We start from the raw sequence: 72,089 nt of genomic DNA, 5'->3' as shown, positions 1-72,089 counted from the left end.
CAAGGTGTCCATTGGCATCAGTTCCTTTGCCTATAATTGGTCTCCAAGAACATGTGGCCCTGGTTAAAGTGCAACAAAATCCACGAAAATAGGCAGTGGAGTAAATCACAAGACTTTCAGCCAGTTCAGACCACAGTCCATGCTCCTTTGAGAACTTTGTGTTTTGCAGTTGTTTGTTTTCACTCACTGTTTAGTTAAATTTGGGATAAAATATGGGTGGTCACAGCATTAACCCTGTATATTAAAAAAATTACCAAGAAAACCAAGAAAATTCAAATGTGACACATGTGAGGAGTTGGTAAAGTCTGGTCTCACTGTTGGTGTTCTAAAGGATTCCCTGTGTGTTTCTGACATATTGACAAACCTGCATTACATGACGCTGTACGCATCAGTCAGCCTATGGAAAACAGTGCCATGGCATGAGTAAAATTATTGTAACTGTGCAAACAACTTGCAGTCTCATTGCCATTGAAATAGTTGCCTTGAAGACTGTAAACCAGGTCTTCAACCCCTCACACTTGACTTTGGTGCATCAGGATGGTGATAAAACAGCAATAAGACAGAGTCGGTGTGCCATAAATCTGCTATCAGTTTGCAACTGAATGAGTTAAAGTTGGCAAATGCATGGAATCTTTTTGTGATAATATATTGGAATACAGCCAGAATACAAACACTTGGCCACCAGTTGAATAAAGTCTCCTACTGCATAGAGATGTGTTGTAGACAAGTTGCACTCATTGGCACAGACTAACTGATTGATTGGGACATGCTGGCAATCTGTCTGCATTTATTAATTAGGTGGAAATTATATGCAAACTGTTGCCAGTCTGACTGAGAGTCAGTCCGAGCCAGACTGCCTCCCAACAGGTGACCTGTGCAACTGCCTTGGTCAGCTACGTTTTATATATATATATATATATATATATATATATATATATATATATATAGGAATGAGGGTCAGATAACTATCAGAAATTTAAAAATTAGTGACTGCTGATATCAAACACATTATACTTGTTTATGTATGATGGCTATAGATACCTCACCATTGGTACATAGCGATACATGTTCTAAAAAGGGGAACTGATCACTGGTAAAAAACTTAACTCCATCACAAGTTTAAAGATTCAGTCTGGTATAGTTGATAGTGACTGGTGAAATTGCTTAGAGTGGCAGCAGCATCCAGACAAAAACTATTAACAAGTCAGGTACAATCATGAGGTATTAAAACTTTGAAATTATTATGTATTAATATTTGTCAAATCTCAAATGTGTCTTCACGCAACTATGTTTTGGCTTTAACACAAAGTCATCTTCCCTATAGGATGCAAAACAAACAGACAAACAAACAAAAAAACAACCAACTAAAACATTCCAAAAAAATTCACATTCATTATTGCAGTTTGATAGAAATAGCGCTTGTTGATAAAATGTACAACTTACATCCATGTCGGCCACCCCACAGGCATCCCAGAATAAAGAGGCAATAGTTTTGAAAAAGGAAAAATGTCAAATGTGGAATAATGGAGCTGTTATTGCCCATCAGAATTGGAAATCCAACAATGTTCTCAGTGTCATTTGAGATACTGTCATTCTCACAGTAATATGCAGCAATATGTTGAGTGAATGTTATTATTAGTGACAAAAAAGCAAAGTGCTTTTTCTGACAATCATTTTCTCTTGAGTTTGTGCCACGCTGTAAAATCAGTCTCATCCAATTTAAGTTTCTAATCTAAAAATATTTTGCAGTAAATCCATATATACCCACACATATCCAAAATACAGTGAATATACAGTACCTCAAATAGAAAGTTACTGTTTCTTACACCAGCAGCATAAACAAGATGCACATGCAGCATTAATAGAAAATTGATGTTTGGTCTGCTTTGATTAGATAAATATGGGCTTTTTGTGTGGATTGTATCGGCTGATTTCCAGACACAAACATTTTAAAAGGAACATGCAAATATGCAGCGCACATAATCATGGCTCAGTCTTACTTTCCAACTGATACTTAACCGATTTTATTTTGTGAAAAATTGTGGACTAAATGTACCTCAAGATGGTTTCTTTATTTTTCAACAGCAGGCACATTTAAAAAAGAGGGAACTGTTGAGTGTATTCAGCCCGTTCTCATTCTCAGGGAGTTAGATGCTGCCATTTTGTCAAAGGTATACACAATCTCACACTGGGTTATGCAAATAATAAGACTCTTGGTATTACAGTTAAACATAAAGTCTAATGTTGCATAAAGTGCAGGGTTTGTAAAGTACCATATTATAACCCAAATCCCAATTTTTTTTCTGAACAACCAAGAGAATGTGCTGATATATTTTATGACATTGTTATTGTTAAAACTTCTCTTTTTTTTTTTCTACTTTTATAACTTACTGTGAATGAGATGTGGCACGTGAATAACTAATTAGCCATGTCAGGCACATAATTTGATGTACTGTAGGCCTGTATTTAAAAATATATCTTATCCTTATTCACAAAGAGGATCAGTGAACTGAGGTGCAAAATGTTAAACAGTGTTATATCTACAGTTCACATACATGTAAATCAAAAGGCTCGGAGTATCATTTTCAGAGCTTTCTCTTCATTACCAGGAGCAACATTCTGAATACTTCTTTGGTATAAAATAGGACATAATGTATTAACGGTCTTCCTTCTAAAATGTGAGTTATAAATAGCACGCCATGGCTTTGAGATGTCACAGAGATTAATGAGACAGTTTCAAGAGGCAAGGGAAGGCAACTTTATTTATTTAGCAGTTTTATATATATATATATATATATATATATATATATTATATATATATATATTTTTTTTTTTTTTTTTTAATGGTAATTTTTAATTTTTAATGGTAAAGACAAATTTAATAGTTTATCACAATTAAATGTAATTTAATCACTATTTTTAATAAAATAGTGATTAATAAGTAAGACTGTAGTTCACATCCTCCTGTGAACGATCCATCGCACCAGCCCTGATGGCATGGCACAAAGGATATTTGAAGCAAGAAGAGAAGTCTAAGCTGCTATCCAGCAACTGTGTGAACTGAGGCACATTGACATCACACACACCAGGGCAGCACCAGCACTCACTTTTCTCTTTTCTGGGCAGGTTTTGGGAGGCAAAAAAGAGCAGTCTCCAACCTTGCAACATTCATTTGAAAATGGTGGTACACTGCGAGGTAATGGCACGTGGTTAAAGCAAAAATCAAAAGTATTCAATGAACCAGCCCAATTTGTAACTGCTGCTGATTACGTCTGACTCACATTTGGGCTACCAATTACTGTCTGCACGTATTCAGAACAGAAATCACAGATGCATTTCGAGTCGTGTAACCACTGCCTCACATATAGAATTTTAGTTTGCAAGCTTAGAGCTCTCAAAATGACAGAGAGGACCTCTATCATTTTCAGATGGCATCTTTTTTCAGCTATCTGTTACACCCACAAGTGACACTACAAGTGTGGTGGTTGAACCAAAACATTTATGTCATGGCTTACTGTGTGGCAGGCAGGACTGGACCCCAGGATGCAGACTCAGACAGACTGGACTTAAAGGCGGTTTATTAGGGAAATCATAAGAAAATAATAAACACAGCTATACTGGAGATGGATGGGTGCCAGAACTAAATACAAAAACTGGGAGCAGAGTGACAAACGGACAGTGTCACACTGACGACAACACGACAAAGAACTGACCAAAACACAGACAATATATACACACCACATAATGGGCTAGTAGAAAACAGCTGGTAGGGAAACACAGGAAGCAAAACTAAACCTAAAGCACAAGGACCAAAGACATGCCAAAATAAAACAGGAAGAAATTAAACACAGAGGCCAGGAGTGAGACACACAAACAGTGGCTGAACAATAAACACAAAACACATTTAACGGAATATCAAAGAACAAAAAACAACACAAAATGCTGGACAACCAGCCCACGATCATGACAGTTTAAGCTACAGGCTGGACACAAACACTGAATTCTACTAACTGATAAAGACTCAGGCTTGTAGCGCTGTAGCCTCCTTTTTTACATACCTGTTACTACAGTGGAATCACTGCGTGCTTTTCTGTGAAGTACTCTTTGTGCTGTTTCTCATCGCTGTGTGTAGTGACCAAAAGAATGAGATCATGGATACACGCAGTGAAAATGAGCTTCCTTGGTCAATGGAGAGGGCTGAAGAGCTGGAGGTGGCGGCTCGAGAGAGAAGAGTCTTGGCGTCTTTGCGTAGACTGCTGCACCTGATAAATGTCTGAAAATGGATGGATGGAGATTAGTAAACAGATTAGTAAAGATCAGTAAATAGTATATATTTTGAGGGAAATCAAAACATGTTTATTCTGTACTCAATTCATGCAAAAAAATATGTAAATTCTTAGTGATTCAACTTTGGTGTCCTTCAACTGTGTTACTGGAAACTCCAGAACTGTGAGCACAGACCAAGCAAACATATTCTTAGTTGACCTTAGTCTGCTTTCCAATACAATTTCACAGTTAATTCAGAGAAGGTGAAGGACCTCCAGACAGTTGTGCGGTGTAGCTGAGGTTTGAGCTATTTCATCCGCACAGATTTCCTGTTTGGTGAAGCTCTGATTAAAAAAGGGACTGAGGCAGCTCTGGCCTGGACTCCAATAAGCTTCCCATCACTGTGGCCCTGCAACTACTTCACACTTGTTTAGTGGGAGAGGAGATGAGGAAGATAACCTTGGTTATCACGGTAGCATCCAACCATCAGCGGGGCCTCTGATAGAGTTCGGTCCACATTTTGATTTGATGTTTTTTGTAATTTTCTTCATCAGTATTCCCTTTTTGGACATCAACAGAATTTAATCAATGCAAGTTGTAGTTTGAATTTGTATTTTTTTTTTAATTAATGCTACTCAAGGACCCAAATCTAAGTTAAAAAACAAAACAAAAAACAATGAAACAAAAAAACCCTCCAATAAACAACAAATAAGTTATTATTTTGTATGACATTTATTATGTAACATTTAAATTCAGATATTTTGGCCTAACATGAATTAAGTAAGAAATTTGTTAAAGTTTTCCATTAGTTTTCTTTTTACAACCTCTTAAATGACCACAGCTTCCATTTCAGTCATCATATGCAGATGCCCTCATATTAAAGTCTAAAATTGTCCCTGTTGTGCTTGATATATTAATCAGTCATGATTCATAGCCTCATGTAGATGATACAGAGGTTTAATTTATCACATAACATCATCTTGCTCTTTGAATGACAACATGCTGAGTGAATGGGAACAAGAGAGGGGGACATCTTATAAGAAAATCTGCCTTCTGCTCAATAATGCATGTCCTGCTGAGGTACCAAACTAATTACTCAGTAATAACAATCCTGAATGGTTGCAGCAGACTTAACACACTCATGCATTGGAGAGGTAATTAAATGTACAAAAGACAGGAAATTAAAGGTCAAACAAGCCTCATTTTTAATGCAGTGTAATCTTTCTTGGCTTAATAAATGACTTCATAACCTTTAGCATTATGAATAAAAGGATAATTGGTACAATTACAATTTCAGAATTGATACATGCAAATGTGTAATATTGTTCTGTTACCTTGTGTCCAGTCAAAACAAAAACAAATGATTCCATTTCTTTTCTTTTTTTCCATGAATCCAGATTCCTTTTCCTGAAGTTTATTTTTTAGAAAAGCTGTCGTACGCTATTAAAATTCAATGTTTCACTGCTGGTGTTTCAGGTTAGACTTATCAAGCTTAGTATTTGACAGTGATGCTGTACCAATGGATTATTACATTTAATTTAAATGGGTAATAAAGAGAAATTAAATCCCTTCAACATTATTTATCCCACAGCAATGCCAAGACATTGCCAAGGAGCTAAAGTATTCGGAGCTCACTGACTCACTGTGTATTTTACAGGCTAATTGTCTTTAAGACGTTGCCTGCATGGCTGAGAGGAGACCTGAGCCATTTACAAATGGATATAATTATCAGAAAGATGCTGCACTGCAAAATCTTTGTCATTTCAACACAATTACATAAGTTGCCTTTTATAAACAAGTGTCTAAGTTGTAATAACTCCCTTGACGCACACGCAAAAACGGCTGACCTGCCGATTAATCATCAGTATAGAAAACAGCAGGACCTCAGGGACTGCAGTGTTATAGATATCAGATCAGTCTATAAATCTAATGGGGACCTATATCTGGGGGCACTAAGGGAAAGTACAAATGATAAATGCTGAAGTCTGTAGTCATCTCTTCTTATAAACGCTGTGGTGGGATAAATTAATTGTGGCTAGCAACATCTGAAGAAAGCAAAGAAATAAAAGAGGAGCTCATTATTGAGGAGAACTGAAGAACTTATTTACAGTGAGACAAAAATACTTTAGTATTCAGACAAAGTGCTGCGTATTTAGAACATACTTTAATAGGCTATTGTTTAAAACTACAAACTAGGGGGATAAACCTACCTGCTGGGTACACTACAGAAATGTTGCACAGAAAAACAAAATCATTGCCACAAATCCTTTTTCACATAAAAAAAATATATATATATATATATATATTAGGGGTGGGACTCGATTAAAAAAATTAATCGAATTAATTACAAGCCTTGTAATTAATTAATCGAAATTAATCGCATTTTTATCGCATTTCAATATTTGACATGAGAAATATTAATTTAAGTTTAGTTGATGAATAAATCAATATACATAAGCTTAAACTTCAAAATTTTGTTTATTTTCCCACCAGTCTACTACACGGACCAACGAAGGGTGGAAGTGCTCCTGTGATAAGCAAACTCCTGAAATTGAAGTTAAGCATCATAACTGGATAGTTTTATTCAACATTAATGTCTCACTTGTTATAGTTGGAAATTAATCATTCGCTCAGCTGTATTCCTTGATGTTGAAATGTGTCATGCTTGTTTTAACAGCTTATTTTGAATAAAATAATTAAATTAAACCACAAAAAGGAGAAAAAGTTCATTCTCCGTTTAACCAGCTGCTTTTACACAGCTGGGCTTCACACTCACGGTTGCTAGGTGACATGAGCTACAGGTGAGGACAGGTGACGCTGATATGAAGGCTAGCCGCTCACGTCCTCCCTTTGCGGTCTTCGTGGGCTCTGAAGGACGTGGGCCGGGTCCTTCGCAGGATGCGGCCCCTGAATTTGGACATTGTGCGTCGATATAATCTGTATGCCGGGAACTCGTGCACTGAGAAACGTTCCACGGTGCAAAGTGCGATTAAAATGCGTTAAAAATTTTAATTCGTTAATTTCCCCGTAATTAATTAATCGAAATTAACACGTTAAAGTCCCAGCCCTAATATATATATATATATATATATATATATATATATATATATAATGACAATTGCACCATTTATTGCACTGCTTGAAATATTCTTAACAGCTGCAGACTTGTTGAACTGACTCAGAGTATCACCTGCAGTTTACCTTAAATAGAAAATGGACCGACTGCAGCTGCCTTCTATCTTTTTCACAGGTGAACCCACTAATGAAACACAGAACAGAGCCAAATCTGCATACTTCTGATCACACTCCCACCAAGCCTCTCCTTCAACCATTTGTCAGAATCCAGTTGTTGTACTTTGCTGTGTTGTGTTGTGTTGTATTGTGTAAGTCATGGTAACCCATGCACAGCATCAAGCTGGGACTGTCTTTGATCCTACAGCTTGTCACATCACATTCAGGTCTGGTAGAGCAAATGGAAGCATCCCACAAGGCATTACTCATGATGGTACAACAGGGAAAAGCTGCTTGTTGCTTTCTTTGATGAATCCCACCAAGGTAAGACTTTGACATGCTGGGCTCCATAGTTTAGTGTAACTCGATAAAGAGGCTTCTTGCAAGACTTTCTGTTTCACCAAAATAAAGTGCGTAATTAAAAAAGAAAGCAAAGGACATACAGCTGAAGAAAGAACTGCTCTGTTTCTTGTTTCATGGGCTTTTTTTGCTTGCATGCATGTATGAGGCCAATGGGAGGTGATGAACTCAAAGTGCCACCACTATCAAATGTCACACATTTATAATGAACGTATGTTTGGTGTCTACTCTATTCTTGTACCTCAGTGGTGCGAAACAAACACTTTTTCTGTCAGAAGGTCCCCTCTGGGCAAGTAAGTGCTGGTAGGTGAGAATCCCTAATGCTGAAATTACCCACTTCACTCTTTCCCTTTCAGGCTCTTTGGTTTACATCAGCAGAACTCATACTGTGGCTGAAGCACATGGCACTGGTCTAAAAGAGAACAATACACCACGCTGAACAATTTTTGATAAATTACAGTGACTCATGGTAGTTTGTGAGCACTACTAAAAATGAAGTGCAGGTCATGACAAGAAAATCAGCAGCATTTTTTGTTTGTAAAGGGAACCACAAACTAAACTGCTCTTAACCCCCAAATGTCACTTCAGTGTGTCATTTAGAGGAAGACGTCCACTTAAGGGCACCATGAGCCATGAAATATTACCTTGTTGCTATGCAAAAGTGAAAAGAAAGAGGTGAAAATCTTTCTTTGGTTATAAAAGTAGTTTGTGCACCTGTTTTAACAATGCACTGCTATCAAGTTCAAACCACTGCTGAAAGCACCAAAAGACAAATCAGCTTAAGTGCCTAAGTGAGTCTATTTATAAAGACAGTATTCCACTGAGACATTAAACTTCATATAACAGATGGATGCAGCCACCATGCATCACACATTGGTTTCTGATGCTGCATTTGTCAACCCATAACTAATTCTTGATTAGCCAAATACTAACATTAACTGTGTGGGTTCAATGCAGAGACATGTATCTGTTAATTAAATTAATTGATGAGCAAATTAAAAAATTTGCTCATCAAAAATTGTTTTGTGTACCCAACTATATAAGATCTGCAAACATGTTTTATTTATTTTTAAATGACCGTCTATAAGAACTACAAAAAGGTGGAGGTGGCTACCATTTGGTTTGTGAAGTCACGTTATGAAGTCTTCAGATGACGGTTTTGAAACTGAATGTGACAAGCAAGTCACAAGTTGTTGGAAAATGAGCATATCCTGGGTTATTGTCTTTTCTGAAAGTTTACAAAATGTTTTCTTCAACATGACCCGAAATGATTGACTGAGACTATCAGGACAGTGTTTACTGAGGTCAGGGCTGAATGGTGTTTTCCTCTAGACTTCTATAGGACTGCAAGTCATTTTGCATCCACATGTTGTCCTATTAAAAAGAATGCAGGTCTGTCTTTGAATTGAAACCAGCCTTAAGTGGTCACTCCAGGAACCAAAGTTTTGATGATATTGTGTTTTCTTTGTTTACATTGCACCTGACCATGGCTCAAACTATATTTGCAGAAAAAAAATTACCTTAATGAATGAACTTGCAGATGGATAGCATAGATGCTCAGTTAGAAGCTTTGGCCAGTGGGAGAGCAGAAATTTAAATGCTCTCCCTCTTTACAGTAGTCACACTTGTACTATTTGCAAGTAGTCAAGTGCCAAACTGTGTGATATCTGGTAACCGGCAGAAGTGCCACTTTATGTGGAGCTCCATGAGGATACGATGTTGCTATCAGGTCACATAAAAACAAAGTTTACCTTTTTTTTTATGGCTACAGCCAGGGACTAATAAAGAAATGAATCAAGATGTTAAAAAGGACATTCGTTAGAGTATATAAAAGAAACAAGTTATCTTGGTTGTGAATGCACATGGTATTTGGATGCTGAAGACCTCTGGTTTGTGCCTCGGGGCAGATCTGCCAAAACCTGCATAATTATACAATGTTAGGATTAATGAGGTTGAGGATTCCTACAGTTCTTTTGCATTTAGCCACATTATGGTAAATTTTAAAATACTAGCAGATACGAGGGACATTTGAGCCATTAGTGCTTTAGAAATTTTGAATTGAGATATTTTAGATACTTTTGATTTTTTTTTTTTAGTTAAAACAGCATGCATGAAAGCAGAGTCCAGTACATTGTGAAATTCAGCAAGTACCCTTGGAGAATATATATATATATATATATATATATATATATATATATATATATATATATATATATATACACTCAAGACCAGTACCAAAATCAAGCCAATGAATAGAAAATTTTAGCAGTTCTCAGCAGCATAGTTCTTTCTTAACCTGCATGAACATTTCAGTAATAATAAACATATTGAGTAAGATAATTGCTATCTAAGCTGCTATTAGCCACTGAGTTGCTGATTATTTATCCACCTTGGGAGCAGATGAACTGTAATGTGTCCCCATAAAAAGGGCAAAAATTATAGGGTAAGATTTTGTAAAAGCGTGATTACAATTACAGACCATTCTCTCTAGTGAAGATTATACTTGCTGTGGCCTCAGAGAAAACAATATGATAAGGGAAAGTATCGTCTTAGCATTTCAAAGGTTTGGGTTGGACAGTGTGGGGCCATATGAGAAATCTTTTTTTTTTTTTTTTTTTTTATTATTACTCCTGAAATAAAGCCCTCATCCTTCAATATATGATGGGTCATTAAACCGGTCCACAGATGCAGCTTTATTGCCTGCAGACAAGCTTATCAGAGAAGAGATTCACTGTGTTCTGTTTGTTTCAGCATGCTATACACAACTCAGTAAGCAACTGATGTTCCATAAGTTGAGTTTAGATTCTTTTTGCACAGATAATATTACAAAAGAATAAGCCATATACAGCCAGTTTATCTTTATCTTTCTTTTGCAAAAATGTAACTATTCTAAAGAAAAAAAAAACTAATAAACACAATAAAATATGGGCTTGCTTTATAGTTAAACATAAAAGCATGTGTTCGTGAGGTTAGCTTCCACAAAATGTCAGCACAAAAATCATGATGTTTGCACAAAGTTACAGGATTTTATGTATTTGTCTGACAGAATTTTGAACTGGTGGCAGCTGGTGGTGTACTGACATGCTACATCACTACATTTGATGCTAAACTGAAATGGAGGCAATATAGCGTTAAACTGTATGAAGTAAATTAGCCAAACACTAGGACATCATTAAATAATAATAATAGTTTCTAATATGCATGTGAAGAAAACTTTGCCCATATGTGAGTTAATCTAGCTAAAAAAAATTGCCCAAGCAGTTAGTGAATATTTGCTCTTCATTCATCATCATTTGTTCTAAAAAAAAAAAAAAAGACAGAATTACATTGCACATAATGACTAATCAGTTTATGTTCATCCTTTAATTGTTTAACTAACTAATTAATAAGCCTCTGTGATTACAATTATTAGAGCTTCATAGAACTAATTTCATCATCAACCCTATTAAACTGCGTAATCAGACTAATAGAGTATGAATGGGCTAGTCACTGTACATTAGTTTTCATAGAGCTATGTCATTTTACCGTAGGAGGAGCCCACTGTGTTTCTCAACTCCCCTCTTAAGTTCACTAATACATGTGTACGTAAGAATAGTTATAGTGTGTATGTTCAATGCCATGATTGTTGCCATGTATTGCTGATTGTTTTGTTTTTTTTGCATATTTGTCACACTTAAAGACACAGTCAGTAATTTTTTTAAATTTTATTTAATTAAAAAAAAGAATATTGTTGTCATAAATATATACAAATTATTGTCACTGCACCTACCCCTAGTCAAAATGCCCACCTCTACTATGAACTGGAGTTTTAACTCCAGCTGGAATAGAAGTGGTGCTGAGGTGAATCTATCCTCGAGCTTGGTAAAGGCTGCATCAGCTTCAGGGGATCAAAAAAAAGGTAACTTTCAGTTGTGACACTACCTGACTGTAGTTCTAAATTAATCTACTGTAGAATTTGATGAAACACGACCAATCGCTGGAGCTGTTTCCTGGTGGTGGGAGTGGGCCATTCACCACTACCCTGATCTTCTCCTGGTCTGTCTTCACCTGCCTTCCTTCAAAAACATAGGCCAAAAAGGTAACTGCTTTCACATATAAACAGCTCTCCAACAAGCATTGCAGCACACTGTGCACATGGACCTGATGCTCCTCAAGGGTCTTGTCAGAGAAAGTTGTTTACCAGTCCCTGGAAGTGTACGGGGGTGTTCATCAGACAAAAAGGCATCACTAAGTGGCCTAGTGGGGTGTTAAACACAGTCTTCCACTCATCCTCCTCCTGGATGTGGACTAAATGATAGGTGTTGTGTACATCTAACTTAATGAAGATGGTGGGCCCCTGCAGTGGCTCAGAAGCTGAGGTGCTCAATGATCACCAGAAGCCACAAGATGGATGTGATCAGTCTGATGGGTTATGGTGGCTAAAATGTGTCCACTTACTGTAGAGCTTAGGTGGGAACAAGAGCAGTAAGTGAGTACAAAGTAATTTTTAACTGTTTAGTCAGTTCAGCATCTAAGAGATTCTGCTCGGCCCCGCAATCTACTATGGCCTGGAGAGGGAAAAAATCTTGGTTAACACACCGGTAATAACAAGCAGGGAAGAGGAGCTTGAGCGGCACCGCCCACAAGTATCCCCAACCTTACTGGTGGGCGGATCATTTTGGCTGCAAGAAAAGGCCCTGGCTGACTGCAGAAAAGAGACATACCCAGGCGTCAATCAGTGTCCGCCATTCCTCTGGTGTGAGCTATGCTCTGCTGATGGCTCAGGGGTTAGCACCTGCAAAGAGTGGGGAGAACTGGAACAGGAAGCAGCGGTGGAAGAGTTAGGGGAGCTGGAACTTGAGTAGGAAGCAACTGGTGGGATTTGTAGTCTGTCATCATTTCAGTGTTGTCAATCCTGAGCACTAAAGAAACCAGTGCTTCAAAGGTAGGGACTTTATCTTGAGATGCCAACTGGTCCTTCATCGGTTCATTTAATGACTGAAAAAACACTCCCTGCAAGGCATTCTCTGACCATCCAGTCTCAACAGCCATAGTACAAAACTCAAAAATAAAATCTGCAACATTTTTATTTTGCGGCTCAATCGTAATAGCCTCCTGGCTGCATTTCCTTCTGAAATAGGGTGAGTGAAAGTCTTTTTAATTCACACAGGATTTGATTTTATCTCGATAGGATTCAGTAGGGTTAAACAGGAAAAAATGCGTCTGGACCAGAGTTAGTAGGTAAGTTATGCAGGTGAGTGAATGCTTTTAGCCAGACAGGTAGACTAAAACAGGGAGACACAGAAGGTACAATAGCACAGAAGTACAAGGCATAGTCACTATGTTCAAGGTTCTTTATTTGTTTTCCCTTGGGAGAAATTTTGCTTGGTTTGAGGGAGGTACTGCTGCACAAGTACAGGTCAATGAGCCAAGTTCCACTGAGAAGCAGCAGAAAGATTGAACTGGTCCTTAAATACTAGAAGTTGATTGGGGTGCGATGAGCAATGGGTTGCCTGAGGGAGGAGGAAGGCCTGCCACCCCACCACCCGGAGCAGGAGCAGGAACAGAGTCCAAACAACAATAACCAGTGACGACTGTGACACAGCATCACAGGACTTGGTCCTAGGAACAGCTAAGATACTGCACAGAATCCTCAAACTCCCAGGCCTCTGGTAGAGCACCCGAGCTTTGATGATACTTTATTGATCCCACAATGGGGAAATTACAGTTAACAGAACACCCATCCAAGAAGACAAACAGAACAACATGGGAGATAGGTGAACTGTGGCCATGCTGCCCCCCCTTCTGGAGGCGCTGCCATTAAAAGACAGAAACAATAGTGAAAACATATAGGGATGAGTGAGGAAAAAAAATCATCTCATACTTTGTATACATATGCACATACACAGTATAAGGTTACAAAAACCTCTGCGACAGAGCAGAAACATATAGCATGGGAGCACTAGGGTTGAGGAAAAGACACATACCACCCCCCAGCAGGTGAGAGGATTTTTTTTTTTTTTTACTTATCAGTACCAGTTGTATTTAATTGGGATGGTTAAATGACTATAAACAAGTTTAAGCTCTCTACTCTAAGGTCAGTACATGAAACCAGAAATTCCTACTTGAAAGCTTGGAAAGCCGACACAATCTCTATATTTTCAGCATTGATATATATGTGTAAATCTGACTTGCTTTGAATATGTTTCTATTAATTAGGCTCCTGGTGCTCTGAAAGCTAGCAGCAGACCCCATACTATGAGGCACTTAATTATCCTGCATTCAAAGTTTTATTTTCAGATGTTTTAGAGCCCAGCATGATGATGATGCTCTCCACGATGCAAATAAGATTAGTTATTTAAAAGTCTCTTATTAAAGTAACTAGAATCTCATCTTTGACTCCAGCAGTGCACTCTGGCACACACACACACACATGCACATACACACACATACAGACCGAAATGTTAGGATGGTAGCCTGGGCAGAGTAGATTACTGTTACTCTGTGTATTTCAGGTAACAATACAAGTATAGTACTTCCATACCCAACTCTTAAGTGACTTTTATCAATGAGTCGGGATAGATTTATTTGGCCAGCTGCACTAGTTGCCTTTTTGCTCGTGTAGTATTTCCTGTGCCATGTGCAGTTTTCTTGTGCTTGTGGGCTTCCTTCTTCTTCTTCAGCACGTGATGTTAGACCAAAACTCTGGCAGTCTTCTGCTGTCCAGTTCCAGAAGAATTGCAGCCTCTGTACAAACGGTACTAAAACAAAACAAGTACCTTCATGTTTCCAGAGATTTGTATAAGAAGGATTGCAAGTATCAGTTCTGGTGACATTCCTAGTAGTATCAACATTTCCCTCCATGTAATGAAAACTGATATACACTACTTATATGGAGCATTTCATAGCATGTAAAATCAGGGTGCTGCACATAAAAATAAATACATATGAAATGCCCAATTCACATGTATCTTTGGGAAGTAAACAGAGCAGATAGATAAAACCCACACAGACTATTACAGTCTCGACACTAATTGCTTGATTTAGACGAGTATTTGCATTAAAAAATAAAATAAAATAAAAGCATATAGCCTAGTTAACAAAATTCTGCTGTGGTTCATTCACATAATTATACTTTTGGTTTCTTTTTTTAAATGAAAGGAGTGGGCTTTACCACAGAGCTTCATGCTTTACTACAAAGCAAACACTTCACAGAGAGCCCAGCAGGCTAAAATCCAAGAAACCCCGACTGGATTAAGGAAGGAAAGTTCCGACAGAGCACACTTAATTTTTCCTGCTGCACTATTTCAGGACACTGAATAGAGGGCACAGGACTTTCACTTCCCATGATTTATGGCAAAGTAACAGCCTTGTTAAAGTAACTCCAATTACAGATCTTTTTTACCTGGTCAGGCTTACATCTTCACAGCTACAGTGCCTCTGGAACCCATTTGGGTCAAAGAAGCCTCCAATGACCACATATCTAAATCAGAAGGATACCGGCCATAGCATGAAATAATCCCTGGCCCCCATCTTTTGCAGAGAAACACTTTTGAGCACTTCTCACTCTGAACAAATGATATCTAGTCTCCCTTGGTGCTTGCAGCTTTTGAGGAATGTGTTAAATGTGTCAAGATCACTCTCTCCACTTTACAGTGACCTCAAAAAGCTTTTTGGGAAGCTGTTAGACTTTTTTTCTTTTCTTTTTTTTTTAACTCCAAGGGACACAGCTTGACCTTCAGCTGACTGAAAGTATCGTTATTCAAGTGTACACCTTTTTTCCTATTATTTACGCACTCATTGTTGACAACCAGTGTGATGGTCATTAAAAGTAAACCAATCACACCTGATGTGATGGAAACACTGGAAAAAAGACTCTGTGCTAAAACATACCTTTAATCTGATCAAAGTAAAGTCCATGATAGAAGGAAAATTCCCTGTGGCCTCAGCATTAATGACAGTGGTATATTCTAAATAAAAGGCAAATGAAGGCAAATGTGCATGCTTTTCATCTTTGTCATTGGTAATTAAGCTTTCTATAATTTCTAAACAATTTTACAGCACTGTCTTAATCCAGGCTTTTGGGTTCGGTGCCCAGTGAGTGTTTCATTTCAAAATACTTCACATGCAACATAATTAAACATATGCATTTCCCTTGGAAATTAGTTGCAGTTGCTTTGAAAGTGACCCTGGATTGAAAGTAATTATGTATAGTTATTTTGATGCAAATTTCATGTACCCTGCTTGATTTAACAACAAGCCTGGATCAACCATCATCAGATGTGTTGTTTGCAGTGTTGTATACCTTCACGCTGAATATGAAGTAGCTTAATTTTCAGTTAATATAGATTAAAATACCAAAATAAACTCATCAGAAAGATAGCTAAAGTGGATGACTGCAGAATTCTTCCTTGGTGAGAAAAACCCTTTCACACAATCTAGCCAAATCAAGAAGAGAATGTAAATACAGAGGGTTTACAACAAGGTGCAAACCACTGGTTGCAGTCAGAGACAGGAACGCTAAATTAGACATTGCAAAGAATGTGCAGAAGAACCGGTCTAATTCTAGAAAGAAAAAAAAATCTTTGGATAGATGAATTTGAAACTGTACCGTCCTTCTACTTTGTTTTCAGATTCAGACAAGTGCTAGTTCTGAGACAAATGTTTCTTTTATATACCAACACCCCCCCCCCCCCCCCACCCCCCCCCCCCCCCCCCCCCCCCCCCCCCCCCCCCCCCCCACCACCACCACCACCACCACCAAAAAAAAAAGAAAGAAAGGTAGCCATTCTTTAAAAGAATGCTGAAGTCAATGGAGGTTAAGGAATCTAAGCCTTTTTGTATTCCTGCGCTTTGTTTATAATTTTCTGTGTCTTCCTTGTTTCATCTTAGTTGCTCAAGTGACTAAATTTAATTTTTTTCAGACCTGCAGACACAATTGCATTTAAATAATATAATATCTCTAACATTTTTTTCAGGAATATGTATTGATTCATTAAAGAGTCAATAAGACCTGGAGTCCAAACTGTTCTTCTTTTAAACTCAGACGAAACTGAGGTTATTATATTTGGCCCTAAAAATCTTAGAAATGTGCTATCTTGCCAAATACTTACTCTGAATGGTATTACCTTGGCCTCCAGTAACACTGAGGAACCTGAGAGTCATTTTTGATCAGGACATGTCCTTCAATACACATACTAAACAAATATGTTAGACTGATTTCTTTCATCTGTGCAACAGAAACATCCTGTCTCTGGGTGATGCTGAAAAATTAGTTCATGGATTTATTACTTGTAGGCTCTTGTAATTCATTATTATCAGGCTGTCCTAAAAGCTCCCTGAAAAGCCTTCAGCGGATCCAAACTGCTGCAGCTAGAGTACTGACAGGGACTAGAAGGAGAGAGCATATTTTTCCCATTTTGGCTTCTCTTCATTGGCTCCCTGTTAAATACAGAATTGAATTTTAAATCCTTCTCCTCACCTACAAGGTCTTGAATAATCAGGCCATAGTACGATATTATCCTAAAATAGCACTTTGCTCACAGACTGATGGCTTTCTTGTGGTTCCTTAAGGTATTTAACAGTAGAATGGGAGGCAGAATTTGTTTTTGTCCTATCTCCCTATGTTTTCTTTTCTTTTCTTTTTTTTTTCTTTTCTTTTCTTTTCTCCCAACAGCAGTCACAGCAGATGGCTGCCCCTCCCCGACCCTGTTTCTGCTGGAGGTTTCTTCCTGTTTAAAGGGAGTTTTTTGTTCCTACCATTGCAAAGTGCTTGCTCACAGAGGGTCACTTGATTATTGGGGTTTTATCCAAAACCGTAGGGTCTTTACCTTACAGTATAAAGCTCCTTGAGGTGGCTATTGCTGTTGTGAATGGGTGCTATAGAAATAAACCAGAATTGAATTGAATTAATTAAAATATTCTAATGAACTCACTTTAGCCGTTTTGCCTTGCAGTGCAGAAGGGTTATTCATTTTTTACACTGTACATGTTCTGTATTGCCACACACTTTAAAGCACCAGAGGATCCCATTCCTCGTGGAGTCAGCAATGCTTATGTTCAAGTTCCCCCTTTTAAATTCCCTTGCAATGCATTCAGTACTATGTTTATCCAAAAACTGCATTTAGTGAATACATTCTTTTACAGTGTTCATGTGCAAAACTGGCTCATTGAAGTATTCCAAATACTTCCCAATGTAATAACACATGAGTTTATATTTATATGTGAGCACCAGCACTGACATAAGGAATGTTCAATTCCCTTACTCCCTTAACTACAGCAACATGCTATTCATAATTATATACCCTAACCCTAACCCTGCGAAGAAGTCTCTAATCACTCCTTATTTCTTTATATGTTGGCAAGATGTGAAGATGGATGCAGTGATTTACTGAAATGTGCAAACATGCATAGAAATTAAATATATAAGGCAGACATAGTTTGCACTATTGTAATGAGCTTGAAAGTCAATATTTGGTATGACCACCTTTATTCTTTAACACAGCCTGAACTCCCTTAGGCAAGTCTCTTGTAATGTCCTTAAGCAGTTTTCAGGAATAGTTCTCCAGGCTTCTTGAAGGACATCCAAAGCTCTCCTTTGGATGTTGGCTGCCTTTTGTTCCATTCTCTATCAAGATGATCCCACACTGCTTCAATAATGTTGAGCTCCAGACTCTTGGGAGGCCAGTCCATGACTGATAGTATTCCATTGTGTGTTTTTCTCTCTAGGTAAGCTTTTAATGCCTTGGCAGTGTGTTTATGATCCTTCTCTTGCTGTAAAATGAAGCTGTTACTGATGCGTTGAGCCTCCAGGACATTTTGGCTGTAGACACTCTCTCATTACGTCCTCCAAGTTAGTGAATTGCCAATTTGGCATACCTCAGCCTGTTTACCTTCTTCATGAATGGCTACTTGACAACCACCCTTTCACTGAGGCCATTTCCGATGAGGCTTCCGTGAACAGTAGATGGATCAGGTCTTGTCAGGTCTTTGCTTGATTTTTCTTCCATTTTTAATGACATGACTTTTAGATACTTTTCATCTGCTTTAGATAGATTCCTCCATGTGCAAGTTCGCCACAATAGGTGAAACTGGGGGACCCATGGTGCAGCATATTTGTGCCTGTAGTACTGGCCCTTATATGTGAAATATGTGGATTGAAGACACAGTTCCAAGAGCAGACACATTAGGTCGGTGTTGAGGGTGCTATTGTGAAGGATGGGGTCGTCCTGCAATTTCTTATGAGCTACCGCCACTGCTTTGGTAACTGGAACACAAGTGAAGAGAGATGTACGTCATTATGCAGCTGTACTGTTTATAAGGTCAGGGAAACCTGCAGTCAGCTGAGACTGAAGAAGTCAATTGGATGAGTGATGATATGTTTCTCCTACAGAAAACGCTGCGTCCAGATGAACAGACTCAATTTGGGATTCCCTTACATGGATTATTGAGCATGCGTCATCATACTATTGCTGGCATTTTTCTGAAATTCAACTGATGAAATGTCCCTAAAGATACAATTTAAAATGAATTTTTTATTATGGCGCGTGACTAAGTTGGCTGCTTTGTGTAGACAACGCTGGTTTTTACCTTGAGTTAGGTGCCTTTATAAGGCTTAAATGATTCATAGGTTGATATTTAGAGGGTTAACAAACAAACAAACAACAATAACCTTCCTCTGAAAATAGACAGATACAGATACTGAACTGGAAATAAGTGAGAAAGCAATAAATGAGTAAGACCCTCTGAAAGCCTGGAGAGCTATTGCTCAGGACCATTTTATAAAAATTACAAGAACATAAAATAGAAAGAAATGATGGAGTGACTCAAGATTTTGGACAGCAACTGTTCAGTCTTTGTGCATCACATATTAATTCAATTCAAAAACTATCACATGCGTGTTCTCCATTTGTAGAGGAGACTGTAATTCATATTTCCTAAAGGTTCAAAAATTATATGTTTATATTGACAATAAAGAGAATGACTCGCACACAGACACACACACACACACACACACACACACACACACCACACACACACACACACACACACACACACACATATACATAATGAGTTGAACTTTTTCACATTCTCTGGAGTATGTTTTGTTAAATTTGAGCGTAAATAATATTGTTTACCTCTGAGATTATACTATTTGTGAGACATCTTGCCAAGTGAATGTACCATATGTATGTGTTACATTTTTCAACTTCCATCAAATGGCTGCACTTATCAAGATAAAGTGCCCTGTTCCCCCGCACTCTGTGGGAGATGTACATCAAGCTGGTGGACATTTAGAAGTACTTTTCTAAAAATAGGGCCCTTGCTGGAGATCCATTGAAAATGGCTATGCAATCATTCACATTAAACACTTGTCATATGCAGTAGAGGACATCATTCAGTCTCGTTTTCAAAGCCACATCTTTAGATCACTGCATTTTTTTCTGTCTTCCACATTCACTTCTTAAGCCCTGACTGAAGAAATCTTTCAAGTCAATCAATTCAAGAGTGAATAATCTGTGCCAGTGAATGCTAACTTTTCATTTATAATTAAAAAATATCAAAAGCGCAACAGCAGAATAAACAAAACCTCTTCCAGTAATCCAGAGAGGTTCAAGGAAACATCTCTAAATGTGCTGCTTTAGAAGAAATATCACACATGGAGGATTTTTACAGTGCTGTCATTAATCTGTTATGTGAATTCAGCACTTTCTTTGCATTTAAAGGTTAAGGCTATCACTTCATCATATTATGAACAATTCTGCTGAACAGGCTTGTACCATCAATCATGTTTTTTTTTTCTGTTGTTTAGTTCATTATTTTTGTTATGGTTTATTGAGTTATAGTGACTTGCCATGTTCCCCACAATGAAGAATTAGTGTGCTATATTTCTTTCAGGGTTTTTTTAATAGTTTGTTGTACACCCTCAGAGTTACATGATGCAGACAGAAAAAGTCCCTAAGTCTGGTAATGTACGTCTCTTGTTTGCCTGGTTTCCTTTCAACCTGACTTACCTACAGTAAACACAAATGATGCTCCATATTTCATAGAAAGGCACCACATAAGGAAAGGCTGGCACATTTTGCTTTTGCAGCATGTAAGAAATGTAATGTTCAGGTAGAAAATGTCAGGGTATCAGTAATGTAAGGTAGCTTTTTCCATCCGAGGTCCATCACTGGCTGCAGTGCATTTTGTTTAAGTTTTAGATGATGAGTGTCTGCTCCAGGACCAACCCCAGGGCATATGAGTCAATAAGTCAAGCAGTCAGAGTGGTTGATCTTCTTCTTTTTCTTCTTCTCCTTCCTTTTTTTTTTTTGCCTTGGGAATGCAGTCTACCAGTGACAGCTCAAAACAAAGATTTAGGGTCAGGTGTTCAGTCCTATGAAATCGTGGGGTGGTTCTAATTTTAATTGTCGTATAGTGATTGAAGATACAAGATTTGTCTGACATAAGCAAAATAGCATTAGCTTTTTGAAAATGTAGTCATTTAAATCCTCATCTTATTGATGTGTCCTCATTAAATTGCAGCTCAGTGTGAGAGTCTCTGCAGTGTTTTGTTGCTTGTGTCTCTACTCTGCCTTCTGTTTGGCTTCCACACATGTGGGAGAAGTCAAACAAACAGGCACGCCACACGACAGAGGACGCACACATGAAGATACCTTTTCAGGAGTTTACATTCTTGGAAACAGAGTCAAAACTTTGAAACAAGTGAGGTGTGATGTGTTATTTGTGATGACAGTTTAGTTTTAACTGCTTGCAGCTAATCACCCAGTAGCAACAGAGCACAATTAAATTCTACCCACACCTGAAGGGAGAACAATTCATGGCTCTCCACTGACTTTTTTAGCAAGGTGCGCTACCAACAGGGTGAAGAACCCAGGACTATGTTTTCACAAGCTATTGAATAAAAAACAAACCAAAAAAACCCCAAAAATAAACACAAAAACTAGGCCTTGCAAGAGACAACTTTGGGATCCTGTCATAGAGCCTGTACGTGCAGCAAGGATTGTGTCACTGATAAGTCAAATATGGGCTAACATTATAAGAACCTTTAGGCTAATATTTCTGAGTTGACAGGAAGACAACAGCAACTCAACTAGCCACTTGTTACAACCAAAGTATGGAGAACAGCATCTCTGAACTCGCAACATGTCAGACCTTGAAGCAGAAGGTTATAGCAGCAGAAGACCATTACCAATTACAAGTGAGCATTGTCGAAAGACCACAACCAACCTGAGTATTCCTGCTGACCATGTCGAACCCTTTATAAGCACAGTGTACCCATCTTTTGGATGGCTTCTCCCAGCAGGATAGCATGCCATGTCACAAACTCAAATCATTTCAAACTGGTTTCCTGAACATGACAATGAGTTCACTTTATTCAAATGGCCTCTGCAGTCATCACATCTCAGTTCAATAGAGCACCTTTGGGATGTGGTGGAATGAGAGATCCACAATATGGATTTGCAGCAGACAAATCTGCAGCAACTGTGTGATGCTATCATGTCAATATCGACCAAAATGTCTGAGGAATGTTTCCAGCACTTTGTTGAATCTGTGCAATGAAAAATTAAGGCAGTTTTGAAGGGACATAGAGAGGTGATTTTTAACACTGACATTCTTTAACATTTTGCATGACTTATATCTGTGTATTATTGTCATTGAGTTCTATGAACCTCATCATCCCCAAGCTGTAAGGTACAGAAAAAAACAAATCATTGTCGTGGTAAAAAACAAATTGCAAATAATATGTCAAATCATATGTAAGTCACACAGAATGAATCTTCAAAGGCTGCTGAATCAGTTATTGGAATAATTATATAAGTTGACCTTTTGTGTGTTGTTTTGACCAACAGGGGCTAATAGCTATAGATCTTGTTTTCCAAGCATATCTAAGAACTATTACTCAGTGATTACCATGGGGCCTGGCTCAGTAACCTTAAAAGTGAACATGCGTGTGCGCATATTTCTGGACAAATCACACGTGTGCTGCTAGTTTACTGTTTATGGGTGCAGCAGTCTTATTTTTATCTCTTTTTTATCCTGTTTTATTTAACAGCTGTAATTGCCTCATCATTGGTGTATTGTGTTGTTTAATGAACTGATCTAAATGATAATGGCAATGTAATGGCAACCCTCAATAAATATTTAATCTAACCACAGCCATGCTCCGTCACCTTGAGAGGGCCAGAACAGAAAATGAGAACCCTTTCAATTAACACAGTCCTGGATGAAGCTGATTCCTGTGCATGCATTGATACTGCTACATATTAATTAGTGTGCTTCTGCATTGTGAGACTTTGTTGACGCTTGCGTAGGCTTGCTTTGAAGAGTGCTGTACGCGTTGTTGGCTCTAACGGTCACATTACTCATTTTGCAAAGATGGTTGCCTTGTAATAATTACAGTCATTATGCTCTTAGACTGTGAAGCTGCAACTTTGAAGGTCACTGAAAATTAGCTCCTTTCCTTTCTAATATACAGTTATATGGCATAGCATTCTTATTCTAAGTGCAGCATTTCTACAGGAAAACTATCTCCAAGGATGATATGATACAGTATATTAGATATGATCATGTCTGGAGTGAAGAGTCCAGACTTATGGGCATGTCTGAGTCTGTGTCCTAGCTACAAATGAAAACCAGTCACGTTGGAAAGCAGTGACATTGACCTTGAATGGGAGACCCATATTGTGGACACTGTTTAAGTCTCCAGGGAATTTCCTGGGGAGGATATGTGAGGGAAGGATTTCTTTTTTTCTGAACTAAAAAGAGAAAGGTCACTTCAGTGTCCAACAAACTTTGTGACCCCCGATATTTCAATGTTTCTTTCATAGTCAGGGTACTGACTCGAGTGAACAGCAATGCATTAGACAGTTTTGGCTCTCTGGATTGTTCAGGGAGTTAAAAACAAAAAGAATAAGAAAAAAATCTGCAAAAAATATATGTGTGCCGTTATAACCCCAGGGTAAACTTTCTGCACAATATTTGTTCTGTTGTTGTTGTTGATGTTGTTTTTTTTTTGTTTGTTTTAAGATTTTTCCTCTGGTGCGCTTTATGGTGCTAGACTGCTTTTAATGCCAAAGATTACATATTATTACAAAAGTAAGGTCATGCATACTCTCAATGATGTCACAGATGATTTCATGGATTTTTTTTTTCACATACTGTCTTTACCATTAATGTGGGATTAACAACTTTTTAAAATTATGCTATTGATAAATGTCTGAGATGCTGTTTGCCACACAGGTACATTAGTGTGGAAGATTGCTTTAAATTTGTCCAATCCAGAATTAATTACAATCTTATTCTCTATGAGCTGAGACAATTTGTAATTAACATTTGACCTGTGCACTCCTCAACCTTTCAGTACAACAACTAATTCATGCAAGCTTGTCCCATGTAACCTCATTAGATCATTGTGTATGTGTGTGTGAGGAAACGTAGGTGTAATTACTGGATGAAAGGGCTGGTAATCAAGCTTTATAGCCAGACTCCCAACTTTCTACTAAAGTGACGAAAGGCTACGGTATGTCATGAGGATGTCTGGTTCAACGCTCCACATCATTTTAATTTTCCCCCCAAGCAACACAGCATTTCATAGTTAAATGAAAACTATGCTTTATTAAGATGTGGGTTTCGTCATAGGGCTGGCCCTCATTTTTGATAACAATGTACCCACCAATTACAAACACAAGTCCCCAGATAATACTTTATATGAGAGAATTTTGCAAATAATCCCTTATTTTTCTATTAAATGAACAATTGAAGAACCACGGTGAGTCAACTCTGAATCAAACCTCGGTCTGTGCGCTGCAGTGGCTTTGATTGTTGGAGGACTTTTCACGTTTCTTTAACATATGTGAATGTTTCTTGACTCATTGTATTTAATGTATTTTAACATCTTGACTTCATTATTATGAAAAGTATTTTAAGATCAAATGTTATGACTTGGTACTATATAGTTTAAATTAACTTGAATTTATTTCTCAATATTACTTTGTAAAATAGTAACCCGAGTCAACCAGCTGTGTTGAACTTCTGCATGTTGTAGCCACTGTTCTGCCCCCACTGTGTTTCCAGGTAACAGTTGTGCAGATAGATAAACTCTCAGACGATTGACAGGCGTATGTCACTTTAATGGACGTTGCTTTCAATGCCAAAAGAGTGAAACTACAAATAAAGATGAAAAACATGATTTAGAATACAAATAGTAAGGGTACAAATACTTAATACTGTGTAAATAACATGTCACAATCAGCCTTACAAACATCAATCTTTTCCAACATAAATGCCCACAAATACAGCTCAATGTTGTCTCAGATGTAATAAAATAACACAAAAAACTTACAAGCAGTGCCTTCTCTGAACAACAAGACAGGATGAAGAAGGATTACATGAAGACTGATAAACTGCCTGTATCGGCCATTAAACGTGTTTCTGAACTCACTCTACTGTTCAATAACAACTTAACATGAAAACACCACCACCTGCTGGCTGGGAAGAATTACTGCCAGCACACTCCCCGCCTGACATCATGTCACTTTATGTCTAACTACTGTCCTTGCCGCAGGCGTTTTTCAGAAGGAGAACAACTCCAGTGACTGGCCTCAAGAAGGTCTTACAAGTATCTCCAGAACTGATTTTTATTTCAAGCTTCCTAACATGTCCATCTTGGCTAGGAAAGGTATTGACCACAATACCCATGGGCCACTGGTTCCTCTTGGCTTGACAGTCCTTAAAAAGCACAAGATCTCCAACTTGAAGATTAGGTTTCTCTGATTGCCACTTCCGTCGCGGTTGCAAGGTAGGCAAGTATTGACTCCTCCAACGATGCCAAAAAACATTCGAGAGATGTTGCACCTGCCTCCACTGCCGTCTGTAAAGACCTCCACTCTCATAGTCTCCAGGAGGTATAGAGGAATCCCCAGTCTTTTGGGTAAGGAGGGTAGCAGGTGTGAGAATAAAGGGACAATCAGGATCAGAAGAGACTGGAGTTAAAGGTCGAGAGTTCACAATGGCAGTTACCTCAGCTAGAAAGGTAACTAGCACTTCGTGGGTGAGATGCTGAGTTGGAGTACTTGATAACATGGAATCTAATATGCGCTTTGTGATGCCAATCATGCGCTCCCAACTTCCTCCCATATGTGAGGCATGAGGTGGATTAAAAATCCATGTACACTCATTTCATTTAAGAAATCCTGAATTTCTTGATTGTTGCAATGTGTTGGAGTTATGCCAAGTTCCTTGCATGCTCCTAGGAAGTTAGTTCCACAGTCGGATCTCAATTGCTTCACCGGTCCACGGATGGAAATGAATCTCCGAAAGGCATTGATGAAGCTTGAGGACTCCATGGATTCCATTACCTCGACATGAATGGCCCTAGTACTCAAACAACTGAAGATAACAGCCCAGCGTTTATTGTTTGCATAGCCTCCCCGTGTTCGCCGAGAAGTTACGATCCAAGGTCCAAAAACATCGACTCCGACATAAGTGAATGGAGGAGCAACTGCAGTACGATCCATTGGCAGGTCTGCCATCTTTTGTTCTCCCGTATTCCGCCTCAACTTACGGCAGATTACACAGTGGTAAATAACCGAGCTGATGCATCGTTTTCCACCAATGATCCAAAGGCCAGCTGACCTCACAGCACCTTCTGTAAATAGACGTCCTTGATGCTGTACACGCTGATGATAGTGACGTACCAGAAGGGTGGTCAGATGATGATGACTAGGAATAATATATGGGTTTGCTTCATCGCTTTGGAGATTGGCTTGTGCAAGACGACCTCCTACTCTGAGGCAACCTGAGTCATCAATGTAGGGTGACAGTTTCCTGAGATGACTATGTTTAGGGATCTCCTTCCGATCTCTAATACATGTAAATAATTCAGGGTAGCTCTTGCGCTGAAGGCAGCTCAAAATGATACGCTTTGCTGTTAGAAAATCATCTGGGCTCAGGTCTTTGCACATATGCCAACCTTGACATTTGCTCGTTTGATTCTCCTTCTTGTACAGTCTGACTATGTGAACCAGTCTAGCTATGGCCCTCAACAGTGACTTCCACGATGAAAATGACTCGAAATGACTTGGGTCTAGGAAAGAGTCTGTTAGTACTGTTAGACAACAGGTTACTGTAGGACGAATCTCTGGGTCGGATTCAGGGTCGACTACGTTGAAAGAGGTTTCGGTTTGTTCAGTGTGCCTGTTTTGCCTCAGTAGGAAATCTGGTCCTGTGATCCACTTGCTGTTCTCCAAGGCTTGAGCTGGGATGGATCTTGAAGCTATATCAGCTGGATTGAACTCTGTAGGAATGTAGTTCCATTGGTCTGGATTAGATGACTTCCTTATTCTTTGCACCCGGTTACAGACGTAAACGTAGAATCTCCTGGACTCATTCTGAATGTAGCCGAGAACTACCTTGCTGTCGGTAAAGAACTTTGTTGAGTGGAAGGGAACATCAATCTCCTCAGATATCATGTCAGCAATCTCAATGGCAAGGACAGCTGCACAAAGTTCTAACCTCGGGATGGTAACTTCTTTTTGTGGAGCAAGTTTTGCTTTGCCAAACATGAAACCAAGTTCACTTTTGCCTTCTGCATCTGAAATCTTGACGTAAGCCACGGCAGCAATTGCCTTAGTAGAGGCATCACAGAATATGCACAATTCTCTGTTTGTGGCATTATGAAAGGAAAGGGAGGTGTACTGTCTAGGGATCCTCACTTGCTCAAGATGTTTTAGAGAGTTCCTCCATGCGCTCCATTCCTGTAGTTTCTTGTCTGGAAGTGGGTCATCCCAGTTGATGGTTTCAGTTGAAAGCTCCCTTAGAAGAACTCTACCTTGAATACTCACTGGGGCTGCGAATCCAAGCGGATCGTACAAACTGTTTACAGTTGACAGCACTCCTCTACGTGTGTAAGGTTTCTCTTCACTTGAGACTTGAAAGGTGAACTCGTCTGTGTTGATGTCCCAACTTATTCCGAGGCTGCTTTGCATTGGTGGAGGGTCTGCTCCAAGGTTGAGATCTTTAAGGCCCTTTGCCAGGTCCTCCTTGGGGAATGCTTTCATCACATTAATATCGTTAGATGCAATCTTGTGCAACTTTAAATTGGATGCAGCCAATGTTTGTTGAGCGTTCTTGACAACGGAGATTGCCTCATCACACGATGAAAAGGAGGCAAGGCCATCATCAACGTAGAAGTGGCGTTCTACAAGATGTCTTGTTGTGTTGTCCTGTTTCTCCTGGTCTTCTGATGCACAATGAAGCCCATAGGTTGCAACTGCAGGCGACGGACTGTTGCCAAAAACATGAACAGTCATGCGATACTCCACAATTGGTTGTTCCATGTCATTGTTTTTATGCCAAAGAAATCGTAAGAAGTTCCGATGGTCCTCTCTGACCACAAAGCAATGGAACATCTGCTTAATATCAGCGGTCACTGCCACTTGTTCTTCTCTGAGATGCATTAGAACACCTAAGAGACTGTTGTTAAGATTAGGGCCTGTAAGAAGAACGTCATTGAGTGACAATCCATCATGACGTGCACTGGAGTCAAACACAATCCGAATCTGGTCTAACTTGCGAGGATGATAAACTCCAAAGAAAGGGAGATACCAGCACTCCTCCTGTTCTTTGAGAGGGGGAGCCAATTCTGCGTGGCCGTTATCAAGTATGGTTTGCATAAATTGTAGGAAGTGTTCTTTCATTTAGACGTTTATTCAGAATATGGCGAACCGAAGTAAGGCGCTGTATAGCTTGCTGCCTGTTGTTGGGAAGGCATGGCCTAGGGGAACGAAAGGGTAGTGGAGCGACCCAACTATTTGAACTATCTTGAAAGACTGCCTCGTTCATTATCTGAAGAAAGGCCCTTTCTTCTTGTGAGAAGCCAGGTCTCTCATCTGAGCTTGTTTGTTGAAAGATTGTTTCTCCAATGTCTGTGACGTCTGACCATTTTGTCTTTGCAGATGTGCGGAAACTGACCTTTTGAGGAACTGGGGAGTCAAAGCCTTCTGCCACCTGAATAGCATTCTTACACGGTAGAAAGTGACTGGGCCGACCATTATCCAGAAAATTGGTTTTGAAGACACTTGCATAGTCGGGTTTGTGTGCCCCGCCGAGGCAAACATCTCCAACTATGACCCATCCGAGAGCCAGCTTCTGAGCGAATGGGGCGTTTAGAGGTCCATTACGTTGGTCAATAACCTTATGTGCTTGGACAACATCTCTTCCTATGAGAAGCGAGATGTTAGCGTCTGGATCCAGCTTGGGAATTTCTGCAGCTATGTCCCGGAGGTGGGAGTGGTGTTGAGCAGCTTCAGGCGTTGGAATTTCATTCCGATTGTCTGGAAGCATATCACACTCGATGAGCGTCTCTAGCAACAGATGCGACTGGCAATCCACTGATTCCACAATGAAGCTGTGAGCTCTTCTCCCCATTACTTCTTCTGTTCCTGCACAAGTCTTCAGCATGTAAGGATAAGATCTCCTTGTAATACTGAAGGCATCGAAGACTGAAGATCTAGCAAGGGACCTGTTACTTTGGTCATCCAAGATTGCATATGTTTTCAGCTTCTTCTCAGGAGACCCCTTTGGATAGATGAAGACTGGACAGATTTTGGCACAAGAATGACTTTCGATTTCACTTCCACACACCTGGGTACAGGTAGAGGTAGCGGTAGGTGATGCTTGATCTTGCTCCCCGCCGTGAACGTCCACTGGCTGCCTTACAGCTGGTGATGTTGTTGCTGCCCAAACTGCTGGACCAGGATGAAGGGCTGAAACATGACTGTTGATGCCGCATTCTGCACAGCTTATCTCTGTACTACAATTCTTTGCCTGGTGATTGGTAGAGGCGCAACATCTGAAGCATATTGAGTTCCTTTTAAGGTAGATCTTTCGTTCCTCAAAGGGCATTTCTCTGAATGCTCTACATCTTTTCAGAGCATGGGGTTTTCTGTGGATGGGACATTCTTTATCCACATCCACAATCTTTGTCTCAGCTAAAGGTTTTAGTTGAGAGTTTACAACTTCTGTCCGACTTACTGAGATGGGTTCTTTCCTGCTGTGCCTTTCCTGATATTTAAACATCTTGACAGGTGCTGGTGGTTGCTCGACTGAATGTCTAAAACTGGGATCGTTGCGCATTTTTGCTTCACTAGAAACAAAGTTGGCAAATACAGAAAATGGTGGAAATGACACAGAATGTTTTTCTTTGTATTTAGTCCCATGGTTCATCCACTTTTCTTGTACTCCAAAAGGCAACTTATCGACCACAGGGTGGATTCCCCTTGCTGTGTCGAGGTAGAGTAGACCTGGTATGTAACCTTCACTCTTTGCTGAGTCGATCTCCAGTAGAAGGTCTGCAAGTTCTCTCAGGAGATGTGGATCTTTGTTTGAGATCTTGGGGAACTGTAGCATCCGATCCAACAGTGCCCTTTCTAAGGCTTCAGGAGAACCATAACATTCTTGTAGTCTATCCCAAACTTTAAGCAACCCTTGTTCAGGATTATTGACATGCACTGCTCTTAGACGCTCTGCGTGCTTCACGGACTCTGGGCCTAGCCATTTGACCAATAAGTCCAGTTCTTCACTGGCAAACAAATGTAAGTTACGGATTGCATTCTCAAAGGAGGATTTCCAAGACCAGTAGTCTCCTGGTTTGTCACTAAACTTCCTTAGTCCTCCAGTGAGTAGCTCACTTCTAGCCAGGAACCTTGTTAGATCAGACATGTTAACTTGGTCCTTTGATTGGGCATCATGTTTGAAGCTTGGTGACGTTTTAAGTACAGGATTACGCTGGGATAGTTGAGGAACAGCTTCATGGTTGGTTGAAATGTTTGATGGAAGAACATAGTCTTTCAGAGTGTCTATGGAAAGGTCAGGTTCTTGTTTGGGTTGACAAAATGTCGTGGCTGCAGGTACTTCATTGTACTCTAAAATATCAAATGGAGTTAGACTACCTTTTAAGACAAGTTGTTCTTTGACATAATTGCCAGTGCGTTCTAAAGAATCATCATTTTGCTGTTCTGGTCGAGACATATGTTCTTCTTCATTAGCAGCTGCCTCATAAACGTTTGCCTCAGCATGAGCTGCCTCTGCATCACACTGGTGTTGCAGAACCAGTAATGTGGCTTCCAGTTCTGCTTTCTTAACTTTCATTGCGATTTCCTTTTTAGCAAATTCAGCTCTAGTGCGAGCTGCTTCAGCTTTCGCCCTTGCATTTACAGCAGCCATGCTTGCAGACGACTTACTTGAATTTGACAGGTGTGTCTTGCTAGAGCGAGTTGACGGAGCCTTTCCAGCTTTTTGAGACATCTTTAGTTTATATAGTAGATCTTCGACGGTAAACATTCACTGCTTGTTGTGTAGATCTGTGCTTTTTCACTGTTCTGCCCCCCACTGTGTTTCCAGGTAACAGTTGTGCAGATAGATAAACTCTCAGACGATTGACAGGCGTATGTCACTTTAATGGACGTTGCTTTCAATGCCAAAAGAGTGAAACTACAAATAAAGATGAAAACATGATTTAGAATACAAATAGTAAGGGTACAAATACTTAATACTGTGTAAATAACATGTCACAATCAGCCTTACAAACATCAATCTTTTCCAACATAAATGCCCACAAATACAGCTCAATGTTGTCTCAGATGTAATAAAATAACACAAAAAACTTACAAGCAGTGCCTTCTCTGAACAACAAGACAGGATGAAGAAGGATTACATGAAGACTGATAAACTGCCTGTATCGGCCATTAAACGTGTTTCTGAACTCACTCTACTGTTCAATAACAACTTAACATGAAAACACCACCACCTGCTGGCTGGGAAGAATTACTGCCAGCACAGCCACTCTAGGGAGCATAATGGTTGGACACATGACCAAATTTTTCATGACTATGTGCAATGAACCTGGGATCATGTTACCTTTGAATTGGTTGCTTCAAAGACAGGAACCAGGTCTGCAACCACTTGCTGCCACCTTAAAAGTGAATTTGCTGTGGTACAACTATTTAAATTAGAATTTTAGGAAATGCTCTGTCCATGCCATTGACTGTCCTCTGGGTTGACCCCCTGACTTTTCCTTCTTCCTTGCTCTCTTGGATTGCTTCACTACCTCAATAAAACTGTTTTGAGTTTATTCCAGCCTGTTTCTGACTGCATTTGGGTCCTTTTTTTCCAATACATGACAGAAAGTGGTTGCCCAGAGGTTGAGAGTGCAGCAACCTCTGGTCACCTCAATTGTTTGCAATCCTTTTCCGACAGTAAACCAATTTGATGCAATCACTGGGCAACCACTGACTGTCCCTAGTTGCAAGAAGGTTGCCATCCTATTTTTATTCTAGGGTGACTGAGCATTTAGCTACTGTATTCTACATGCATGCTAAGTTGGAATGCTATGCTATCACTGTGAATTATATACTGAGAAAATTATACTCAAAAACATAAATCAATTGGCTGGTGATTCAAAAGGCAGCTATACAGTATAATGCCCTACTGTGCTTTTCTAGCAAATATAATACAGGTAATCTTGGAAGCTGACAGAGGTAATATAAAAATGGTCAACAAATTTGTTTATTTTTCATTCTAATAATTTAGAATGAAAATTGCTTCATACAGTCTGTCTCTGCACATTTGCCTTTACATTTATGGATGCTCTACTCATTCAACCTTTTGATAAAATTTCCATTTTTCCACCAGGACGCTAATTTGTGGTCTTGTCCCAGATAAACAAAAATGTGCGAAAAACAAAAATGTGCACAATTTTGTATTCTGATCTAAATGTGATATTTTAAAGCAAGTTTTATTCTAATTTTCCACTGTTTTATGTGGGAACTAAAAGCACAAAATGAGACTGACCTTGCCTACCATCTCTGCAATGAAGAGATTCTTGTTGTGCAGTTCACACAAGATGCATCAATAATGTGCTGATTTTCTGCTGGTCAATAGAGACGTATCATCTGATGCCAATTTTTTTTTTCTTTTTTGGGGTTGGGGGGGGGGTGGGGGGGTGATTCCAGATATTTACAGACTCTATCAAGCTGAGCAACTGCCTCTAATGTTTGGGGGTAAAGGAACTAAAAGTCCCTTATAAGTAAGCAATTTTGCTATTATTGGTTTTTTGCCATCATCTCAGATAACCCTGAAATACACTGAATACCACTGTTATTGTCTCCTAACAAAAACAAGGATGTGTGTGTGTGTGCTGCATTTCTGGGCATTTGTAGCAATGTTGATCAATATCAGCATGACACAAGAACAACTGAGCTGGCTGCTGGATTTATAACTTCCATGAAAGGCTTTCTGCACTCATACAATATCCAGAATTCTATTTATAATTTAAATTCACACTTTAACTTTAAAAATTATGTATTTTCTAGTTTTCCCGTTCTTTCAGTTGACCTCATTTGTACATTATTATGCTTTTACCTTTCAATCAACACTTATAATAACACTTATAATAATTCCAGATTAAATGTAGTGAACCTACCCAATCCATGATTTATGGATATAACAATAACAATATTGTTGTGGCAACCAGTGTAGATAGACCATAATGCTGTGTCTGTTTCAGAAAGTGAAAAGTTCTTGACCTACAATCCACATTGTTACCAATCAAAGGAAAGGATCCTCACTAAATTTCAGTTAAATAAAAGTCAGTATGATAGCATCACTTTACAGTTGTGTATTTCCCCTACATGAATGAATTCAGTTGGCTTAATGTATTAGTTTTAATTTTAAGATCACTCTTATGATAGACCAAAGCTGCTGTGGGTGTGGAACAAATGGGAAAAATTGAAGAAAAAAAAACTATAATGTTCAGTTAAAGTATTTGCTTTTTATCAATATTCAGTTTTATAGTGAAATGAGTTCAAAAAGGTGATCTCTGAGTTGCCTTGTGTGATTTTGTCCTCACTGCAGTATGAACATGAATAAACATCTACAGTATTATAGCAATATTGCAAATACAGGTCCAATGTGTGCAAACATTACATGCAGCAGATGACAACTAGCTACATAATTTCAGTTTGCTAATCACTAATATGAAAATATGTCATTATAATCCATGCCATTTATCACTGTAAAACTGGCAAACAGTTCTTTAAGAGGCCTTTGGCAATCCTTAAGGGATCACATGATGGCAAAATTTTCTTTGACAAGCATTTTATAAATGAAGGCAGTTTGAATTTAGATTTATATGTATACACTTTAAGAGAGTCTCAAAGAAATATTATGACCTGAAATAACCAAACAAAATAATTTATTTCTTTATATTTATTTTAAAGAAAGATGGTATAGCACAGGAAAATGACTTGTTCCCTTGACTCTTGCTTATGCAGCATGCTTGTCGCTTCCTTGATAAGGTGATGAGTTTTAAACCACTATGCAAACTACAGTGGGCAAGATTTCCCTGAGGGCACCAAAAGCTGTCTTTAATAGCATGCTCAGCATTCATAAGTGATGGGGATGAATCTTTTACACACTAACCACGTGGAAAGAACAAATTAAGTTAATAAAAAATTAATATGAAGATGAAAAAATTTATGTAATGTATATATTTTAAATACATTATAATATAGCATGATAATGTTTTTCTTTACCAGAGTCCAGCATTGCGATGAGTGAAAAGGTAAGCTACAAAGAAATACTTTCCTTATGGGTTAAAAAAGCTGGATTGCTTACCAAAAAAATAAATATTGTTCATGAATATTAGAGATATAAATGGCAATCAGTGCTGCTCACAGATGATAAAGGTCTGTGCCATTAGATTGTCATAAACAGCTGCATTTGAGACAAAATATTCACCTGACCTTCACTGTCAAACCAGCCATCACACATGTGAGTGATATCTGATAAGAGAGGGGTCAAAGTATGTAACTGAGAAACACTCATACACACTGTGCAGAACTGTGAAATATTGTGCTATAATATTGTCTCCTGGCACTCGACTTGAATCAGATACTAACAAAGGGATTTCTTACATCTCTGTGTTTACAATAAGCTGGATGTCCTAAAACTATACTAAACCAAATCCAAAATAATGTAATTTCAATCCACAAGGCATTAGAGTTTTGTGTCCCTCACATTTATCGTTTATTTGGGAAATGCATTTTACTGTATATTGAACAGTTCGGCTTGAAAAGACACAGAGCTGTATGCATTGCTGCAGTGCCCCTCTCTGGGACAACACAGTATTCACTGTTATTATGAAAACAACTATGGAAAAATGTTTCAACATCATTTCAAAGGTACAGATAGTGGTGTGAATGCAAAACCCATCTAGATTTTACCGACTTCTTTGATCTCCAAACCTCACAATAAGAACTCTGGCTCTTCTTGCTGTTTAACATTGCTAAAGAAGCATATCTCATTTGCTCTTTAGACTGTACAGGATGTACAGTGGAACAACATTTGGCTATATCAACACTTCATCTGGAATGAGTAATTCATCTGGACACTGATTAGTGGGGGTGCAAGCTAGCGTCAGCAAGCTAGCAAGCTAATTTCACTAAGAGCAAACTGCTTGACAAATTGTAACTATGTTAACAATTAATTAGCAGAGAATAAACAGGTGTTTGTTGACAAAAAAAAAGGGATGACACATGTCTACATATACACACAAACTGTTATCATTCTGCATGCGCAGCACATTCACACAAAAACACACCAGCCTGGATGCATCAGAGCGTACGCAAGCACACACGCACGGCCTTGGAAGAACACACACACCATCAATTACAGGAGCTGAAAAGACTTTCTACATGCTAGTGTCACTGCATACGCACCTCTCACAGCTTCATTTTTTTTTTTTACAACCCACACAATAAAAATAATTTTAAAAAAAGACAATGATGTGACAGGCCTCATGCTGTGTCTTTGGCGGCTTGCTTATAATTAGCCAACTGTCACATCAGCAGACCAAAGTGGTAACTTTCAGAGCAGGGCTCCTATGTATTAGTACCAAGGACAGAGTATGATGGCATCTGACAAAGCAGCCAGTGAGACCAGTTGATGTAATTAAGACAAAAACTGCTATTAACTATGAGGTTGAGCACTGATGTGAAAAGTTTGATTAGAAAAAAAAAAAAAACCCTTTACTATTGTTTCTCATCCCCATACTCATTTTCATTCCCTCTGTCCATCTGTTCTTACTGTCATGGTAAATGAGCAAATAAACATGTGGTAAAGCTAAATAAAAAAATAAAAAAGCTCACTGCTCGCCTGCAGATCTCCATCCATCTAAAGTTGACTTTATGTTGGCCTGCCCTTGAACACAGCATAAGGTGCAAATGGCCCAGCCCACTGGTGTGTTTATTATTATCTTTTATTTGGAATGTAATTAATGGGCATATGCGTTGCAACCTTCTACATCTTCCCCGCATGGGGTCTAAGATGTGAAATGTTTCATGAAAGATTAAACAGGTTTTCGATGTCATGGCTGCTAATGAGGGTGACACTTGCTGCACCCTTTAAAGCAAAGCCAATGCTGATTCTATTCTTATCAGTAAAATTACTGTTGATCTTCACTGTTGTTTTCCTTCAAAGGAAAAAAAATTCTGTTTGCCATGATGGGAAACAATAGAGCATTATATTCCAATGGTATTGTGCACACTCTAGAACAGAAAGTCAAGTAGGTCATACTACAAAGAGGACATAGTATTGGAAAAGCTGCAGATCATCACCAAGCTTGTGTTAAAATATTTAAAGGTACAGTGTGTAAAATATTACTGCTAGATGTCTTTGGATTGCAGACTGCAGTCAACTGAATTCTGTTTTCTTACCCCTCCCAATTCAAGTGCATAATCATACAGTAGCACCTGTGGCTGCTCTAGGACCAACAATTCTAGACACCTGTTTACCTCAGCTGGTGTCCACATCTATTTACTCTGGAAGAAGCTATAAAATCTTGTGAAAGGAGCCTGATGCAGCGATACTGAGGTGAGTTGTTGCGACTATCCAGAGCTTTTCTGTCAGTAAGCGCTGCTGGCTTTGCCGCTGTTAGCTGCTGTTGGCTGGTGAACTACCGTTGCTGGACTCGAACACATACAACGTGAAAATAGAATCAAACTCTTTATTAGGGGAAAGATGTGATATTTTTTCTTATCACACTCAAACCTAACATTAGCTGACATAATGTTAGCTTATAACCGACTGTTGTTATTTAGGCGGCTCAGAGAAAGTCGTAATGAGAAAGAGATGTTGAAAATACACAAGCACAAATGTTATATGGTCATAATTTTTTAAAGTGCTATTTTAGATCTTTAAATTAAAAGTAACTTATAAGACATACTATGTACAACATGTGGCTGGTCTCTAGCCACACACATCAGGCGTGATTGTGCAGAATGGTGATGTCAATCTCAGCCACAAGATGATGAGGCAACATGGTGGCTTCCACAAACTGGCACCTGCTCCTATACATTTTTAATTGATTAATTCTTTATGACTACGCATCAATCTGTTTGAAGACAGAATTACACATTAATCAATGTATATTTCTGAGTACAACATTCTGTTTTTCTTAAATAACCTCAAACAATTACTTAATGTGCCTTTAATGAGAGACGAGCTCTTTTTCAGCCTTTGTTTTCTTTTTAATCAGCAAGTCGCTGTGTATGCATGACAGGGTGCAGACTTTGATTGAAGGCTGAAACGTGATGTAATAGTTCGAATACCCATGAGAAAAAGCCATGAGTGCCTCTTGAAAGGGCTTCTGAATGTAAGTAAACTCATCTTTATTCTGCAGTCCATTATCAGACTACTTCAAAGAGAACCATCCCTCTAAACATAGTTGCATGCAGCTTCCACACCCTGCTTTTCACCCCTGCACTTGTCAGTTTACCTGCTTTTTGTCATTATGATGAATAAACAGACCTATGGAGAGTTAACAATGTCCTTCTTTCAATGCACCAGGCTTCTTGGTCCCAAATCACTGGTAAGGGGCCTCAGTGTTCTGAATGAGATACAAGAATCACTTTGGCAGCCATCCTGACTGCAACAAGAATCCAACTCCCAATACATCTCACTATAGTGAAAGTTTCTTATAGTATACTATACATACCTCGCATTTATACTAAATATTTTACTGACTGCAGTGGTGTAACTGATGGTCTTGTGTATAGTTATTGACAAAGGAGCTGCCAGAAAGCAAAGCCTCCCTCTAGTAAAAGCAGCCTGACTCGTAGCCTGTCAGAGCCAGCACATGACACACTGTGGCAGGGAGAGGTGTTAGACACTGAGCCCTGTGAGCCAGAAGATCTGGAGCTGACCCAAGTTGGACTGTTCCACCCCTGAGTGGGAGGTTGGTATACAACTGTCAGGTAACATGAATTTACCTGACATCCCCCAAACTAACGGGGCCAACCTAAAATAACACCCAAAAAACAAAAAAAAAAATAAAACAAAAAAAAAACTGGATTGCATTCCCTTTAAAATATTGCTCTTCACTAGTAAAAAACAAAGCTATATTATATATAAATCATGTCTAAATGTCAGTGTCAAAATAGTGCATGCACCATTATGACATTTGTCACATTGGAGTTCCAAGAATGTGATGAAAAGAACAAAAACAGGTTTTTGACCTATATGAGTCAGTTATTGGGTAACTATCATCCTCGCAGTGCACTAAGGAGAATGCTCAATCAGGCTGGCACAGCTCAGGATTCATGAAGAAAAGGTCCTGTCTAATAAAAAGTGTGGAAGGACACCTGTCAAAGTTGTATGCTATAGGGAGTTTACTGCTATTGATTTTGCTACAGTATGCAGTATACTTGGTGAAGGAGCTTTGTAGTGTGGAGGGCGGTCAAAGGCATGGACTGATAAGCCCATGTTAGCCTAGATCTCTCCAGAGGATTGACCAGGACTATAGAGCTGGATGACACAGTAGAGTTGAGTCTGGTGGGGCTGTGAGCTGAAGATGAAATCATAGACAGAATGAAGAAAGGAACTGTGTTGGAACTGTTTTCACAATTTTTAGTTTCAAAGAGGTGCTATTTTGTGTTGCTTTATTTGTTCAGTCTCAAAGGAAACAGAACAAAAATGTTTCTTTTTCGTTTTTTACATCTCCATTTAAAAGCTTGATGTAATAAATTAAAATTTCGTTGGTATAAAGTTTTGACTGATAACAAATGAAGAATTCACTGTGGTTCTGCTTTAAATGCAGTAGCTTAAAATACTGAATTTAGTCCATCTGTCAGGTGTCATGAGGGTTGCCCCTGACATTTGAAAAACACCCGATTTATTTTACCACACACACACACACACACACAAGGTCCCTGATGTTATCAAACTAGACTGTGCAGTTAAGTGAGAACTGCTGGTGTGGTCTTAACACAAAAGGTTAAACAACAGGGGACATAATAGGAAGATGCAGTGTGCAAAATAAGAACCTGACATCAGTAATGTAATGCATGGATTTTTTTCTCATAAACCTAATCATCACCTATTAATTTCTAACTGTCATATACTCTGTATTATACCCAAGAAGTCTGTATATTATGTTACAGAGATATCAACTGAGGTTGGAATAAGGTCGGGCTGTACTCTCATATACCACTATAAACCACAAGGTGTCATGGAACCTTGTGGTATAGTCACAACCCTTAATTTATTGATTTGTGTTGCTGGGCGTGCATTTTCTATTTATTTATTTATTAAATTTTTTTTTTTTTTTGCTATCAACATAAAATTTCCGAGGCTCTTACGAGGCAAGAGAAAGTAGTAAAAAAGTTCACATATAATTTGGATAATTTTTAAATTTGTTATTAATGACAAATATGGTATTGACATTGAGACCTATTTGGTTGGGCTTAGGCATTCAAACTCACTATGTTAGATTACATCGAAAATGTAAATTTGGGGGTAGAGAACTGAAACCTTCTGATAAAACACTGCCAACTTGTGGTAAAACCTTACATTACATTTTGAGGGTTTTTACTTTTTTTTCCTGGTCTTGCTTCATGTGTGTGCTGAATTATGGAATGTTTTCAAATTAATCTGTTGAAGACTTGAAAGTTCGTAAAAAAAAAATTCCATGATTTAAAGAGGTGCACATTGTGACATCACTGTGTTTACAACTCCATTAGCAGCGTTATTCCACCTTCCCCCCCCACGCTAACAACAGAAATGTCACAGAAAAGCCATGATAATAGCCACTGGTAAGAAATTTTATTTGACCTTTGTAAACTTTGAAATAATTTTGTGATAATGTGCACCTTTGTGTGCTCAGTTGTAAAAGTATCTTAATTGTCTTAATTGGAATTTCCCCGGCTTAAATAATAGTTACACATACATAGAAGTCAAACAGTGACTTCTAATCTAATTAAATTGTATGTGTTAGTTAGAACATACATCTTCTTCAGTTGTATACACACACACACACACACACGCACACTTTGTATATACACACATTCACCTCAGTGATCATTGGGTGTCATTGCTCTCAGCATTCCAAGATGCCCTCAGGTCAGCACCAACAATCTGTTTATGTCTCTGGACTCTGGGCTTTGTGTACAAGTTTGTGTGTGCGTGTGTGTGTGTGTGTGTGTGTGTGTGTGTGTGTGTGTGTGTGTGTGTGTGTGTGTGTGTGTGGGAGTAAGAGAGAGAGATGGGAAGTAGCTAGAAGACAGTGAGTAATGGAGGGGGGCAGAGAGAAAATAATGAAAACTGTCAGTCCACAGAGGGTACCACATGACTCTCCTAACAGTCTGTCCTGATTCTGTCCTGATTGAAGCATTAAAGTCTCAAAATCATAGAGTGCAGTTCTCTAAATATTTTCACTGACTGTTAAATACACAGCCTGGCAATCTCGGAACTACTGTGTTCTGTTCTATTCTTTGTCCTTTGGCAGAAAATGATCAAAGTATTGATGGAAGTATTGACTCAGCATAGTCTAGCAGACAGAAGAATTCCTTTTGATCCAAACATCTGGAATTGACGCATGTTTCTGCCAGAACCTACAAGTTTAATTGTGTTAATTTGTTTGCTTTTCTTTATGTTTAACTCTATTACTGTAGCTGTTACTAACTGTTTATACTCATCATTTAAAGTGGGTTCACAACACTGACAAGAATACTGGGCAAAACACCAAAACCTCTTTTTTCTTGCTTTTCACACCATTGTCACTTCATCTGCATGGGAAATTTAGGGAAGAACCAGCAGGTTGGATATGCAGCACATTTGAGAATCATACAATCTGCAGCAGAACTTGCTGTTGTGTGCTATTCTCATTTGGCCTAAGGGTGGCAGTGTTGATTCACCATTTAGCTGCTCACTGCTGAAGTTGTCCACCTCTGTTCTGACAGTGATGTAGTCCATAAATGAGAAATCACATTGACATATAGTAAAGTCATCACTCTTGTAAAAAAAAAAACATCTAAAACCTCATTTTACAGAGCGAAAAGCCAGCACCCCTTTTTCTTAATATTGAAACAGGGTGGAGACATAAAATTATTTGACTATCCTGAAACACGAGTGTGTTATTTTCCTGAGGTGTGAGAGAAAAAGCATCCAGGAACCTACCTCTCTCCCAGTGAGGTAACATTGCACTCTTGCACATAATTTCATGGCTTTGCAGAGTAATGCACAGTTGTACTCTAGCAGTGGAAGACGCTCACAAAGCAGCTCGCGCCAGTGCACAGCAGGGGGCAAACCCGAGCCTGGAATAAATTGCTGTTCATGGATAGAATACACTGTAAAGAAATTCGGTTTGTGTGTGTTAAAGCACATTGATGCGTGAATATACACGCATTTGCTGAGTGGCAGGGGATAATGTTCTCTCGGAGTCGTCCCACCAAACCCAGCTCAATCAGCCTTGCTTTTCCCCTGAATTAACCAATTCCTTTAACGAGCCATTGAATTTGGATAAAACTTTCATAGCTCTACTAATTTACAAATCCCTGGTCAGGTTATAGTGAAGCTCCGACGAGAAAGGGGCCTGTAAGCGTCACTGCGTCATTTACACATTAAAAAGCCCCGCCGCTTCACAAATCAAATTTTCATACAACATCACCTTTAGGAAGTGAGAGATTTCTGGCACCATGTTTTCTGTGTGCCTGCATGTGAGAATCTTCCTGCCGAGTGATTTTCAAATTTTCGGTGTCACATCTGTGACTCTGTACTTTGCCAGTAAATGATGAATTGAATTTTGCATGAGCATGCTTATGTAAGCCGGAGCTGGGGAAGGAGTGACTCAGGCGACAGACAGAAAGTGATGGGGGTATTTTTCAAAAAAATAAAAAAATAAAGTCAAAATTAATTAAAAAGATATCATCTCCCCACATGCCTCAGTGGAAATTCTGGAGCTAATTCAAATACCTGCCAAGTGTTGACCCTAAATTCTGCTCATAATAACAAACTGATAAAAACATTTCCAGGCAAAAATATGGAATCAAGCTCTGTGTTCTGCACAATCTGCTGTCCAAACTCAATATTTCTTTTTGACTTTGTCCAAGTAAAATCACCAAATTAGCTTCGACTTAAAAGACAGGAATAAACAAGAGATGAATTCTACAAAACTATTTTGTGTGCAACAGCAACAACAAAACCCACACAGACCATCTACTCCAGTGACGTATGGAAAAACAACAGACAACATAAGCTTACATTGTCTTACTGCTCTCCTATCTTTGCCTTTTGTAATGGTAATCAAAGTTTCACTCTGAGAAGACACTGGCAACTCTCGGCGTATTGTTTGAAAAGCGGAATTTCAAAGATTTTGTACAGAGAGCAGTTGTAATGAAACCAAAGTCGGAGATGAGAGCTGTAGAACATCTTTTTTCTATGTCTTCCTCTCTTTCCCTTCTCTGTCATAGCACCCTTCTTAATCACCCTTCAACCCAGCAGACCTGCCATCCCCATTGCACACCTCTCCCGGCTGCCAGCTCTCAGGGCTCCCACCTTTCTTTATTCACTCTTTGATGTATTCTCCAGAAATCGGCATACTTTGTGTGCAAGAGAGTAGTGTGACAGAGCCTTCCAGTCTTCCTTCACTGTCTCCTCTGTGATTAATTCACAAGTCCAAAACAGTAACTTCCTCTGACACTAATTTCCTATGTAACATGACATCTCTGTAGCTGGCAGGACTTGTAGGTCCAAAGGATGCCTGAATGCTGAATTCTTTCCTGTAATAAATCATTAGCCATTAGGGACCTATGTGCCCTAAATGACTTAAACAAATGAACTTGTCTGCTTTAATAAGAACTTCCATTACCTGAATATGTTCTGTTTAAAGGCAAAGGAATAAAGAAGTATTATGATAGAAGTTTATTTCTGGAGAATAGGCTATAAGAATAACTATAGAAACACAATGTACAGCTATAATTTGCAAAAATGTATAACTGAAATTAGATATAACTGCAATGGTATTCCATGCAAAAGGTATTCAGCTTTGTTAGCCTACGAACCAATATAATATCCATCAAGACCAGTTTTAGCATTGGGCGTGGCTGGGCTTAGTCCACCTACACATGATGTCTTGGACCAACTGTTCAATTTTTAGGAAAAAATATTTTTGTTATTCCTCAAATGACAGAAAACACAGGTACTATTTTAAACTTCTATGTCAATCAACAGCCAGTAAATTGGCTCGAATTTGAATATTTTCCGACTGGCTACAGGACACTGAGAGTGAGCACTGAAGAACTGCACTAAATGAGCAACTTAACAACATGAAAAAAAAAGATCCTCATGTGAGACATTAAGTGAAGACTTTTATTTCACTTTACACATTGATTGATCTTACTTTCTTTTCTTATCATACTTTTGCTTTAGCTGCAGATACTGTAACGGCATTAATTTAAGCAGTATTTGTAATAAGCTTTTTGAAAAAAAAAATTGATGTAACTGCACATCATAATAATTTCAATATTCATATTTTAATTTGATTTCTAACACACTGAGAATGGAATTATTGTTCTCGGTGCACTTTATTAAACCTTTTAGGTTGATCTGTCTTGGCACGAACTATTGCAGCGAGAGCACCAAAGTGGAGAGACATGACTCTCAGCAGGAAAAAAAATGAAATAAGAAATTCAAGAAAATCTGATGTCACAACAGGAACTATGATGAAAATGAATCCTGATTAAAATAACCCCAAATATTCTGCTCACTTTAATAAGGAGTGGATCAATCACTTTACCAGTTAGCATCCCCTTTGAGAGATGAGAAGCAGAATGTTGCTACAAAAGAAGAAATGGCTTTTAAATGTTCAGAGCAGTTCACTGCTAATTAACTAATACTTTAGAAGCTCGACTCTCTGACCTTCCATACAAAGTCGAGGTGGGATCAAAACATTCAATCATACCTAAAATGTTTTAAAGTAACTAGAACAGAATAACAGCTCTTCTCCGTGACTCTCAGACAGACGCATAGAGTACTCTAAATGTACACAATATGAGGAAATTGCAAAGTTGAGTTTGCATGTTTTTACTCTTACAGATTTTTGAACAGCTAAAAATGGATTATGTAAGGTATTAATAAAGGTGATGTGTGCTGACCATGTTTTGTGGATGTAATTTGACATTAAACCTGAGTAAAGAGAGTCTGTCCATACAAAGCACCACTTTTCTTTTCTTTTCTTTCTCAATGCTGTACTTGCTCTTGTTTTTACGCCTTTGATCAGTCGTGTTCTTCTTTTATCTGCATGTCAGACGTATCTTTACAGGTGACCTCTTTGACTTCGCGCTTTATTAATTGTATTTTCAGCGCCACTGCAATAACCATTTATGGATATAACTTTCCATTCAAGAAGGAAAACACATAAGTTTATAAAAAAAAAACTCTGACTGCAGATATGCTGACTTTGATGTAAATGGTTTAATTAAAATTAGCATAGACAGACATGAAACATGTAAAATAATACACAATTCAACACAGCTAATACAAATAACACGATCTGCACAGACAAATCAACACAGCACTGGAGACTGATTCAAAAGTACACATGTCTCTAGTACAGTGTACGGCATTATAACATAACTCCACTCAAATTTGAAAACCTTGCTCTTTTTTGTTAATGCTTGGCTATATAAGCTGCTGCAAATGATACATGAACAGAGATACATAAGCACGTGTTGGATATTTTAAAGAGTGTAATCATCTTTGTTTTAAGCATTAAACATATTATTTCAGGGTCGACATTTTAGCTTAAAGAGAAAAAAAAGTATTAGTGTGTGCTAGACAGAAGCTGTTGAATTATTCATAATATAACTCTATTTAAGTATAAAAATGATTTAAGAAAATAGAGCAGGTCGTGTTTCCCTCTGGAGTTGTTTTTAATTAAGTAATGACCATGACTTAACGGTATAGTGTTATTCCACCTACTCTAGCTTAGGGCTGGCATTTGGCTTGCTGACGTTTATGCTATACAGCTTTTTGGAGAATAAAAAAAAGAGACAAAATCTCCAAAATGCTCAGGTCCTGGTAAATATGATATTGGCCAAGGGGGAGTAATGGAGACAGAGATGATGATGTGAGTGTATGTGTCTGAAATTAAAGCCAAAACCAGACTAGCACTACAAAGTGAGCTACAAATGTGTCAATCCAAAGAGAGGAGAACAAAAAAAAGAGGCAAAGAGCAGAAAGCAGGGAACACAAGGTCAGCAGATAAAGTTAGTCTTGAATGACATCATCTCTCCGTTTTCTTTCACTTGGTTCCAACTGAACTTGAGGCCAAGTGGCACACACTGCCACAAACCGAGCCTTTTCTGCTTTAATCCCTGATTCAGGCTCAGCATAAAGAGCACAAACACGAGTATGAACAACTCAGCAATGGAAGACGAATCAATTTATTATTTATCTCTAAAGTACCCCAAAAAAGCCTTGCCAGCCAAGTGAAGGTGTTTGTAATGTAAAGGAAGATCTTAGCACATTGTTACACGCGACTCTCTGTTGGCAGGATTGACTCAACAAGGAATCTTCCTGATGCAGCAAAATCTGTTTTCATGCTGTGTTATTATTATTCTTCCTTGTGGGCAAAATTTGAGGCAGGCATGGATGTGATGTTGGAGGTGGTGATTGAGGGGGTTTACAAAATGGCTTGAGACGCTGTACAGCCAGTAGTCAGATATCACCATGTGAAGGCACTTAAATTAGAAGAAGGGATGTAATCTGTTTATTCTATTTAGGAAGGCCTATAGCATGTAAAGCTTGAAGTATCTGTGAGTTAATCAATCAAATACGTTCTGTGTTTAGTCAACCATGTAGCACAGAACTATTTAGCGCAATTTGAAAGCAGCATTAAAAAGGATTATTAGATGTTAGGATGTCACTGCTAATAATTTGCTCGAGCCACAAATGTGAAATTCATTAAGCCAGTCCTTCACTACTCCTCTAAATGTAGATCCTTTAGATAAAGCCGCAGGGCCTGATAGCTATCAGATATAATTAAACTGATAATTGTGATTGCAAGAGTTCTCTTTGGGCTGTAATTATAACGCAGAAACATTGGATGTTCTTTCTGGCCTATTTACAGGCAAATTGCACTAACAGCATTTGTATACAGCACAATCTGTAAGTATTTGGATATTTTTTTTTTTTGTTTTCTTTGTTTGTTTTTTTGCTCTAAATTCATGCATTTTATATTTAATTTGAAAAACTGACTGAAGGCAAATTACAATCTCTTAGCTGTAATTCTGTTGGTTATATCTATAGTCACCGTGACTGTCTCTGGATACAGTGCTGCCGCAGCCCTTCAGCAGCCAGGTTCACTGTGTCCTTGACCAACTCCGGGCACCAGGTGCTTCAAGGCAGCTGCCCACTGCTACATAGGATATACAGAAGATACATTCAGTGCAGGCAGACATACACTACGATATCAATAAAGAGATCTTATTGATTGTAATGAGTAATTGTTGAGACTTGGATTTAATACATTTGATAACATAAACAGTTAAACTCCTGCGACTTATTTCACAGTCCTGCATTCTAATTGATGATCGTTCCTGAAGTGGGGGTACCTGCCGTCCGGAGAGTTTCACTGATAATTCCATAAGACATTGTTCAACAGTGTTTTCAACAGTGACACCTGTGGTTCAATATGCAATTCCCATCTATCATTTCTGTCCCTGTTGTCTTATGGTCATATTTCTACTCCATTCTTATAATTTCTTTCCAGTCAGAACAAATTGGTGCTCCTGTGCCACTGACATCATTGTCATTCAGAGGGCTTTTCTCTGAACTCCCATCTATTTCAACTGCCTAGTCAGTGACATGGCCACAAAGCCCCTACAGAGACTTCCACGGGGAGGTCTCTGCAGGTCTCTGTGTTCTCCTGTACTTTTATATGTTCTAGCTGTTACTGTAGATCAGAGGAGTTAAGCTTTTTGTTTTACTAGTACTGAACAGGACCTTTGTGAGGCTAACCACAGAATCAGATCAGGTCTGAGTCTAGTTGTAATGATCTCTACGGGAAGGTGTGCTTCAGGTCTAGATCAATCATTATATTCCATCTCAGGCCTCTTTGATATGCAGGAAGCTGGACTCTTTTATTGCAGTTGTCCTCTTTGGTAGATTTCCAGCTGGCCCAAGGCCATGATGTTTGAGAAGCTAGGCACTGGAGGTTGGAAAGCATTGTTGGATGACCTCCTCTGCTTTGGCACTAGTGCCAGTTAGGGAAGGACCTAGTTGTGCCTCCAAGCCATCCTAAGACAGGGCTTTCCTCCATATCAGAAGTCTTGATACAATAAATAAATGTATGGCTTATAATTCAAAGAATTCACATATATAAAATATTTATCTTCCTTTACTTCCCTAACTGGGCATTTGTTATAAAAGCCTTATTGGTTATTTTTCTTTAAGGTTCTCTGATCTCCACAAAGGAACTGTGGATCTGTCATAGACACTGGGCTCTTGGTTACTACTTCGTTGCCATCTTTATGAATACCGCCGATGGTTCCAAAGATCCTGTATTTGAAAATGATGGCAGCTACCACACGTAGGGTTCTTTCAGTTGTTCCAGACATTTTCTTGCATCTGCCCCAAGATGTGCAACAGTCTCAAAGGTCTACAGACAATTGTGTTGACCTCATGGCTTGGCATTTGTGTGCCCTACCAAAGTTTGTCCAGTGAATTTTGTTATGTGGATTCCCATCAACTTGTAAAAGCAGGGACCAGTGATCGAAGTGGTCCTCGGAAGTGTCCTGTTAGTGTCATAGCATAGGGCCTAAATATTTATAAACGGGATATTTCAGTGAAAAAAAACAAAAACTGTTTTGATAATACTGTGTAAGGTTGCGAAGAAAAGATGAATGAAATAAATTTAAGCTTAACAAACAATAAAATACATTTCTAGACACAAACTGTTCTAGTCATTATCTTCATCTGTTATATATGAGAATGCAGAAGCAGTCACATATGACACTATATGGGCTCCACTCTACCAACTCTCTTGTGCAAATTCCGATGTCTAGTTGATCCCACGTCAACAGGGCAGGCAATTTTCAGAGATTTCACAATGACTGAGTGAGTGCCCTGCCTCCTGCACACTCTACCCAGGCTCTACCCATCTCCTAAGCCAAACAGTTTTCCAGTACAGAGAATGTGTCTAGCACAGACAGCCTCCTGCTATGCACTGTATGTGAGAAGGAGCAATTCCTCCAGACTTCTGTGAAAATTTAAAAAATATGAAAATGTTGAATAGCTGTGAAAACTTTCTGTATGTACTGTAAGAAAAAAAGAAAAAGAAAAATCCAGTTGCTAATGTTTGTTCATATTAATTTGACCTTTTCAATTAAATCATGGATTTTTGCAGTCTACAGTAAAGGTAGTTTTTAGCAATATCAACCATTAGTTTAAAGTCTGACATTTTGGGGGAAGAAAACCCATTATCAGCTCCAATGGGCAAAATTAATCTGTGTTTATATGTGCCACATTCAAACCACAGAGTTTTTGTCTCTGCAAATGTTCTGCCTTACTCCATGTGAGAGCTCAAATTGAATTTGGATTTCCAACTTGCCTGTTAGCTTTGCCAAAATGTCAATGAATCCCTCAAACTGTCCTCCAATAATGGAAGTCAGTACCATGATTGCATGAAGGAGAACTGTTAAACCCACTTTTCCTGTAAGCACATTTACAGTATTTATTCAGTGCTTGGGAAACTTTAAACCTTATTCAAACTACACTCAAGACAGCAACCAATCACGGTGCAAAAGGAAGCAGAAACCAGAAAGTTAGTTCCTAAAGCATGACAAATCTCTGTAATATCTACTGCTGTGACTAGGAAATCTACCTTATAACTGAGAATCTGTCAAGGCGCAAACTCAAACCACCTCTTGCTGGGGATTGCTTGGTTTGACATGATTTATACTGTGAAGAGGAAAAGTGAAATGTAGAGAAAGCAGGAGATTTAACAGAGATACACAGAGAGACAGGGGGAAAATAAAACTACCACACAACCAAAAGGATGTCAGAATGATTGGATTCTATAAACCATTCTTCAACACTGTTAAATAATCCCCAGATATAGAAAAACAATAAACTCCTTAATAGATTAATTTACTTTGTAGAGTAGGCTAAAAGACTGATTTCATATTTATACCTGTTTTTTTCTCCCCTTTTGTTAAATTGGAGGTTATTTTCATTTTTTTTTTTTTCAATGCTGATTTTGTTTTTCCACATACAGTAAGGGCTATAATATTTTGGATAAAGACACAATACTGTATCAATAGTTTTGCACCTGTATACGATAACAGTGTATTTTAAATCAAACAATCAATATGTGATTGAAGAGCAGACTTTCGGCTTCAATTCAAGGTGTTTAACAAAAAAAAAAAAAAAAGATGCAACAGTTTAGGGCTTACAGCCATGTTCATACAAAATTAATTTGTCAGTGGACTGACAAACAGCTTCATAGTTCAACTGAATGCCCACTTAACAGCTTTCCAGTTTAATTTTAACTATGAGGCATAAAATGATGTTAAGGGAAGGGAAGGAGGCCATCTTTAGGCTGAAAAAAACATAAATGAATCTATCAAAGAGATAGCAAAACATTTAGAAGTGGCAAAATTAGCAATCTGGCACATTCTTAGAAACAATGAATTCACTGGCCGGCTCAGCAACAGTAAAAGAGCAAGACCAAAATAAGAAGAGGAAGGTCATATTAGAGTGCTGGAAAACATCTGAAAAAGACTGCACAGATCTGAAAATTAAAAAAAAAAAAAAGATTTTTTTTTTGGATAGTTTAAACCAATATTAACTATACCAGAATGATGTGGAGAGAGAAGTATAAAGAATGAAAGAAGCAGCTCGTGATCTGAAGTATAACACATCATCAGTCTAATATGATGTGGTATATGTCATCACACCACATAATCATGGTGGAGGCAAAGTTATGGCATGGGCGAGTATAGGTGCCAACTGAACTGGGCCGCTAGTGTTTATTGATGAGATGACTGCTGATAGAAGTAGCTGAATGAATTCTGAAATGTACAGGTCTATATCCTCTGCTTAGATTAAGCCAAACGCTGCAAAACTGAGACTGCGTTTCACAGTGAAAATGGATAATAATCCAAAGCATGCTGCGAAGAGTTTCTCAAGGCAAAGAGATGGGAAATTCTTCAATGATCAAGTCGCACACCTGATCTCAACTCAACAGAGCGTGCTTTTCAGTTACTGAAGACAAAACTGAATGCAGAGAGACCCAAAAACACGCTGCGACTAAAGGCTGCTGCAGTAAAAGCCTGGCAGAGCATGTTAAGGGAAACACAGCATTTGGTGATGTCCATGGCTTCTAGACTTCAGGCAGTCATTGGCTACAAAGGACTTTCACTCAAGTGTTAAAATTAATCCTTATATTTATGATTTATCCAATTTATTTTAGCCTCTGAAAATGAGGATCTGTGTAGAAAAATGTCTTGATGCTTGCTCATCCAGGTACAGAAATCCCAGAAAGTTGATTCTGTTCAATCATCCAAGCGTCTTCTTCAGTCACTTGGATGATTAACAAAACATTTCTCCCACTGAAAATGCTGTGTCCAGATGAACAGAATCAACTTTCTGTGTATAAAAATGGCTGTAAAAAACAAAAACAGTCAGTGAAAATTTTTGTAAAACAACTGCTTCCAATCTACTGTACAGACTTTGAGTAAGATACTATTTGGCAGTTAGAGTCTGATGAAGCAACATAGCAGAGTGATGTCCCCAACAATTGTAGGAAGTAGGACAGGACCCCCGGAGTTTGGGCGCTGGTGGTAGCGGAGCAGATGGCTGATGGAGACTTGGATGAGGTTTTCTCAGGAAAAACGTGGAGATGGGGAGGAAGCAAGTTGCACCAATCTGAGTTTGAAAGGCTAAATGATATAATTTCAATTAGATTCAATTTCATGTATATAACACCAAATCACACTGTTGCCTCAAAGCACTTAATATTGTAGGCCAAAGACCCATCGGTACCGGAGAGGAAATTTTTGGGAAACTTAATCCTCCTCTGCCCTGACATGGGGTTTGCTCCACATTTCTTTATATATATATATATATATATATATATATATATATATATATATATATATATATATATATATATATATTAGGAATGCCACATATGTAAACGCATGTTGAAAATATCCATCTTCTTTCTTATCTGGATAATGAAAAGCAGCATGTAATGCTTTTGAATTTTACCTTTTTTTTAAGTTGTAAATGCCATTTTTACATAAGAAAATTAAGAATTAAAGTAAGTAAGAAAGTAAGTATGTAAGGACACCCAATGCTGTCCTTTGATTCCATGGGGAAAATAATAATAAGTTTCCTTTGCAAGGGAAATATAACAGGAACTAGAGAGCTATCCCTTCCCTTGGCCTTAGCTATACCATGTTTGTGTTCTCTTCTAGTTCAGCTGCTCTCATTTGCATGTAAAGATATGAATGATCCCATCAGATCTGCGATCCCATCAGTATCTAAAAATGACACACATCATGATCACTGATCATGATGCTTTCCAACTGATCATTTTGAAAGCTGTAGTTTTTGGTGTTGTTTGAAACTGTTTTTTTTTCCAATTATATAAATGAGCTGTTAAAAAAAGAGAAAAATTACATATCATACATACATATCTTACGCCAATGACCCTGCATCATTTCATTGAGATTTGAGGCAGACAAACTACAGCCAGAAGACCTATAAGTGACCCTCTCTTCCCTTTTCTCTTTTCCACTTCACCACCGCCATGTCTGACCAGAGATTGGTAGACAAGTGGCTGTTCCTGAGAGAGAATGAGCCCCACGACCTCAGTGGAAGGGTGAATGCTCAGTCTCAATTCACCTACGGTCTGTTTCAGGCTTATTACACAGTAATCTCCAGAAGTTTCCTCCTGCTGGGAATAGCCTCGCCAGCATTTTTAGCAGCAGTGCTCTGTAAAGGAGGAGAGAAAGTTTAGACTATACTCTTTACTGTGATTTATTACCCCCCACACTTGAGGCTTGCTTCTGTGTTACATTTGTTTGTCTTTCCAGCAGTCCTTCCTCTCTGTTTTGCATCTTTGTTGGAGGATAATCTTTATTCATTTGAAGTCATGATGAGGAGATAGCAGATTTGTTATCATAAGAAATTTGGTGAGGGAGGGACTAGTTGCTGTTGGGATGCATTGTATAGATTTCTTCTAGTGTGTGTGGAGTGACAAGAGATTGAAGGTGAGAGAGTTCAAATCCTGTATACTCAAGACTTCTGTTTTCCAAACAGAGAGGGCACAGCAGGACAATTGTTTTCTGTCAAAGCGACAAACACAGACTATGCATCTTGAATTTCTGATTATCACTTTCTGGGCAGAAAAAAATATGGATGAACTTCTATGAATAATAATTTGAAACTGTTTCATGGTGGCCCAACTTCATGACTGGAACCGATTCTCAGCTCAAAACAGTCCGGTCAAGGTAAATTATACAGGATATTGGAATTACAGCAGGTGTTATGTCATTATATTTTCCTCTCACACCCTGAACTCTGCTGCATTAAAGATGATTAATATTTGTTTGTTTTCATATTACCTGGTATGCATACTTGGAGGAAAACAGAGCAATAGTCCAGAATTCCAAAATTTGTTATTGATATACAGATATATCAATATTTGCATATGGATGCACTTCCTACTAGTCTTAATGATTTCAAGAGTTGTTGATGGCAGTTAGTTACATAACAGAAGAACAGATATGCTTCACAGATTGTATCCAGAGCTAAAAGAAGAAAATGTGTGGGTCAAGTGGAGTGTACCTCCCCCTTTTACTCCACTTCTCTTTGGTTGTTTAAAAGGAGGTTAGTAGTAGCAACTCTGCCATCTGTACATATGTCAATGATAATTAAGCTCATACTAAAATTGCTGGGGTGTTCCACTGTATCACTAACTCTTGGCTTCTCTTCTGATTAGTCATTTTTTCTTATACTCTGATACAATAACACATTTACAGACACCATTTAAACCCAACTGTAAGAATTCTTTGTTGGCCAGTGTATACTTTTAATGACTAAAGAAGTGTTGTTAAAGAATGGCTCCTGCTTTTTACTTTAGTCTAGAAGGAGAAAGAAACCATTCCTGGAACTCTTGATCATCTTGACATCAACAGTAAAGTGATTGATATATAAGCTTGCCATGTGACAGCACAGGAATTCAGTTAACATGCAAGAATGTCATAAATGTGTTTTTCTTTTATTTAAAATGTAGACATCAGGTTAGTCTTTGCATTTAGAGTTCATGGACATTATGCAGGCGTGTTTATACAGAATTCCAAAGAAGCAAATACAAATTATTTTTATTAATAATTTTTATTTAGTGCAAAAGTGCATTTCACTTATTCAGACATGTTCTGCATATTGAATATGTCTTTTTTTTATATATTGTACATAATGTTTGCAACAAAACTGGGCTATATCTAGATTTCACACATCTGAGCCATCAAGAAATATAAGTGTATTTGTTTTAGCATAATATACAGACTTCAGGTGTTTGTATGATATATTTCTGTAATTATGTACTAAAGGAATAAACTGCATGAGGCTTTTTATCTAGAGATGTCACTACTACAGTATATGAGACTGCTCATACAATGCATTAGGTTGAGTGATAATGAATGATAATGCTTAAATTAATATTACATAAGAACTGCTACATACAGTGAAGACAACAATCCAGGGTGTCTTCAACTTTAAGACAAAAATCTGAAGGATAAAGAATCAGTTAACCCGTCCAACTCAGAGTCAGTCTTGCATTTGGTAATCAGAGACAATGGCAGCAAATGACAAACAGAAAGCTAGCTAACAATTATTTGCGGTTTCCACATAATGTAGCAGAGCGTGTTATGGGAAGTGACGGAGAACCCAGGAATCTGTTGGTCATACAACCTCATCTAGCCTGCCCCTTCTTTTATGTTTTTGATATGGAGGTTGATAAGTATGAATTAAAGCTAATTTAAATTTTCTTACATTTAATAAGAATAATAAGCCTGTTACACAGTAAGTCCATCACAAAAAAGTGGGTTGAGTGCAAGTGAGTCACCAAATGAGTTGAGTCTATGGCATTTTATTAATAACATGACTAAGTTATCTCATCTGAGGGCTGTTGTCTAATTAGAACTGCTCAGTGAAAAACATTCTAATTTTCAGACTGATGTTGAAAACACTTTCGTTTGGAAGGACCTTTATGATTATGGACAAATTGCAATTAAAAGAGAAGATATTGTTGCTGAGGAATGAATCCATCTATCAAGACTCAAAGCAAAAGACCTTAAATATTTGAATCATTTCGAAAGCTATCCATCCACCATGGCCTTTTCCTTGAGACTTTTTATGGCAGTATAACATTGTTACATTTCTCCAAAACATTGAGGTGAATATGAAAAAACAAAACAAAACAAAAAGCACGTTTCGGCTATCAGAGTAAAGGGCTTATCTGGTGCCCACCAGTGTCCTTTAGTTTATTCTACAATGACACATAGTCAATGAAAAGAAAAAAAAAAAAAACTGGCTATGTGCCAAATGATGTTTGGTTGAACCCTTAGACTTGCTGTCACCATGACAGATTTTGGTCTGTCTTTCTTGATGAACAGTGGGTGGACTATGATGAATATACACAATGTCTCAAGCATGACTTGGCAGAGATCATGAAAATAATCTAGATGTTTACCATTAAACAACAGCACAGACAAAATGACCTCCATCACAGAAAGTTAAGTTGTTGAATCAGTAAGTATTAGAAAGTCCTATTGGGCAGACTGAGTTTGAAGAAAACCTGACAGATTGGTGTGAAAGCTAATTTTAGGAACATCCATCCATCTGTGTTTTATATGGCTACTCTTAAGTTGAGGTCATCCTTGAACTATTCCAATTAATTACATTAATTAATTAATGTACTCCATTTCCTGTGTTCCCACAGTTCTTGAAAGTGATAGCTGACCTGGATGAAGACACCGTATGCAGTATTCCTTACAGAAAATGTTATCCTCTACCATCTAGCATGTGGTTTTCCAGTGAAGAAACTGATGACTGGTTGGAGTCAAAGAAATGCACTTATCTTACTGCATCTAGCTTTTGGTTGTCTCTAAGCAACGATGATGTCTAAACTGACTGTATTAACTGTTAGTTTAACTGTATATCCCTCAGCTTCTGGTCTTTGTCACATCCTAGTCACAAACAAATGATGTAGCAATCACAGCAGGATATTCTGTAGTACCTGGAACATTCAATACAGGTATCATAGATACTTGAATCCTGAGGCATATGGACATTTTAATATGTTGAGGCATTATGGTATCTAGTAGCTACATGTGTTAATGCTACAGTCAAGCAGTTACGCATGGGAAATAGGATTGCACCCTAAATGTTAAATCCATCTGAAAACCTCACTTTGCCATACTTAAAAGCATTTTGCACATCATTCTTGTAAACAGGGTTGCAGAAGAGGAGGGAAACTTAACAACTGATTCAGAAGCCCAGAGCTGGATTATAGATATCTAGTGTTTCAGGACCCTGTCTGAGCTGTTGTCAGGGGGCCTAGAATTTGTAACAGAACCACTGCATGCAGGCAGATTACCCTACTTAAATTGTTAGAAATGGCCTCTCTATTAAATTTCCATTGTTGCTGCAGGTTTGTCCATATTTCCTATACCTCTCTATTCCACTGCAGCAAATGATTTATTACATTTCCTAAAAAAAAAAAAAATGCTTAAAAGGAAATCACAGATATGTTAGCTGACCAGAAGGTTTTACTTTACTCTAAGGTTAAAAGAGCAGTCCAGAAATCAGCCAGAGAGTTGCCTACCACAAAAGAAACCAAGCATCTCACTTAGATGTCCGGTGGGTGGAATTACATTCTGTCTAGCAGAGTTAACTTTTACATATATATATATATATATACAATACAGAGAACGAGAGAAGCCATTTTGATTCAGTTCTGTGGATGCACAGGCTGTGAAACCCACAGCACTCAAACTTTATTTATCTGGTGCATACATATTTCAGTATTGCATCACTGTTTACATTTAAACATTGCTTAGTCAGTGATGGTCATCCAATGGACTGCAAAATGCATAGTAAATGAGATAGAATTCACAATATGACAGCATTAAAATGTGCAAAAATGGGATTTTGTGAATATATATTTCGATGACTACAGAATTTTAAGTTTCATAGTTAAGTATGTGAGAGTGGCTGAAGTTCACAAATGTTGACTGGGCTGTCAGACTACGAGAGGAACGGAGGAAATTGCAGAGATACTGCAAAACTAAAGTAAACAGCCAAGGGGCCCATGTCATGGTCACTGACTCATTATACTTTTTGTCAAGCAAGTATTTAGTCTAGTACCACAGAGGGAGGAACTCTGCCCTGTGCTGTTTTTGTCATTGCTACTGATGACTCTTTATAAAGCTCAGACAGCAAAGTTCCAGTTGAAACAAGGGCCATTTTCTCACATTTTGACTCTGGTCTCATACACCATGTACCACTCAAGTATGCATGACTGATAAGGACTCTTTAACAGCTAAATGGATTACTGTTACCAAGGACACTGCAACCTCAGTGAAGGATCAGGAGGAAATTGCTAACAATTTCTGTGCATGCTGTTTGCAGAATCACAAGCGATGCTTCAAAGGAATCCATCCATAACAGCGAATTTCGCAAATGCTTGCTTCATGGAAGAGATTTTGTCAGTGCACATGATGAATTTGATGGTAAATATTTTGACTCAGATTATTGGCCACCATGGCCACGCATTCAATTTTAGTCTGAGAATTTTAGAAATTTCTCTCCTGACTGCCAATTAAGCCATACAAATCTTTACTTAACCTTCTAAGTGCACAGGAACTAGTCACATGGAATTTTCTTTTTCCTTTTTTTTTCCCTTTGTCAGAGCAATTTTTTCTATGATTATTTTTAAGCATCAGTTCCATAGGATAGTTTCAGTAACAAAACTCCACCAGTTTGATGTTTACAACATAGCAGAAACACAAATTGGTTCTATCTGTTTTCTAATAATTGAGTGGAAACGTGACAAAGTGCTGTCTAATATTGAAGGGTCATATCACCATGTGGTATAGGTGGCTGCTCAAAACAGGTTTTTGCACCTGACAGGCCTCGTTTTATCAACAGTTGGAGACTAGCCTCGTTTTCTAGCTGTGATGTATTCTGTTTTATATCAGAAAGATATAAAAAGGTAATTCCCAATATCAGCAGTTGGGTACATTCTAAAATGCAGGTGCACATAAGAAAAATTAAGTACTGGCAATAAAATAATTTACATGGTCAGGGAAAACCCCTTTTATGACTGTGCAGCAAATCAAGAATGCTCCCCGGCGTGTATAAAGACTTTATGTGCGTAGCTATAGAACATTCACTACAAGATGCAAATCCCCGGCAAGCCTCAAAAACAGTGAGGCCGGGTTATACAAAAGTACATCTGCAGTGAATTTTCATGGACTGGTGAAGCAAAAACAGCCCGTAAGACAATGTAGCCAAAAGTAATGAAACTGGTATAGTGCAAAGATCAAGAGGATGACTGCAAAGTTGTTGCCAGCAGACAAGTATTTTAGAATAAATAGGTGCAATATTGTTCACTGGGTCAATAGATCACCTGATCTCAAACTTAATGAAAAGTGATATGCTTGTTGAAAAAAGGCAAAAGTCCAAAGATGACTAAAGTCCTGGGAGTGTAACCTACTTAAGCTGGCTCAAATTAAAGTTGATAATGAGCACTGTAATGCAGCAATTTATTTCACATTGAGTGTCACACCTCCAAAGTTTGAACTGCAATTTGTGAATGTGAGGTACATCCCATCCTGCACTCCAAATAACTGTCAGAGGAAAGACCTTTTTGTCTCTTAACTTACGCCTTTACATCAAACAAACAACATCTACGAGATGAAACAAGAGAAGCAGATATTGTGACTAAAAGAAATTAAAAGGCAAGGAAGCGTTTGGACGGCAACAGGAAACTTTGGGAGATCTGGGCAGCTGTTAATTGTGTGAAACAGGCCAAAGAAAGCACCAAGAACAAAAAGAAAAACCTCACTGCCGACTTTTTGGGAAAATATTGTAAGACACTGGAAGAATATTCACATTACTATGTTGTTTTGTTTTACTAATAAGTTATGTCATGTTGTTTGTCAAGACTAATTACAATGATTTAACAATGAACTGCTTTAATCAAGTGTGAAGCGGGCAACTTCTATCAACATGCTGTCACCCTGGTGGTTGTAAAAAGGGACTCTGATATAATTAAATACAATGAAAGTTGTCAGCTATTTTTAAGAGGGCACACTGCACGTCCCCAATCTGTTGCCATTTTGCTTTTCCGCAACGAAACATATCCCATTTGTCACATACATACCTCTGGGTATGATGGAGGACTCAGCTGTGCATATTATTATCGCCTCTTACTGACAATGCCTAGTCATATGCATGCAATTCACTGAGGTCACCTTTCAAGGCCTCTTGGAGTTATTGCCAGAGGTCATACGGCACGCATGACGGCTTGAAAGCACGTCAACCAAGGGGCAAATTATTAAATTTATGTGGTGGGGTTAGGAAAATGACTTGAAAAACACGGGTTTGCTTTTAGTGTAATGCCTTGGGTTAGGAACTTTGTAGCCTCTGAATACTTTGAACAAATCAGAGAAAACGCCTCTCAGACGGAGACAGAAATGTTGCACCAGATTCTTTGCATTTCAAAAGCATCTGTTCTAGAAAAAAGTTTTTACAACAATGAGGTATGATTAAAACAGTGGCATTCAATATCTTTACTGTCAGTTTAGATAGTTGAATAGTGTAAAAGGAGGCCACTCTGAAGAGCCCACAGAGAATTATAACCTACACTGCTGCTACACTTTTTTTAAGCTTCTTTTAGCTCTTTATGCCATTTTCTGTTGCTGTAGGCTCATTGTGGCTCAGTTAATTTTCCTGATAAATCCATTGTACTCTATGTGCAGCAACAACCAGCAACATTAATGAAGATATTAGAGAAATAGTAACAGGGAAAATATATTGTTTAATATTTACATACTCATGACGACCTCTCTAAATGTATGCTAATGAATGCTTAATGTTTAATTATGCAACAAATGTATAAGAGGCACAAAATGCCAATTTCTACAACTACCTGTTATTGCTTATTACTATAAACATAGATATATGGCTGAATTTGCACTTTTTTAAAAAGACATGTGGAGCACTATTGTGCTTGTAAACACAGTTGCTGGTGTAGTTTATTTGCACAGATGGACCCAGACTCAGACAACTGATGAGGTTTAAAAGAGTTTATTTACAGCAAACTTGTGTAATAACAAACTAGCCTTATACAAAAGGGAGTGGCAGCAATAGTAGGGCTCAGAGAGGATCTGCGGGAAAGAAGAGAGAAGGTTAATGGCAGCCAGTGTTAAGGGATGTTTACAATTGCTGAATGCTTTCACAGTCTTTGTAATCTTACTTGTCCAGGCAGCACACTGAACCGAGTGAGGAGGCTGCTGGACTCTGACATGGCGAGAAGGTGACTCGGCAGCAAATGGGGAGGCAGGTGGGTTCCAGGTAAATTTGTGTTTCCAAGGAGATTGCCAAACATTTATGGCGTGGCAATGTTGGTCCGGCTGTGGCTGTTCAGCTCAAGATAAGGCAGTAGGTTGGTTTCTTCAGATGAAGAGGCAGGAACTCCGAAGGGTTACTAGGAAGCAGAGAAGAGACGGGAATTACTTTGCAAACGTTAGCACTCTTAGTCACACAAGGTTGGTTGAATTACCACTAAAGTGGAGACAATGATCTGGCGGGGTACTTATGAATCAGCCAGTCTTTTAGTACCCCATACTGATGAGGGAGGTGAGCTGCAGGTGTGCAGGAGCAAGCCCGGGAAAGAGCAGCTCCGCCCACCTCTCTACCTGAGAGTGAGCCTGAGCAAGTGCAAGAGAAAAAAAAGATAGAGAAAAGAACCCCAGCCTGCCCCAGATCCTAACAGTTGTATATTGTATATTGTGAACATACTCAACAACACTGCTGCAAGTTTCCAAATTTCCAGAAAATGTTAAGGTTTGCACTAAGAACTGGCGTACACTGATGGTGGTGGCTGGTGGAGAGTGGGCACAATGGTGAGGAAACCAAAGAGGGAGTTGTTAAGCAGGTTGAAATGCAACTAAAAGCTATAGAAATAAATAAAGAGAGGACCTCTAACATACCTATCACTACTGCAGAATGATCTAGCAGAGAGCAGGTAGAAGATATACTGCAGGTTGGTAAGTAGTTCATGCCACCATAATTACTTGTGCCAGCCAGGAAGTTGATAAGAATTCCTACAACCAGTACTCCATACAAACAGAATCACACATAGACATACACAGAAAAAAGGGAGAACACGAGAGACGAGAGAAAGAGGGCAGACAAAAAGGAAGAAACTTGTTCTCAGTCCCAAATCATCACAGGTTGTATGGTCAGAATCAGTACACATCATACTGGGCATCCCTTTAGCATAGTCAGTCAGTCCAGTAGTTTTCAATAGGAATTCCTCAACATCTTAAATAGATGCCATGAGATTGAGAGCAAAAGTGCTCTGCAGCAGGATGCATAATTGTGGCACTGTGGAATGGCTAACTGATAACCAAGGAAATGTCAAAAAGAGAGTTGCAGACAGAAGTTTGTCTTTGAGCACGTTAACTTTTGAAAGAGTGTGATTTAAATGAAACCACAGTTTTTCCCCTAAACCAAACCAAACAGAGACAGGAAAGGTGTAAGGTATATTACAAAAAACAAACAGACAAACAAACATGTTCTGGTTGGAGGTCTATTGATTGTTCCATTAGCTATCCTACCTGTCTCCTAGTGTGGACTTCCTTAGGTTGTTGTTCTTGCCTGTTTTGGAAACACATTTTGACACTACAGTAAGTGTGAGCATGTAACAAGTTAGTTCAAGTTCAAGTTCAAGTGTACTTTATTGTCAAAAACCTATGTAACAGGGTTAGCACAGAAGTTCGAAATTGCGTTTGACCAGTCTCCAATGTGCAAGTTTAAAAACAATTAAATAGGACATTCACAATAATCTCTCTTTACACACACACACACACACACACACACACACACACACATGCACACATACACAGCTAACCTACTCGTACATGAATTACCATTCTTACTCTGACATATTCATTCACAGCATAAACACAGACAATACACACTTACATATGCGCAGTCATTCGAACACTAACATACTGATAAGACATGTGCAATACAATACAACACAATACTCTCACTCATTCACACTCTTCATTCACTCCCTCACTCCCTCACTCACTTCACTCACACACACACACACACACACACACAACACACACACACAGTGTGTAATAAGTATACTGACATGACACGCAACCACACAACCCCCCCACCCTCCTCACACACACACACACACACACACACACACACACATAGCAGCAGCAGAAGTACAATCAGTGGTCCTAGAAGTAAAGTGAAAAAGTGTACATCTGAATACAAGGTGCAAGAGTAAAATGCCAAATGGCATGGAATGTTCAAGTGTCTTTCCTCAGTGTGTTCATGAGTCTAATTGCTTGAGGAAAGAAGCTGTTACTCATTCTGCTTGTGTGGGACCGCAGGTTGCGGTACCGCTTCCCTGATGGTAGAAGGGAGAACAGTCTGTGTGCTGGATGAGTAGTGTCTTTGATGATGTTCATTGCCCTCTTGGAACAGTGTGAAGTGTACAGTTCCTGGATGGCTGGTAGGGGTGACCTGATGATCTTTTCTGCTGTCCTCACCACCCTCTGTAGCGCCTTTTTGTCTGCAGCTAGGCAGCTGCCGTGCCAAACAGAGACGCTGCTGGTCAAGATGCTCTCAATAGGAGTGATAATGTAAAACTGCTAGTAATCTTTTTAGTTTATACATACCATATGGGTATATGGGTACTTGAGCACAGCTGTGGGTTTGAGAAGCAAATAGAAAAATTGCAAAAAATGGACTTCTGAGCAAGCCTACGTATATTTCAGAGATTTGCATTTAAGCTGCCATCACATCTATTAAATACAGTCCATTTGAGTGTGAAACCTTCCAAAAGTCTATCCAGGCTGTGTTTCCCATTAATTTCCCGTGAAAAAGCTGGTATAAATTGGGTCTTGGCTACTTTCTTCTGGCTCTGACAGACAGTTAATCACATGATTGTAATTAATGAAATTACCATGCCACGATTACTGGTAATGATACTTCTCCAGTCTTTTACTGTTTTTTTTAAACATTACATGATCATGATAAAATGCATAAAGCTTTTTTTTTTTTTTTTTTTTAATTTATTACAGTATGCCGTAGATCCACAGTCTCACACACACTCACACACACACACACACACACACACACACACACACACAAAGGTAATGCTTTGAACATGAGGTGGTGCTGGACAATTATTTTGCATTCATTAGTGAACAGACTGTTCCAAGGCCTTCTGGGTTCTTGCTAAATTAGTGTTGAACAATTCCGAGATGGAAACATTGCAGGCAACAAAGATAAAGTGTTTAGCAGGCTTCAGGGCATTTTTATATTGTAATAATTAATGTTCTATGCCACCATAATGCAGGAGTGTCAGCAGCTTAATTTAAATCCTGCTCAATTTCGTCCTGACTTAATCTTCATTATTTTCCCATTGCTTGCAACATGTTTACCAGTGATTAAAATGTTACAGACCGGGGCGGGGGGGACCTTGCAAGAATGGTGATCGGTACATAAGTGACTTCTCTGTTGGTATTTTTCAAATGTGGATTTCACACATTCATAAATGAAATGCGAGGTCTGGCACGTGTTCATGTGCACAAGGACTAACTGTCAAGCAGTCATTCTTTTGGATTATTCATGAGTCTCCATTAGCACACTGGTAATTTGTAATTCTGTGTGATACACTTGAGAGGCACTAGGCAGGATTAAGGCACTGATGGTAACCAACATCAGTCAAATTCCAAATTTTCTAATTCCTCATGCTTGCGGGCAATTGGAGTAAAAATGAGTGGGTTCAGCCCATCCAGTCAGTATAATTAACGCAGCAATTACTGAAGCAATCAATTATCTGAAAAGGGATGCTCATCATTACGAACTATGTGCAGGCAGACATGATGGCAGGTTAGAGAATGATGTTCGGGCCAGAGAAACAAGATGTGATCGAAACGTGACCAAAATGTCCTGAGAACAGGTCCGTAATAATCAAAGGTTGAATTTGTCTGATTTCACATTTAACATCTTGTTTCATGCACCTCTAGATTATTTTCAGGGTGGCTGCTTTATCTTGAGATATACCAGTGGAAGTCTTGTTATGTCCCTTTTGCAGTCGTGCTCTGTGATTGGTGCTGGATCTCCTCCAGCGTGTCAGAACGGTGATCCTTCAACTTGGTTTTAATTTTCGGGAAGTGGACAAAGTTGTGGGAAGCCATATCCAGGTACTGAGGAAGGATTTTGTTTGTGCAGCCAAAAATTTTTAATGTGCTCCGAGCTGGCACTAGATAGCAGGCTGACGTACACCGCAGTTTAGCTCATTTCCTCCAGATACTCTCCCTCAGACACCTGTAACCATGCTACAGTAGAACTTTGCACTGACAATCACACCCTATGCAGGAACTCATAGTTAAGAAATGTTGAGAAAATGCAATGCATTGTCCCTGTCTTAGTCCTCACTTGGCTGTGAAATTTGGCTCAGTCTGAAACAGACTATGACAGTCTATGATGAAATTGGAGTGTGCAGTGCAAGTGGTAGGAATGGGAGAGATCTAAAAATACAGGCCAATTTTAATCACATAATGCTTTTGTTTTTTTAAAAGAACTTGTTATCAAAACTTTAGAAATCCATCCAGAGTTTTCCTGGTAAAGGACCACTTGTGGTGAGTAATGACCACCAGCTCCATGAAAATGACCACTACAACTGGGAACTAGTAGTGTGATATTGATTGAATGTCCCCCAAAACATGAAACAAGAATACTTGTTCACTTAGGCAGAGAATGTATTCATCCATCCATTTTCTGCCCTTTATCAAGTCACAGGGACAGTAGATGCGCAGACCTCCCCTCCGTCAGCCACATCCTCAGTTTTTCTGGAGGGGACAGTGAAGTGATCCCAAGCAGGCTAAGAGATGCAATCTCTCCTGCATTTCCTGGATCTGCCCTGAGGTCTCCTCCAGTTGAACATGCATGAAACACCTCATTTAGGAGGCGTCCAGGAGGCCAAAAATCACCTCAGCTGGCTCTTGTCGATGTGAAGAAGTGATGACTCTACACTGAGCCACTCCTGAATGACTGAGCTCCTGAACTCATTCGGGTGAAGATAATTTCCACCACTTGTATCTGTGATTTAATTTTTTTGGTTACTAGCCACAGTTTGTGACCATAGATGAGGAAGCATAGCTCAGCCAGTAAATCCGCAGCTTTGCTTACATGCTCAGCTTTCTCATTACTGCAGATGCTGCACCAATCTGTCTGTAAATCTCCTGCTCCCTTCTTCCTCATGACCAAGAATGCAACATACTTGAACTCCTCCACTCAGGGCAGTATCTCACTATATCACTGACCTTTTGAAACTGAGAACCTCAGACTTGGAGGTGACAGTTATCATCACTGCTACTCTGGTTTAAATAAGAGATTAAATATGAGATTTGCAGATTATTGTATTCTATTTTTATTTGCATGTTAAATAGCTTCCAAACTTTTTTGGAATTGTGGTTGTAGCTCACCTGCGCACGCAAACCCCTCCACCACAATAAGGTGCTGATTTAATGAGAGGGAAGAAGGCATTTTATGCAAACTGGGGAGACTATCATCCAAAATCTGGCCAATGAAATGTTTAAAAAACACAAAGAAAAATTGGCAAAAGAGATGTTTTGCCTTTACCAACTGTGGGAAAATACAGTGCTTCCTGCAAAAGAAAAAGGTATGCCACTCTTCTTCCAACGCTCTTCTTATCAAAAACAAAGTTTGGTAGCATTGCTTGACAAATGACTGGGAATGCCGATACAACAAAACAAGCAGCAAGAAGGGGTGCTGCACAAAATGCAAAAAGTTATTGTTTTTTTGTCAGTTGCATTGTTCCATGACTGGTTGGATGCTTCTAGTTTGAGAAAACTTTTTTCATTACTGGGATGTAAATGAACCCTCATCGTACCGACTGGGGTCTGTGCAGACTCCAGAGGTATATTTTTTTGTCAATTAATTATTATTATTTTTTTTGTCAATTAATTTGTTTCTAATCATTTCACACCATTGATTTCTTTTTCTACTTTGATTAGTGCTTTTTAAAAATATAAATGTTTTAGGGTCTCAGGGGAGCCCAATCAAAGCACACAATTCCACCTATGCATTTTCAATAAACTGAACTGTTTATTCACTTAATGTTTGCACTGATTCATACAATATCAAAGGGTATACTCTGTGAGTGATTTTAAAGAATAAAGACTCAGATACCATCATTGAATTCATCATCTGGATTGGGAACCTCCCAGACTGGAAGTTCTCAGACTGTTTGAGATGTTGCCAGATCTACCTGACACAGCTGGGACGTGCCCTGGTCATGCCACACATGAAAAGGGGAACTGATGCTGCTGCACTTCAAGGCAGGTGGCAGTTATCTGATATGATTCAGTGTGACTGGTTTTAGTGAAGAACTACTACTACAGACCAGAGCTTATTTCAATAACATTAGTTATCACAGAAATTGGGTTGAAGTTGCAATTAGTTGACCTATCACGATCTTGTCTGAAAGAAGGGTACGTTTACAAAGGCTATAAGTCTGTTTAAGTCTTGGGTTTCTTATGGTAATTACAATGTGGCTAACAGAATTAAAATGATTAAAATGATTCTTCATATAAAGCATCCATTTACACATTCAGTTAGTCCCCCGTCCCTGCCCTTCAAAAAAAAAAGTAATATTTTTTGAATTATCTAAAGAGTCAAAGTAAGTTGATACATCCACTATATATTTCACAGTCTTTTGGCAGGCTTATTTAAAGCTGTGACTGAGTGACCAGATTTAGCCCAGAGTACAGTGTCCATGGACATCTGGTGCTAGGGGAAATAACTATTACAGATAAGGTTGTTGTGGGGGCTCAAAAGTGCAACCGACTTGCATCTTTTAATGTCGATGCATTTCCTTCACATTTAGATTTAGTGTAGAGTCGTTTGATAACCCAGAAAAACAATATCAGTTCTATTAATTAGAGTTGGCTACCATACTGTCACAGTTTTGCCATGGTTTGAAAAAAATAATCTTTTCAATTTCTGTCAAGAGAACACAAGATATCAGCAAGAATAATAAAAAGCAGATATTTTTACCTAAAATAAACCCAGGCCTCATCTAATCTCAACATTTGAACATTGCAGTTTTTGAATAGCCTGACTGTTGCATTTATCAGTAACCTATCCATCATTTTCAGTGCAGAAAATATTCCATCTAAATTATGATCTCTTTCCAACATTGTGGACTGCACAGCCTGTGCTCTCAAGGACCTTTTGCACAGTGGTGTCAGATTTTAATCTTTGTGGCTTTGAAGGTGACTCGTTTAACTCCTAGTCAGGGCTAATCTGTCTGGATTTTGTCAAATGTTAGAACAGCCTGTATCCTAAGATAAGGGCTAGTCAGGGCAGGAAGTGACTCTAGCAGTCTGCTTTCAGAGGATTTGGAGGCTGAGCCACTGTGGTTCAGGGAAGACTTTCACACATAACAGTGGGGAGAAAATAATTCCCAAAAATCAGCAGCACATCTATTGCTTCCGAGCACAATCCTTTAACAAGAAATGCAGTTGAGCTGAAACACCACCAGGGTTTTTTTTCAAGACGTTCATTGTGGTCTTATGTTATAGAGCAGCCCCAGACTTTCATTCTGCTGTAATTGCACATTCCAGTTTCAAGTTGTGTCTTTTAGGGGAAGAACTCATGTTCTGCTGTTATCAGAAAATTAGAAGCCAAGAACTGCGTGGGAGTCAAAGATAAATCCACAAAGCATTCTCTCCTTTTTACTAGCATAATGCCAATGCCAGATGAATGTAAAACCACCCGGCATCAATAGATTAAGCTTAGCAAAGTTGCTATAAGGGTCCACACCAAAAGCAAAGAAACATTCAATAGAGAAAAATAATGATTTTGCATCTTTAGTGTACTTTTCTGAGTTTTGAAATGTGCTGCAAATGATGTCTTTGCCAAAAATGAGGAACTTTATGGAGTTTGGATTTCAAATTCAAGAGCTTCAAAGTCTTTGTCAGATTGTGGTTGCTAATTAATCTTGTCAAAAATAGAAATGGGAATCTGATTTTTAGACTGTCTATAAAGTATTGTTATGAGTCATATGCTGATTCAAAAGCTTTTCACTAGACGTCTCCTTGTGGGGAAACAAGAAACACACAATATAAAATGAAAGATTTCTTTGGATGAATATTGTGATTTGATGCCATGCCAGGCACTGTACTGTACTGGCAGTGTCAGATAAATACTGTCCATGCACACACAGACACACAAACACGTCTTACTAACTACAGAGTCTTCTGCAGTATTTGGTCCTTCAAAGTTCCTCCAAGTCCAGAATAGCTCCAACCACCAGCTAATGAGCAGTACCACCATAAGCAAGCAGCTGGCTTTAACACCAACTGTCTCTGCCATGGACCTGCACACACATAGTCATAGTTACGAAATACACCTACATGAGCAGAATCCTGACATGTATGCACTCTCTTTGCAGGTAAAACACACACACACACACACATTTACACATTCTCTCACAAACACATATCTTATGTTTTATCTTTTGTGGTGTACTTTATTTCAGTCAATTTACCATATATGACTGACAGAAACACTGCAGCCTTAAGGCTGTTAAATTAAGTTGGGGTATTGATTTCCAGGCACACATAGCACAGTGGTACAAAGGTTAGCACTGTTGCCTCACAGGAAGGTTCGTGGTTTGAAGCTCATGGTTGATGGAGTAAATGGCTAATAGGTCCCTTCTGGGTGGCATTTGCATGTCCTGGTTTTGCCTCCACTGGTTTGTTCTGGAGAACCTGGCTCCCAAAGACGTACATATTGAGTTAAAGGATTTTTTTTTTTTTTTTTTTCTGGCTCCGCCGCCAGAGATTTTTTCTCATGTGTAATGTCTTTGCTTATATTAGTAAACAATAAGATTTGTGAGGTTCTTATATATAAAATGAAGAAATGACCTGTTTTGCAAGTATCTATATGACTCTACATTATAATCAATCCAGTATTTTTTGGCCACTTAAAACATCATATTTGATGGAATTTCTGCTGCCCTCTTGCCCAGATCTCTCTGAAAAAAGACATTTTCAGTGTCAAATATCATAGGCAAAAAGTAATCGCAGCTTCTACCAGGAGTGTTTTTTCTCAATCAAAATGACTTGATGTTATTGACAAGAGATCTGTTTGACATATGGTTAGAAAATGCTACGCCAAAAAGTCATTTACAACAATTTAAATACAGCCAGTCATTTTTTTGGACAATACTGGAAATCACTTTTTGGCACACCGGTTTCTCAGTGAGCTGCAATGCTTAAACTACTTGAAGTCACATGATCCAATTTTGCATACCGATTGGTTCTAGGGATGTAGAGGCTTCTGCGGGCAATGGGACGTGGCGTTTAGAGACGAGTGAGTGGTGGTCAGTAAGACTAGAAAACCACCGCCAATCATGAGTTAGCTTGCTTTTTTCTATACAGCCAATCTCATTGCCATTCTCTCATCTTATTAAAAGAGCATTAATCAAAGAAAATATGTTTACTAATCCCTCACTAATATCAGTGGCCTGGTAAATGTTTGTCAGTAAACACAGTATTGGTTTTTATTTGTCATTGTACAAACATGCATGTCAGTGACAAGAATCCTTTTATGTCTTCACTTTTTTTATTTCCTTTTTGGGGTATGAGGTCTTTTCTCTCCCCAGCTCTCTCTCAGCCTCAGATGATGTAAAGGCCGTCTGGGAGAGCAGAGAGGGTGCATGCATGGAGTGCTAATTCCCGAGTGACAAAGCTCCTCTTCAAATGCGTGAACTCATCACTGGGAGAAAAGGAAAAAAGTAGTTCCCATCTTCTTTTCAATTCCCCTTATAATGAAAAAAATTTACACCTGAAAATGGAGGCTTTCTGCATAAGCAGGGTGAAAAGCAGCTAATGTGAATGAATGAGGTGAGAATGTGTGTTTGTGCCTGTTTGTGTGGTGTGTAACACAGCACACACTGGGGGTTGCTCATTTTGACTCTGCATTTAAAAAAGGCAAGAATTTCTGGCAAATGTAAAGGGCAAACCAAATGGCAGAGGAGTTCATGGTTGCAGACTGATAACACTACAATTAATATAAATACAACTGCTTATGCTTCCCTTATTAGAATAGAAACTAAGTAGTGCTTTGTATTAGATATTCAAAAAGTAAATCCTCAGCTATTTGTATTTGCTGTATATATTTTTTTTTAATTATGTAAAATCACGTTTGGATCCTGATCCCTGGAGGGATTTCATAATTCCAAATTGTGCTCTTCAAAGCTTGAAAAGGATAAACAAGGCTTACTTAGGCTAAAGGTTAGTAGATTTTATTTGCTGTTGCCAAAAAACATCTCCTACACAATCGGCTTATTTATTAAATAATTTAGGATTTGTCCATGGTTACACAGATGGAAAAAAATAATAAATAAATTTCAATTTTGTTGTCTCTTTTGTGTTCATAAGCCTTGAAAGAGAGCTCGTATGGATGTCCTCATTAGGATAGAGATTTGTGCCACTGTGCATGACTATACCCTGGTAAATGCAGTCAAAAAAAAAAAAAAAAAAAAAAATATATATATATATAATTTTTTTTTTTTTTAATTACTAAAATTGGACCTAAAATTAAAAAAAAAAGAAATGTGATGTGATGTGCAATATATTTTTAGTATTGTTTATCAATATTTTTAAATTATATTGTATGATACATATGCTACTTGTAGCAGCATGGTGGTGTGAGGTTAGCACTTAGCTTCATGGCAACAGTGTCCTACATTTGCATCCCCTTGCTGGCTGTGGCCTTTCTGTGTGGATTGTGTATGTTTCCCCATGTTCCATATGTTCGTATATCCGTATGTATGTTAGAAGCACTCCTGCTTCCTCCCAGGTCAAAGACATGCATGTTAGATTAACTGGTTACTATAAATTTAGATTGGAATGATTGTGAATGTCTCTCTCTCTCTGTTAGCCTTGCAATAGACTAGCAACCTGTGTAGTACCCTGCCTTTCACCCTATGAAATCTAGGATAGGCTAAATTGAATTGGATAAGTGCAGTGTTGGGGTCATTACTGAATAAAGGTAATGTATTACACATTACCCATTAAGTTTTTTAAAGTAATGAATCGTGTTACTTGCCAGAGAAAGTTGCTTGCTTTTGCATTACTCCATAACGCATAATTATGTTACAATATATTGTCCCATAATAGCCAGTTCACAATAAAAACTTGAGGCAACTGTCACACATGCTGACACAAATCCTTATTCTAATGAGGACATAGATACAATCTTTCTTTTAATGTTTCTGTAAGAACAGAAAACTGACAAACAAAAAAAGCAAAACTGAAAACGAGCTCAAAGGGACTTCAAAGTGATTCCCAGAGCTGTTCTACTGTAGAAACTTATACAGATAGAAATAGAGGCTACAAAGCTACAAGCCCGACTGCTCATCACTACCTTTTGAAGATCAAGCTCCGGCTGCTGAACTGGGGTCAGCATACACTCAGCTTTAACATCGCTCTGGGTTCTCCACTAGCTTTGTGTTAGCATGCTGTCTGTGCAGATGCTTGCAAAGGACTAGGGTTGTGTTTGCAGTTTACCAACACACTCATGTCCTGTCGTAGACACAGATCAAATTTCAAATGGACTACAGCTCTTTACAAACTGTTGTAGCTATTACCTCATAGTTTTCCCCTTTGGTAATAATTTCTGGTTATCAGCAATCACTTGCAAATTCTAATTTGGTGGAAGAACCATGGATTGCAGTACTGTGTACATCACTTTTTACTGTGGGTCACTTGCAGAGCACACACTTTACAGCGCCTGTTGGCTGTGGCAAGATAATATACACTTGTTATTGGATGTAGTAGACATCATTTTGCAGTAGCTTCCTGGAATTCAACAACACTGCCTTGGCATAGTGATTCAATTATGTTTTACCATTTTTTATTATTATTATTATTTTTTTGTAACTGCTGCAATAACTACAAACAATTTGGGGCTATAAAGAAAATGAATAATATTTGTTTATATAATTTGCAAGGAAAAAAACTTGCATACATTAGGTGACAATTATTGATAGTTGTTCATAAAAACTGCTGCATACTCCTTTGGGTAATGTTGCTTGGTACAACTTCTTTTAATGTGAAGTAGCATTCAAATTACCTTTAATATTACCATAATCCCAAACGGTATAGCTACATAAAAGGATGTGCTTTCAATGCATTTTTCAGCTGTCTAATATCAATAATTTGCTTTTACAATTAATGACAGCTGCATGTGAAAATAAAGTTTCCTTGTTATTTTGATAAAATATGTAGTCCTGATAATATGATGGTACCTGGACCTGTCTGTCAGTTGTTGCAGTTGTTTGACAACTTGACAATCTGCTTCAGTCTACTTCTTGATGAGTATTGCTGGGAAGCTGAGGAAGTGCAGTGTCAAGTTTTGAAGTCTTTAAATGAGCAGTGAGTTATGATTGTGATTATATTACAAATTTCCAAGTACACAGAGACAGCTCAACTGTATCAACATAGACAGATTTCAGATTCAAAGTGACATTTTGTCATTGACGA

The sequence above is a fragment of the Archocentrus centrarchus genome, chromosome 4, assembly GCF_007364275.1.
Source record: "Archocentrus centrarchus isolate MPI-CPG fArcCen1 chromosome 4, fArcCen1, whole genome shotgun sequence".
NCBI classification, from domain to species: Eukaryota; Metazoa; Chordata; class Actinopteri; order Cichliformes; family Cichlidae; genus Archocentrus; species Archocentrus centrarchus.
The sequence above is the reverse complement of the archived record's forward strand: the minus strand, read 5'-3'. Positions refer to the sequence as shown.